General features: G+C 46.0%; 1 protein-coding gene across 1 annotated transcript; it reads left to right on the plus strand.

The window, feature by feature from the left end:
• Positions 1–5228: 5228 nt before the first annotated feature.
• On the plus strand, positions 5229–40813 carry LOC311322624 (uncharacterized protein; the record flags this gene model as incomplete). The annotated part of the gene is given in 22 exon segments (XM_084454704.1): positions 5229–5278; positions 7047–7160; positions 7313–7319; positions 8391–8479; positions 9837–10206; positions 10543–10651; positions 10742–11355; positions 11515–11973; positions 12826–12907; positions 13097–13178; positions 14024–14210; positions 15636–15709; positions 18060–18196; positions 18768–19044; positions 19255–20856; positions 23740–23913; positions 25163–25336; positions 26155–26328; positions 35086–35259; positions 36015–36061; positions 40628–40658; positions 40660–40813. Coding segments are annotated over 22 exon segments (5070 nt in total). The 3' UTR covers positions 40703–40813.
• Positions 40814–72089: the final 31276 nt, after the last annotated feature.

Below are 72089 nucleotides of genomic sequence, written 5' to 3' on the forward strand. Positions count from 1 at the left end.
TCCTCTCTCCTCAGACAGTTGTGTGGTCTAACAAGTAGGCTACGCTATAAGGCTATCTTAAAATGAAAGCGAAACTAGGCTTCACTTACACTAAACACGTTTACCCCGTTACTTGCAAACAATTTGAAAATATTAATTTATTATGTTAGGGATATCTGACACATAGACGTGGCCTTTACAAAATATATTATTTTTAGGGGGCTACATATTTAAAAGTGATGAATATGCCTATTGGCAGCGCTGCGCTTATGCCCGTCTGAATCGGTCTCATGATGGTTCTCAAACTTGCTACACAGACTTGACGTGAGATTTTGTTGCAGTCTCCGCTCACGTCCAAATTGATACATGCCGATCTTGTCTTGAAAATGACCGTACGCCCAGTTTTCTGTTGTACGATCGCTTAGTACATGAGGGCCAATGTGCTTTACTGAAAGGGGGAGGGGATGCTGTGACCGGCGTTGGCTCAGTGTTAGAGCGCACACACGATAGGCGTAGGGGGACAAGCCCACATTGGGGCACGTTTATTGGTCAGGCAGGAACGTGGCAGTCAGACAGGCGCAGGGTTCAGGCAGGAACAGGTCAGTCAGACAGGCGTGGGGTTCAGGCAGGAACGTGGTAGTCAGACAGGCGTGGGGTTCAGGCAGGAACAGGTCAGTCAGACAGGCGTGGGGTTCAGGCAGGAACAGGTCAGTCAGACAGGCGTGGGGTTCAGGCAGGAACGTGGTAGTCAGACAGGCGTGGGGTTCAGGCAGGAACGTGGTAGTCAGACAGGCGTGGGGTTCAGGCAGGAACGTGGTGGTCAGACAGGCGTGGGGTTCAGGCAGGAACAGGTCAGTCAGACAGGCGTGGGGTTCAGGCAGGAACGTGGTAGTCAGACAGGCGTGGGGTTCAGGCAGGAACAGGTCAGTCAGACAGGCGTGGGGTTCAGGCAGGAACAGGTCAGTCAGACAGGCGTGGGGTTCAGGCAGGAACGTGGTAGTCAGACAGGCGTGGGGTTCAGGCAGGAACGTGGTGGTCAGACAGGCGTGGGGTTCAGGCAGGAACGTGGTGGTCAGACAGGCGTGGGGTTCAGGCAGGAACGTGGTGGTCAGACAGGCGTGGGGTTCAGGCAGGAACGTGGTCTCCAGGCAAGGTTCAGGCAGTGGCAGGGAGGTCAGACTAGGACAAAGGAAAACAAAAAGGGTGAGGTAGGGTTTGGATGAATGCAGGTTAGGTTAAAGCTAGAGACGTGATGCCCACTAGGTTGGTCAGCGATCTGGCACCGACTGCTGAGTAGCCCGGCTTCTTAACCTGGCTGAGATGGGCTGATTGGTGACGTCAGGCAGGTGTGGAGTGGGACCACGCCCGGGTCATGGCTGAGATGGGTTGATTGGTGATGTCAGGCAGGTGTGGAGTGGGACCACGCCCGGGTCATGGCTGAGATGGGTTGATTGGTGATGTCAGGCAGGTTTGGAGTGGGACCACGCCCGGCTTGTGGCTGAGGCTGATTGGTGATGTCAGGCAGGTGTGGAGTGGGACCACGCCCGGCTCGTGGCTGAGACTGGTGAGAGCGCAGTTCCCGCTGCGCCCTCTGGGACGTACCAGGAGAATCTGAGTCAGGGTCAGAGGGCGTGGTAGCGGGACGAAGGCGGGGCTGGCGAGGCAGGGGCGTGACAACAGGTAGTTTTGAGTGATATTGTAATGCTTTCTGGTTATAATAGAATATCACTACTGTTTAATCCTAAAAGGCGCAATGCTTCCTGCAGTTGGGTTGGATGGAGGTGCTGGTTCTGGGAGGATCATCATTCTGTCTGGTGATATTGTAGGAATGGAGCAGAAGACCACTGCAGTGAAGATAAGGCCTACACAACTTTCCCATGACAGTGCTTTGCAGAAATTATAATTCTTTGGTGAATTATAAAAGGAAAATAGAAACTTAAATCAATCAATCAATCTTTATTTATATAGCACAAGTCATACACAAAGTGCAACTCCAAGTGCTGAACCTAAAAAAGCAGGAAAAGAAAACGGACACAATACATATATATATATAAATGAAATAAAAAGGCAATACACCAAGAGACTACAAGTGCAGGTTGAGAGAACACACTAGGTAAAAGCCAGGGTAAAAAGGTGTGTTTTAAGTTTACTTTTAAAAGTATCTACACTCTCTGCCCCCATCAGGTCCTCCGGCAGGTCGTTCCATAGGCGCGGCCCGTAGTGGCTAAAGACAGAGAACAAGGGAGGTGGGCATACGACCCACCCCTACATACTCCAGAGGGAAGCAAAAAAACAGTAATCACCCGGGGGCCAGATAAGTGAGCTGTAAACATTCTTCCCTGACCCCTCTCAACAAGGCGATGGAGCAAGCTCCTGGAGTATGTTTGTCTAACGGCTAAGAACATTTATAAAGCAATAAATTACATTAAATTACATTTTCAGAGTAAGAAAGGCTAAAAACATCATAAGAGAGACATGGCAAACACTGGTGTATGTCTGTGTGTGTGTGAATGTGCCTGGGTCCAGGTAGAGGCAGGGTTTGGGGTAGGGTCGGGGTAGGAAAAGGATACAGACCCGGGTTAGGGTGAGGGGAAGGGGATCTGAGCCCAGGACTGGTGTATGTCTGTGTGTGTGTGAGTGTGCCTGGGTCCAGGTAGAGGCAGGGGTTGGGGTAGGGTCGGGGTAGGAAAAGGATACAGACCCGGGTTAGGGTGAGGGGAAGGGGATCTGAGCCCAGGACTGGTGTATGTCTGTGTGTGTGTGAGTGTGCCTGGGTCCAGGTAGAGGCAGGGGTCAGGGGTAGGGTGGGGGACTTCTGTTGACTTTCGTGGTCTTTTATCATTATTGACCTTATTAAGCTCTGCATTGTGTTTTGATTACAATAAAAGATTCTCCAATCTCAGAAAATACCACACAGTCCAGTGTCCCTTTTCACGTTTATTCCAAATGAGTCTGTCCAACACAGGATTTGAGCGACAATCAAAAGCTGTTTATTACAGAAAGTTTGACATACAAAAGACGATGGCATCTAGTCTAATGTACAGCTGACCTGTCTGTATGCTGTCTGGACTCAAATCAAAGCATCTGAGCTCGAGCACGGTTCTTATGGTTCGGGGGCGTTCCACCCCCCTTCTTCCCCGATCAGACTGGTCTGGTCTGGTCTGGTCTGGTCTGGTCTGGTCTGGTCTGGTCTGGTCTGGTCTGGTCTGGTCTGATGTGGCTTCTGGCCCTGCAAGGTCAAGATGAGCTACACCGCCTCGGCGCTAACCACAACAATTGCTGTTTGGCACAGAATGTACCAGCCCTAAGAATGACATCTCATAAGTCTATGGAAGAGAGACACCGTTTCTTACAGAAAACTCCAGCCGACAGCCATACTCAGAAGTCAATCATCATAGTTTAGAAATAGCTAACAGGATCAGATTAAACCAACATTTCTCTGAAAATACAGCTATTTTCCTCACTTCATTCACAAGTCATACAAACATCACAAACATCAAGTCATATAATAACACAATAGCCCCTATATGCACAATGCTACAATACAAGGCCTCTGGACAAGTTATTCAGTACACAGGTGTTTGATCAAAGGAAGATGATGTTATTGTGAGAAGTAGGCTATGTTTTATAGAATAAATAAATACGAATAAGAAATAAGAATAAATACATTACATAAAACTTTATTGGTACTGCAGGTTTACATCTGTATTGACCCAGATACAACATGACATAAAATGAAGACATACTTATAAAACGGGGAGGTTCTAAAATATTAATAATATCATTAGGTGACATTGGCTGCAACCTGGACCTACACACCTCCAGAGTCCTGAAGCGCGGGCAAGAAAGATTGTGTCCGACCCCTCCCAGTACTGGAAATGTAGTGATCGAGCTACAAGACAAAGGGGGAAATTATGAAAGTGATTAGTAATAATAAAACAGCACCAATGACATCATTAGCGGTAGACCTACAGCATATTGAATGTAGTTTGAGTGAGAGAGAATAAGCAGGAGAAACCCTCTGACTTCTAACCAACGTAACGCTGCTTAAATACAACACAGCAGCACTCACAACACTTCTGGTAGCTTAGGCTCTCACTCCAGAAACCTTGCAGGGCAGTTTAATGCCAAGGAAGGGTCGATTATTATGGTTGAATTGAGTGTGCTGTGCAGGTTACTGCCACAGGACGTTACCAAAAGCAGGTGCAATATGTTAAATAATAATGTTATATAATAACAGTAACGTTATCAGAGATATTCACGTGGGCTGGACCAGAGCTCTTGTAACGCTAGATAATAGCCAGATGGCTAAAAGCAGCTAACGGTAGCTAAGACTGTAAAGTGAGCTAGCAAAACGTATCTGTCTGTCTGTCTGTCTGTCTATCTATATATCTGTCTATCTATCTATTTACGGATCTATATCTGTCTACAGTATCTGTCTGTCTGTCTATCTATACAGTATATCTGTCTATCTATCTATTTACGGATCTTTCTATCCATCCATCCCTCTATGCATCCATCCATCCATCACTCTCTCTCTCTGTATGTCTCTAAATCTGTTTCTGTGTGACTCCTTGTGTGTCTCTCTCTCAGAGCTGTTCAGCTGACTATACACCAAACCTGACTTCTGAATCCTAGCCCCATCTCTAGCAGCACACACACACACACACACACACACACACACACACACCACGAGATGGCCCTTGATAGAGATATTCATAAATCCTTTTTACATGAGTCCAAAACCCCACCAACACCCACTAACGTGTGTTTAGTCTTCAGTGGTAAAGGGAACACTCATCATTCAGTCTCATGTCTGCTGACTCTGCAGTAGACACGGGTATTTCTCAGCTCCAGCTCTGATCAGCAGTGATGTAAACACCAACCCCGGGTAGACACGCTGATTTACACCCCTTGTCCTGAGCGGTGATGACCTGCGTTGTTGTTGCATGTGTCCTTGTCCAGATGAGCAGCTTTTGCCTCCTGCTACTTTGTAGATTGCAAGTGACCGTTTTGTTCATTTAATCATGTGTGGGCTGATGTCATCATGTGTAGGCTTGTATGGGGTGAAGTTACTTTCATATGGGCGTCTTTTTCATGGTTCATATTGATTTACATTTTCACTCCAACAAACACAGCAGTTCCAGCTGATAATACTCTGGTGATGTCTCTGTGTCTTTGACAGGATCAAACAGCAGAGACCAGCCTCACCTGGACCCAGCTGTGTGTCCATGAAGAGTGACAGGTCTATGGCTCTTCCTCTCACGTTCAGTGATGGAAAGAACCCTGATGAGAAAAGGTAAATATGAACCACTGATGTTATTTAATGAAGGTGACATGTTAGTTATTCACTAAAGTGAAGTTAACAGGAAGATTTACATCAAACTCTTGAGTCATGTTTATCATAGAAATGAAGTGTGACAGATCTAGGGTGCAACCAATCCCTTTCAGAGAAAGAGTATAGCAGCTTATAATGTCATAAACTACCAATGATGTAATACTGTAGCTACCAATATTGTAATAATTTTAGCATTTGTAACGTACTAAAATGATCAGCTGTCACGTCAGTAACACTCTTACTGATAAATCTAATCTATCTATCTATCTATCTATCTGTCTCTGTCTTTCTGTCTGTCAGTGTCTATCTCTTTATCTTTTTATATACGGATCCATCTATATATCTGTCTATCTATCTATTTACGGATCTATATCTGTCTACAGCAGTGGTTCTTAACCTTGTTGGAGGTACTGAACCCCAACAGTTTCATATGCGCATTCACCGAACCCTTCTTAATTGGAGAAATAAAATATGATTTTTTCAAATTCAAAACATAGGTATATATTTTACTGATGCACAAAATGAACCGTGCATCAACATCACTGTGTTCAAAGAACAAAACCATCAAAACATGATTTTCACACAAAAACATAATAATGAATATTTACTGCAAATCAGTGTGACTTCTGCTGTTGCCTTTCAGAGACCAGTTCAGAAATGTGCAGCTTCACCATGGCAAGTGGCACTCTCATGTCATTTTCGCAACAAAGTCTGTTCCTTTCACAATCACACGACGTACCATGACGACAGTCACAAGTCGACTACTGAGCGCACCAAATTCCCTGCAACACAGATAGGTCAAGCGATGTAGCGTGGTCACCTGCAGCCAATGATGGCCAAGCGGGGCGTGTCATCACGAATCATATGAGTCGGGTGTGTGTCTTGACCTCCGCCGAACCCCTGAGACTGACTCACCGAACCCCTGGGGTTCGATCGAACCCAGGTTAAGAACCACTGGTCTACAGTATCTGTCTGTCTGTCTGTCTGTCTGTATATCTGTCTATCTATCTATTTACGGATCTATCTATCCATCCATCCCTCTATCCATCCATCCATCACTCTCTCTCTCTCTCTGTATGTCTCTAAATCTGTTTCTGTGTGATTCCTTGTGTCTCTCTCTCTCAGAGCTGTTCAGCTGACTATACACCAAACCTGACTTCTGAATCCTAGCCCCATCTCTAGCAGCACACACACACACACGCACACACACACACACACACACACACACACACACCACGAGATGGCCCTTGATAGAGATATTCATAAATCCTTTTCACATGAGTCCAAAACCCCACCAACACCCACTAACGTGTGTTGAGTCTTCAGTGGTGAAGGGAACACTCATCATTCAGTCTCATGTCTGCTGACTCTGCAGTAGACACGGGTATTTCTCAGCTCCAGCTCTGATCAGCAGTGATGTAAACACCAACCCCGGGTAGACACGCTGATTTACACCCCTTGTCCTGAGCGGTGATGACCTGCGTTGTTGTTGCATGTGTCCTTGTCCAGATGAGCAGCTTTTGCCTCCTGCTACTTTGTAGATTGCAAGTGACCGTTTTGTTCATTTAATTACGTGTGGGCTGATGTCATCATGTGTAGGCTTGTATGGGGTGAAGTTACTTTCATATGGGCGTCTTTTTCATGGTTCATATTGATTTACATTTTCACTCCAACAATCACAGCAGTTCCAGCTGATAATACTCTGGTGATGTCTCTGTGTCTTTGACAGGATCAAACAGCAGAGACCAGCCTCACCTGGACCCAGCTGTGTGTCCATGAAGAGTGACAGGTCTATGGGTCTTCCTCCCACGTTCAGTGATGGAAAGAACCCTGATGAGAAAAGGTAAATATGAACCACTGATGTTATTTAATAAAGGTGACATGTTAGTTATTCAATAAAGTGAAGTTAACAGGAAGATTTACATCAAACTCTTGAGTCATGTTTATCATAAAAATGAAGTGTGACAGATCTAGGGTGCAACCAATCCCTTTCAGAGAAAGAGTATAGCAGCTAATAATGTCATAAACTACCAATGATGTAATACTGTAGCTACCAATACTGTAATAATTTTAGCATTTGTAACGTACTAAAATGATCAGCTGTCACGTCAGTAACACTCTTACTGATAAATCTAATCTATCTATCTATCGATCTATCTATCTGTCTCTGTCTATCTGTCTGTCAGTGTCTATCTCTATATCTTTCTATATACGGATCCATCTATATATCTGTCTATCTATCTATTTACGGATCTATATCTGTCTACAGTATCTGTCTGTCTGTCTGTCTGTCTGTCTGTCTGTATATCTGTCTATCTATCTTTTACGGATCTATCTATCCATCCATCCCTCTATCCATCCATCCATCCATCCATCACTCTCTCTCTCTCTGTATGTCTCTAAATCTGTTTCTGTGTGACTCCTTGTGTCTCTCTCTCTCAGAGCTGTTCAGCTGACTATACACCAAACCTGACTTCTGAATCCTAGCCCCATCTCTAGCAGCACACACACACACACACACACACACACACACACACACACACACACACACACCACGAGATGGCCCTTGATAGAGATATTCATAAATCCTTTTCACATGAGTCCAAAACCCCACCAACACCCACTAACGTTTGTTTAGTCTTCAGTGGTGAAGGGAACACTCATCATTCAGTCTCATGTCTGCTGACTCTGCAGTAGACACGGGTATTTCTCAGCTCCAGCTCTGATCAGCAGTGATGTAAACACCAACCCCGGGTAGACACGCTGATTTACACCCCTTGTCCTGAGCGGTGATGACCTGCGTTGTTGTTGCATGTGTCCTTGTCCAGATGAGCAGCTTTTGCCTCCTGCTACTTTGTAGATTGCAAGTGACCGTTTTGTTCATTTAATCACGTGTGGGCTGATGTCATCATGTGTAGGCTTGTATGGGGTGAAGTTACTTTCATATGGGCGTCTTTTTCATGGTTCATATTGATTTACATTTCCACTCCAACAAACACAGCAGTTCCAGCTGATAATACTCTGGTGATGTCTCTGTGTCTTTGACAGGATCAAACAGCAGAGACCAGCCTCACCTGGACCCAGCTGTGTGTCCATGAAGAGTGACAGGTCTATGGGTCTTCCTCCCACGTTCAGTGATGGAAAGAACCCTGATGAGAAAAGGTAAATATGAACCACTGATGTTATTTAATAAAGGTGACATGTTAGTTATTCAATAAAGTGAAGTTAACAGGAAGATTTACATCAAACTCTTGAGTCATGTTTATCATAAAAATGAAGTGTGACAGATCTAGGGTGCAACCAATCCCTTTCAGAGAAAGAGTATAGCAGCTAATAATGTCATAAACTACCAATGATGTAATACTGTAGCTACCAATACTGTAATAATTTTAGCATTTGTAACGTACTAAAATGATCAGCTGTCACGTCAGTAACACTCTTACTGATAAATCTAATCTATCTATCTATCGATCTATCTATCTGTCTCTGTCTATCTGTCTGTCAGTGTCTATCTCTATATCTTTCTATATACGGATCCATCTATATATCTGTCTATCTATCTATTTACGGATCTATATCTGTCTACAGTATCTGTCTGTCTGTCTGTCTGTCTGTATATCTGTCTATCTATCTTTTACGGATCTATCTATCCATCCATCCCTCTATCCATCCATCCATCCATCCATCACTCTCTCTCTCTCTGTATGTCTCTAAATCTGTTTCTGTGTGACTCCTTGTGTCTCTCTCTCTCAGAGCTGTTCAGCTGACTATACACCAAACTGTTACGCACACCCCTAATAGGAGAGGCCAAATGTGGTGGAACCCAGAGAACAGAGACAGAGGCCAGGAGATGATATAACAAGGATTTAATAATAAAGTAGCCTATAGCTAAAGAGCAACGTCCGTGATCCAAGGGGGTAATCGAGGGTAGTCCAGAGGTCAAGCCAGGGAGATCAGTCCAAGAAGGGAAAAAAAACAAGGGGGCAAAAAATACGAGGTCCGGGTGGGAACGGGTTCGGGAGACACAGGAGGGAGCGGGTCCAGGAGACACAGGAGAGGGAACGGGTCCAGGAGACACAGGAGAGGGAACGGGTCCAGGAGGCACAGGAGAGGGAACGGGTCCAGGAGACACAGGAGAGGGAACGGGTCCAGGAGGCACAGGGGGTCGGAGGGAGCTTGAGGGTGACACAAAAAGACGGGGAAAAACTCAGCCAGGAAGAACACAAAAACACGGTAACTCGAGGAGAATGCAAGGAGATGTATACGAGGAGAAAATACGGGAGCCAGAACTAACCGTACAGCTTATTACGTTCAAGCGTCGGGTCTCTGTCTGCAGCAGCGTTATATAGGTGGCTGTCCTGATGGTGATTGGAAGCAGCTGGGCTGATGATAATCGCCAACACCTGAGCAGCTAGCAGAGCAGAGACCCGGCCCGCTCAATCCGGCAGGGATGAGGCGCCGGAACGAGGCTGACGGGGGCGTGCCCGACGGGGAGGCATAACAGTACCCCTCCCCTCAGGGGAGGCACCGGACGACGGACCCGGGGCCCCAGGGTTGGCCCGGTAGAAATCGTCCAACAAGGACGGGTCGGCGAGGTAGGACGCCGGCACCCAACTCCGGTCCTCGGGCCCGTAGCCCACCCAGTCCACGAGGTACTGAAATCCGCGACCCCGGCGGCGGACCTCAAGCAGCCTGCGAACTGGCCACACAGGGTCCCCATCAGCCAGGATACGAGGCGGCGGCGGAGCCGGGCTGGGGGGAGACAAAGAGCTGGTGGCCACAGGTTTCAGCTGGGAGACATGGAACACGGGGTGGATCTTGAGAGAGGGAGGAAGAACCAAACGTACCGCCGTGGGGTTGATGATGCGGTCCACCGGATAGGGACCGACGTAACGGGGGTTTAGTTTCCGGGTGGAGGTTCGGGAGGTCTGGAGGGGCAGGTCCCGGGCCAACAGCCAAACCCTCTGACCAGGCTGGTAGTCAGGGGCCGGCACCCTCCGCCGGTTAGCGCTCCGCCGGGCGCGCTCGGTGGCACGGAGCAGCGCAGCCCTGGCGGTCCTCCAGACGTTCCGGCACCGGCGGAGATGGGCCCTGGTGGTTGGGACCGCCACCTCCAGCTCCTGTTGGGGAAACAGAGGGGGTTGGTATCCAAGTGAACACTGAAACGGGGACATACCGGTGGCGGCGCTCTCCATGGAGTTCAGGGAGTACTCCACCCACGGCAGGTACTTCGCCCAGGAGGATGGGTTGTTGGCGGTGACACAGCGGAGGGCGGCTTCCAGAGCCTGGTTGGCACGCTCAGCCTGCCCGTTAGACTGCGGGTGGTATCCGGAGGTGAGGCTGGCGGTAGCCCCAATGCCCCTGCAGAAAGCCTGCCAGACTTTAGAGACAAACTGGGGGCCCCGATCTGAAACCACATCCGAGGGGATCCCGTGGAGGCGGACGACGTGGAGGGTCAGGAGGTCTGCAGTTTCGGCCGCTGTGGGCAGCTTAGGGAGGGGAACAAAGTGGACCGCCTTGGAGAAACGGTCCACGATGGTCAGAATAGTGTCGCACCCCTGGGAGACTGGGAGCCCAGTGACAAAGTCCAGAGCTATATGGGACCACGGTCGACTGGGTACCGGGAGAGGCTGCAGGAGACCTGCAGGAGGCCGATGGGAGGCCTTACTCCGGGCGCAAATGGTGCAGGCGGCAACAAACTCCTTGGTGTCGCCCCTGAGAGTAGGCCACCAGAACCTCCTACCGACGAATTCTGCAGTCCGCCGCTCGCCGGGGTGGCACGCGAAACGACTGGAGTGACCCCACTCCAACACCCTTGCCCGGACAGCTGTGGGAACAAACAGACGGTTACGTGGTCCGGTTCCCGGGTCCGGTTCAGCCCGCTGCGCCTGTTTCACGACTGCCTCGATGCCCCAGGTTACGACACCCACCACCTGGGAAGGGGACAGGATGGTATCCCCACCCTCCGAGACATCCGAATCCTCCCTGGGAAACTGGCGGGAGAGAGCATCAGCTCTGATGTTTTTGGAGCCTGGACGGTAGGTTAGCGTGAAGTTAAAACGGCTAAAAACGAGAGCCCAGTGGGCTTGTCGGGAGTTGAGCCTTTTGGCTGACCCAAGGTAGGCTAGGTTCTTGTGGTCCGACCACACCAAAAACGGCAGGTTGGCTCCCTCAAGCCAGTGTCTCCACTCCCTCAGGGCCTCGTGAACCGCCAGAAGCTCCTTATTGCCCACGTCGTAGTTCTTAGCCGCAGGTTCGTAGCGCCGGGAGAAGTAGGCGCACGGGTGTATTCTCTGGTCCTCCCCAGACCGCTGAGAGAGGACACCCCCGATACCAGTGTCCGAGGCGTCTACCTCCACAATGAACTGTCTCTCAGGGTCGGGGTGGATCAGCACTGGAGCGGTAGAGAACAGATGCTTGAGTTGGGCGAAGGCAGCCTCAGCAGCAGGGTTCCAGCAGAAAGGCCGCGAGGTGGAAGTAAGCGCGGTGAGTGGCGCTGCGACCTGGCTGAACCCCTTGATGAACCGCCTCACAAAGCCCGCGAACCCCAAGAAGCGCCTCAGTTGGGTCCGGTCCGTGGGTTGTGGCCATTCCACGACGGCTTTGACCTTGGCTGGGTCTGCGCGCATCTGTCCGTCCTCCACCACATTGCCCAGGTAGGTGACAGAGCTGGTGTGGAACACACACTTCTCTCCCTTCACGTACAGCCTGTTCTCTAGGAGTCTTTGCAGGACAAGACGGACGTGCTGGTGGTGCTCCTCCATGGACCGCGAAAAAATAAGGATATCATCTAAATATACCACAACAAAAATGTTTAACATATCTCGTAGGACATCATTAACCAGGGCCTGGAATATGGCAGGAGCATTGGATAGGCCAAAAGGCATTACAAGGTATTCGAAATGGCCAAGGTGAGTATTAAAAGCGGTCTTCCACTCGTCCCCCTCCCTGATACGGACGAGATGGTAGGCATTGCGGAGGTCCAGCTTAGTGAACACCTTGGCATGGGTGAGGGGTTCGAAGGTGGAGCTAATGAGTGGAAGGGGGTATCTGTTCTTAACAGAAATGTCATTGAGAGCCCGGAAATCAATGCAGGGCCTAAGCCCGCCGTCCTTTTTAGACACAAAGAAAAACCCTGCCGCGAGAGGAGAGGAGGAGGGCTTGATTATACCCGAGTTTAGGGACTCCGTGATGTAATTCCTCATTGCCTCTTTCTCCGGGAGTGAGAGGTTGTATAACCGTCCTTTAGGCAGGGTGGCCCCAGGAAGGAGGTCTATAGGGCAGTCATACGGGCGATGGGGTGGCAGAGAGAGCGCCTCGTCTTTACTGAACACCTGGGCCAGGTCGTGGTAGGTGGAGGGAATTCCAGTGAGGTCTGGAGGGGTTAGTCTAGGCTTGGGGTCGCTAGAGGGAGACAGGGCGGAGCGAAGACAGGAGGCGTAGCATGTAGCCCTCCAGCCTAGGATCTGGCCTGAAGCCCAGGAGATGTGGGGTTCATGCTTCTCAAGCCAGGGTCTTCCCAGCACCAGGGGCGTTGTGGGGGCCTGAAGAACAAAAAAACGAATATCTTCAGTGTGATTCCCAGAGAGGGTGAGTGAGATCAGATCAGTGGTGTGAGATATGGTTCCTAGGGAATGACCATCTATGGCCCTGGGCATGATGGGTCGGTCTAGGGGAACTAAAGGGATGCCCGCCTGGCGGGCTAAGTTTTCATCTATAAGACAACCATCTGCCCCTGAGTCTATTAGAGCGCTGACAGAAAGGGTGTCCTTGCCCCAGGTGAGGGTAGCAGGGAAAAGGCGGCTAGGAGTGACCTGGAGCTGAGAAAAAGAGGCTTTGCTCACCAGTATGCCCCCTACTAGTGAGCTGAATCTTTTGGCCGGATGGGACACGCACGGATGAAGTGCCCCTCTTTACCGCAGTACAGGCATTGTTGGTTGTTAAGCCTCCGGTCTCGCTCCTCCCGCGAGAGCCGAGAGCGGCCGATCTCCATCGGTTCTCCAGACCCGGATGTAGCCGCGAGAGGAGGCAGCGTGGACTGAGATGGGGGCGGGGTTGTTCCTGCGTGACGAGGAGCGGGGCGCGTGACAGCTCGCTGAGCCCGGTCGGTTCGTCGTACCTGGAGGCGTGCATCCATCCTAAGGGCCAGTGTGATTAGTTCGTTTAGGGTTCCGGGATCATCGCGCACCAAAAGGTCTTTGATGGAGTCATTTAATCCCTTATGGAAAATATTGAGGAGAGCTCCGTCATTCCAGGCAGTCTCCGTGGCTAGAGTACGAAACTCGACCATATACTCAGCTACTGAGCGCGAACCCTGGGATATGGCCAGCAAGCGGCTGGCTACGTCCTGCCCGTCCTGGGGGTGGTCGAACACGAACCGGAACTCAGTCAAAAAAAGGGAGTAGTCCGTGGAGTAGGCTATACTGCTCCCGACCGCGGCTATGGCCCAATTGAGAGCCTTGTCGGCTAGTAGTGACATTATAAACGCTATCTTGGCCCCATCGGAGGAGTATTTGGACGGCTGGTGCGTAAACATTAATCCACACTGGGTTAGGAAACCCCGACACTGGTTAAAATCCCCATGAAACGGAGCGGGACTCACTAAACTGGGCTCCGAGCGAGCGACTGGAGGAATGGGCAAAACGGGGTTTGCAGGATCGACCGAGGGATTAGCCATCTGCCCTGGTGTGAATGGTCTGCTGCCAGCGGCGATGACGTCCAGAGAACGCTGGATGGAGGCAAGAGCCCCGGACAAGGCGTCCACCTTTGCCTCGAGGCTGTTTACAGACCCGACGGTGGCTCGGGTGGTGTCCTCCAGAACGGCTATCTGGCTTTGGACCGTGGGGAAGGCTTTCTGGAGCTCGGCCTGCAGACTGGTGAGCTGCGCCGCATGGCTAGTTATCTCTCTGCGTAAATCGACTACCAGAGGGAGGACCCCTGCCCCTGTTCCCGGGGAACCACCTTGGCTCATGTTGGCTTGAACGTACTGTTACGCACACCCCTAATAGGAGAGGCCAAATGTGGTGGAACCCAGAGAACAGAGACAGAGGCCAGGAGATGATATAACAAGGATTTAATAATAAAGTAGCCTATAGCTAAAGAGCAACGTCCGTGATCCAAGGGGGTAATCGAGGGTAGTCCAGAGGTCAAGCCAGGGAGATCAGTCCAAGAAGGGAAAAAAAACAAGGGGGCAAAAAATACGAGGTCCGGGTGGGAACGGGTTCAGGAGACACAGGAGGGAGCGGGTCCAGGAGACACAGGAGAGGGAACGGGTCCAGGAGACACAGGAGAGGGAACGGGTCCAGGAGGCACAGGAGAGGGAACGGGTCCAGGAGACACAGGAGAGGGAACGGGTCCAGGAGGCACAGGGGGTCGGAGGGAGCTTGAGGGTGACACAAAAAGACGGGGAAAAACTCAGCCAGGAAGAACACAAAAACACGGTAACTCGAGGAGAATGCAAGGAGATGTATACGAGGAGAAAATACAGGAGCCAGAACTAACCGTACAGCTTATTACGTTCAAGCGTCGGGTCTCTGTCTGCAGCAGCGTTATATAGGTGGCTGTCCTGATGGTGATTGGAAGCAGCTGGGCTGATGATAATCGCCAACACCTGAGCAGCTAGCAGAGCAGAGACCCGGCCCGCTCAATCCGGCAGGGATGAGGCGCCGGAACGAGGCTGACGGGGGCGTGCCCGACGGGGAGGCATAACACAAACCTGACTTCTGAATCCTAGCCCCATCTCTAGCAGCACACACACACACACACACACACACACACACACACCACGAGATGGCCCTTGATAGAGATATTCATAAATCCTTTTCACATGAGTCCAAAACCCCACCAACACCCACTAACGTTTGTTTAGTCTTCAGTGGTGAAGGGAACACTCATCATTCAGTCTCATGTCTGCTGACTCTGCAGTAGACACGGGTATTTCTCAGCTCCAGCTCTGATCAGCAGTGATGTAAACACCAACCCCGGGTAGACACGCTGATTTACACCCCTTGTCCTGAGCGGTGATGACCTGCGTTGTTGTTGCATGTGTCCTTGTCCAGATGAGCAGCTTTTGCCTCCTGCTACTTTGTAGATTGCAAGTGACCGTTTTGTTCATTTAATCACGTGTGGGCTGATGTCATCATGTGTAGGCTTGTATGGGGTGAAGTTACTTTCATATGGGCGTCTTTTTCATGGTTCATATTGATTTACATTTCCACTCCAACAAACACAGCAGTTCCAGCTGATAATACTCTGGTGATGTCTCTGTGTCTTTGACAGGATCAAACAGCAGAGACCAGCCTCACCTGGACCCAGCTGTGTGTCCATGAAGAGTGACAGGTCTATGGGTCTTCCTCCCACGTTCAGTGATGGAAAGAACCCTGATGAGAAAAGGTAAATATGAACCACTGATGCTATTTAATAAAGGTGACATGTTAGTTATTCACTAAAGTGAAGTTAACAGGAAGATTTACATCAAACTCTTGAGTCATGTTTATCATAAAAATGAAGTGTGACAGATCTAGGGTGCAACCAATCCCTTTCAGAGAAAGAGTATAGCAGCTAATAATGTCATAAACTACCAATGATGTAATACTGTAGCTACCAATACTGTAATAATTTTAGCATTTGTAACGTACTAAAATGATCAGCTGTCACGTCAGTAACACTCTTACTGATAAATCTAATCTATCTATCTATCTATCTATCTATCGATCTATCTATCTATCTATCTATCTGTCTCTGTCTATCTGTCTGTCAGTGTCTATCTCTATATCTTTCTATATACGGATCCATCTATATATCTGTCTATCTATCTATTTACGGATCTATATCTGTCTACAGTATCTGTCTGTCTGTCTGTCTGTCTGTCTGTCTGTCTGTATATCTGTCTATCTATCTATTTACGGATCTATCTATCCATCCATCCCTCTATCCATCCATCCATCACTCTCTCTCTCTCTGTATGTCTCTAAATCTGTTTCTGTGTGACTCCTTGTGTCTCTCTCTCTCAGAGCTGTTCAGCTGACTATACACCAAACCTGACTTCTGAATCCTAGCCCCAACTCTAGCAGCACACACACACACACACACACACACACACACACACACACACACACACACACACACACACACACACACACACACACACACCACGAGATGGCCCTTGATAGAGATATTCATAAATCCTTTTCACATGAGTCCAAAACCCCACCAACACCCACTAACGTGTGTTTAGTCTTCAGTGGTAAAGGGAACACTCATCATTCAGTCTCATGTCTGCTGACTCTGCAGTAGACACGGGTATTTCTCAGCTCCAGCTCTGATCAGCAGTGATGTAAACACCAACCCCGGGTAGACACGCTGATTTACACCCCTTGTCCTGAGCGGTGATGACCTGCGTTGTTGTTGCATGTGTCCTTGTCCAGATGAGCAGCTTTTGCCTCCTGCTACTTTGTAGATTGCAAGTGACCGTTTTGTTCATTTAATTACGTGTGGGCTGATGTCATCATGTGTAGGCTTGTATGGGGTGAAGTTACTTTCATATGGGCGTCTTTTTCATGGTTCATATTGATTTACATTTTCACTCCAACAATCACAGCAGTTCCAGCTGATAATACTCTGGTGATGTCTCTGTGTCTTTGACAGGATCAAACAGCAGAGACCAGCCTCACCTGGACCCAGCTGTGTGTCCATGAAGAGTGACAGGTCTATGGGTCTTCCTCTCACGTTCAGTGATGGAAAGAACCCTGATGAGAAAAGGTGAATATGAACCACTGATGTTATTTAATAAAGGTGACATGTTAGTTATTCACTAAAGTGAAGTTAACAGGAAGATTTACATCAAACTCTTGAGTCATGTTTATCATAAAAATGAAGTGTGACAGATCTAGGGTGCAACCAATCCCTTTCAGAGAAAGAGTAAAGCAGCTAATAATGTCATAAACTACCAATGATGTAATACTGTAGCTACCAATACTGTAATAATTTTAGCATTTGTATCATACTAAAATGATCAGCTGTCACGTCAGTAACACTCTTACTGATAAATCTAATCTATCTATCTATCTATCTATCTATCTATCTATCTATCTATCTATCTATCTATCTGTCTGTCTGTCTGTCTATCTGTCTGTCAGTGTCTATCTCTATATCTTTCTATATACGGATCTATCTATATATCTGTATATATACCATCTATCTATTTACGGATCTATATCTGTCTACAGTATCTGTCTGTCTGTCTATCTGTATATCTATCTATCTATGGATCTATCTATCTATCTATCTATCTATCTATCTATCTATCTATCTATCTATCTATCTATCTATCTATCTATCTATCTATCTATCTATCTCTGTGTGAGTCCTTCCCTCTCTCTTTCTCTTTATCTTTCTCTCTCTGTATGTCTTGAAATCTATCCCTGTGTGACTCCATATAAACATTTTCATTCATTCATTTCCATTCATTCAGTCATTCATTCCATGTGTGTCTCTCTCTTAAAGCTAAATCTGACTTCTAAATTCTAGTCCTACATCTAGAAACACACACACACACACACACACACACACACACACACACACACACACACACACACACACACACACACCACTATTTGGTCCTTGATAGAGACAGTCTTAAATCTTTTTTACATTATCCCAAAAACCCACCAACACCCTCTTACCCTGGTGTTCCTACTGTATGAAACATCTCTTAACACACATGGTTCCTCTGTCCCTGCAGTGAGGGGAGCAGGGCAGCCCTGACTGAGGATCAGTCCAGGTGTGCTGTGTGTGAGCAGATGCTGAGGGACCCAGTCCTCACCTCCTGTGGACACAGGTTCTGCAGAGCCTGCATCACATCTTACTGGCAGCAGCCTGGTCCATCAGCAGACCACGCCTGCCCCCAGTGTAGAGAGAGACCCACAACACCACCTGGTCCATCAGCAGACCACGCCTGCCCCCAGTGTAGAGAGAGACCCAGAACACCACCTGGTCCATCAGCAGACCACGCCTGCCCCCAGTGTAGAGAGAGACCCAGAACACCACCTGGTCCATCAGCAGACCACGCCTGCCCCCAGTGTAGAGAGAGACCCAGAACACCACCTGGTCCATCAGCAGACCACGCCTGCCCCCAGTGTAGAGAGAGACCCAGAACACCACCTGGTCCATCAGCAGACCACGCCTGCCCCCAGTGTAGAGAGAGACCCAGAACACCACCTGGTCCATCAGCAGACCACGCCTGCCCCCAGTGTAGAGAGAGACCCAGAACACCACCTGTACTGCAGCCACCCAGAGAGCAGTACGTTCAGAGAAGTGATGAAACAAGTAAGAGATTCACTTGGTAATCTGTTCTCTACCATGATTTAGATCCTCTCACCATCTGTAGAGCTTTGCCATGAATGTTTGTATTCCTGTCAATCTAATTTCCATACTTCCTGTCTGTCCTTAGTTGTTAGCGGTCTCCAAAGAGCCGTAGAGGATCATAAAGCCACTTTGAAGAGGAGGTTTGAACATGTGATTGAAGGAATCATAAAAACAGGGAATGCAATCCTCCTCAACAGCATCTACACTGAGCTCTACATCACAGAGGGAGAGAGTCAAGGGGTTAATAATGAACATGAGGTTTGGCAACTTGAGAGAGCATCCAGGAAACAAACCACATATGACACACCCATCAACTACAATGACATCTTCAAACCCCTGCCTGGTCAAGAGAGACCCATCAAACCCCTGCCTGGTCAAGAGAGACTCATCAAACCCCTGCCTGGTCAAGAGAGACCCATCACACCCCTGCCTGGTCAAGAGAGACCCATCACACCCCTGTCTGGTCAAGAGAGAACCATCAAACCCCTGCCTGGTCAAGAGAAACCCGTCAAACCCCTGCCTGGTCAAGAGAGAACCATCAAACCCTTGCCTGGTCAAGAGAGACCCATCAGAACTGTGCTGACTGTGGGCGTCCCTGGTATAGGAAAAACTGTCTGTGTGCAGAAGTCAATCTTAGACTGGGCTGAAGGAAAGGCAAATCAAGATGTGGAAGTCATGTTTGTGCTTCCTTTCCGGGAGCTGAATTTGATAAGACATGTCCGGTACAGTTTACTACAACTGCTGAATGTTTTCCACCCAGAACTACACATGGAAGGTGCAGAGCAACTTGCTGTCTCTAAAGCCACGTTCATCTTTGATGGTCTGGATGAGAGCCGACTGCCCCTAGACTTCAGAAAGAACCAGACCTGCTGTCATGTCACAGAGTCAACCTCAGTGGATGTGCTGCTGACCAGCCTCATCCAGGGGAATCTGCTCCCCTCTGCTCTCCTCTGGATAACCTCCCGACCTGCAGCAGCCAATCAGATCCCTTCTGAGTGTGTTGACCGGGTGACAGAGGTACGAGGGTTCAATGACGCACAGAAGGAGGAGTACTTCATGAAGAGAATCAGTGATGAGAACCTGGCCAGAAGAATCATCTCACACATCAAGACATCAAGGAGCCTCTACATCATGTGCCACATACCAGTCTTCTCTTGGATTTCTTCCACAGTCCTTGAGCACATGCTGAGTACAGAGAAGCAAGGAGAGATGCCCAAGACCTTGACTGAGATGTACACACACTTCCTGCTCATTCAGACGAAGCTGAAGAACCAGAAGTATCAAGGGGAAATCAAGACCGACCAGGAGGAGCTCTTGAGGGCCGACAGGGAAGTTCTCCTGAAGCTGGCAAAGCTGGCGTTTGACCATCTGGAGAAGGGCAACCTCATGTTCTATGAAGAAGACCTGAAAGAGTGTGGCCTCGATGTCCAAGAGGCAGCAGTGTTCTCAGGGGTTTGCACAGCAATCTTCAAAGAAGAGTCAGTGCTTTTTCAGAGGGCAGTCTACTGCTTTGTGCATCTGAGCATTCAGGAGTTTTTCTCAGCGGTCTACATTTACCATTGTTACGCAACCAAGAACATGGAGGCACTCGAGCCCTTCCTTAAAAGGAAGACCAAATCTGTGTCCAAGGAGCTGGCTCCAATTGAGCTACTGAAGAAGCGCTTCCTTGCTGCGTTGCCGAGGAGGAGGGAGGAGCCTCCGGATGAGCTGTCTCTGAATGAGCTGCTGAGGGGGGCGGTACACAAAGCTTTGCAGAGTGAGAACGGACACCTGGACCTTTTTGTCCGCTTCCTCCATGGCCTCTCTCTGGAGTCCAATCAGAGACTCTTACGAGGCCTGCTGCCTCAGATTGAGAGGAGTCCAGAGAGCATCCAGGAAACAAGCAGATTCCTCAAGAACAGGGGGGATGAGGAGAAGAACATCTCCCCAGAGAGGTGCATCAATCTCCTCCACTGCTTAATGGAGATGAATGACCATTCAGTTCAGCAGGACATCCAAGCTTACATGCAGAAGAAGACATCAACCGAACTGACTCCAATACAGTGCTCAGCGCTGGCCTACATGCTGCAGATGTCAGAGGGGGTTCTGGATGAGCTTGACCTGAACAAATACAACACATCACAGGAGGGGCGGAGGAGACTGATCCCAGCTGTGCAGGTCTGCAGAAAGGCTATGTAAGTATTCATCTTTCTATACAATTTGATCAATCTATTTAACCTTGTCTGTCCCATTGACCCAGAGGTATCTTCTGGAAGTTCCCTGTGTTACTAAAACCCCTTACCCCTTACTAAAACAGTTCCCTGTGTTACTAAAACCCCTTACCCCTTACTAAAACAGTTCCCTGTGTTACTAAAACCCCTTACCCCTTACTAAAACAGTTCCCTGTGTTACTAAAACCCCTTATCCCTTACTAAAACAGTTCCCTGTGTTACTAAAACCCCTTACCCCTTACTAAAACAGTTCCCTGTGTTACTAAACCCCCTTACCCCTTACTAAAACAGTTCCCTGTTACTAAAACCCCTTACCCCTTACTAAAACAGTTCCCTGTGTTACTAAAACCCCTTACCCCTTACTAAAACAGTTGCCTGTGTTACTAAACCCTCTTACCCCTTACTAAAACAGTTCCCTGTTACTAAAACCCCATTGAAATGATCTCATCTTCACTACTTTGTCCCTCATCCATCTACAATATTTACTACTATTCTGAATTTATGACTGACTGAATGAGCCACAATTAAGTTACAAACACAATTTACTATACATATAAAGAGTACTTCCCTATGCTCTACAGCATGATATTTTAGGCAGAGTACTTTTCTTGCCGTCGGCTAGAAATATTGATGTATGCTTCACGCAACTCCTTAACTCTTCATGTCATATAGGAATGCTGTGATATAGGAATGCTATCAGATAGGAATGCTGTCATATAGGAATGCTATCAGATAGGAATGCTTTCATATCGGAATGCTGTCATGCTATCATATAGGAATGCTATCATATAGGAATGCTGTCATGCTATCATATAGGAATGCTTTCATATAGGAATGCTGTCATGCTATCATATAGGAATGCTATCATATAGGAATGCTATCATATAGGAATGCTTTCATATAGGAATGCTGTCATGCTATCATATAGGAATGCTATCATATAGGAATGCTATCATATAGGAATGCTATCATATAGGAATGCTATCATGCTATCATATAGGAATGCTGTCATATAGGAATGCTATCAGATAGGAATGCTATCGGTCAGTGTGTCATTAATGCCGTCCACCAGGAGAGCTGGAAAACACGTCTAGCCCGCTGACAACAGATTAAAGTTAAAGTCCCACTGATTGAACCCACAACCTCCCAGTCTCTGGGAGGACACTCTACCACTAGAATGAATGAATTCTCTGAATGCCTCGCCCCGCTCTGTCAGGCCCACAGTTATTTACCTTTAGTCAGAGGAGGGAGGAAAGAACAAATATATAGAAGTATCAGACTCAAAATATATCCCAGCTACTGATGAGCCCCACACAATGCTCATTTAAGTTCTGTTATCAACCAAGGTTTTTGGAGTTGCCTACACAGCTTGAATGTTTACTCCCTGTCTAAAGCAGCACTTATCTTGTTAGGTGACACTATGTGGACTTCACCGTGTCAGCATCTGGGAGAGCTGTGTGGTAGTTTCTCAGTGCTCTCGTGTTCTCCCGTGCTCTGGGAGAGCTGTGTGTTAGTTTCTCAGTGCTCTCGTGTTCTCCCGTGCTCTGGGAGAGCTGTGTGGTAGTTTCTCAGTGCTCTCGTGTTCTCCCGTGCTCTGGGAGAGCTGTGTGGTAGTTTCTCAGTGCTCTCGTGTTCTCCCGTGCTCTGCTGCTCTGTTGTTGTGTGTGATCACGCGTGCACCTCGCTCTGCACGAATGCTCTTTACTGAGCTCTGTGTGTCTCCCCTATATGTTATGTGTAATGAGTTTTAGTCAGTGAGGCATTCTTACTCCCATCTATTCTCTGATCTTCTAAAATAGATTTTAGGTCTTTAACTGGTCAGAACCAGCTGGAGCTGACCCCCCTATAACTTTTAAAAACTGCTACCTCTGCGCTTGGCATGTTTCCACCTCCTCACATTGCACCATACATACATCCAGTGAGGAGTAACACGTTAGAAAGTACCCGTGCACAATGCATCAACAATCCCTCGCCTACACGGCTGGCAGCTCTGTCTATGGCTCTGACAACGGGAGCTCTCTGCCATGGAAACACCGACACTATTTCTCCCTCCTCAAGATCAAGGACTAAATACTGGTCAAGGGTAATCTATGTATAGAGGCCCATAAGGTGTGAACCTGAATCAGTTATTCTGAAAGCACAAATGCCATGGAAACAGGTATTTTTCCTACCCTCATTCCTCGTTATTATTCTGGAAAAGGTGCAAATGCAGTCACCTCTGTTGTGGTGCAGCAAACTAGCCCAAACTAGCCTACTCCTGATTTCTCTAAATCGTATGCTACCAACGGACACATCACCTAGAAACTGCGTCAGTTATCGATTTATCATTGTGGATGGCCACAAGTTAAAAATGCCCTTTTTTGCAACAGAGGACTTTAATTTCACTATTAATTTCATTTAGGCTCCTACACATGATTGAAAAGTGATCAGTAGTGACTATATTCTGTATTGGTCCATGAAGCCTACAGCATGCAGCGGGCTGAGAGCTGACTGTTCTATCATCTTCTAGGCCTGTACATCAACAGTGAGCTTTAAACCTGTAATTTTAGCTATGTTTTCATTTCCCCCATATCAAAATATAACATGCTGTATACTGTAGGCTATCAAATTAAAAGTTTGAGAAGCTTCTCCTCTTGAGGTTGGCGTATTGGTTTGAAGGCTAGGAATGTTGTAGGTCACTGGCCAGAGATGAGGTAGCCTACGAGTTATTGAAAGCTGGGTACCCTTTATTAAGCCTTAGGCTACATATGATGTGTATATTAATGTGTATATTATACAAATCATATCATTAAGATTAACATGTCATTAAGGAACAAAAAGTCATACATGTTTACTTTGTAATTTCAGACTCTCTGGATGTGTCCTCAACGAAGCCTCATGTGAAGTGGTGGCCTCATCTCTCAGCTCAAACTCCTCCCACCTGAGAGAGTTAGACCTGAGTAACAATGACCTGCAGGATTCAGGAGTGAAGCTGCTCTCTGCTGGACTGGGGAGTCCACACTGCAAACTGGAGAAACTGAGGTCTGTATCCCTGAGCATATTCAAATGCTAAATGATGGGATTTAAATGTCTAAGTAATTGTACATCTCTGTCCTTGAAGAGGGATGTTTTGAGCATCAACATTCAAGTTGAGAAATTATCTTTGGACTACAGTACATACAGTAGAGTTGACAAAATAGGGACTATCATCTCAAAGCTTAAATACAGACATATACAGACTGTAGGTGGTGGGTGGGTCCTTTATTGAAGGAACAAAGACACAATCAAGATGAAATACAAATGTAAATTGGGTACACAATATACACAAAATCCCAATACACAAGAGTGCAAATAAACAAAGTGTATAAAAGTTGACTCCTTAGCATGCCTAGATGTGTAAAACATGTCCAGGTGTACATGATGAAGAATCAAATAGTTAGTAGGCTAAAGCATGTTGGTAAATGTACATGTCCTGTCCAAAGAGCCTTAGCACCCTCCAAGCTGACTCAGGTCCCTAGTGTCCATCCAATCAGGACGCTGATTGGATGCTGAGTATTCATACGAGCATGGGTTCCCAAACTCCATCAATGTGGGCCTCCCCTCTGAAAACAGTGACACACCCACGCCCCCCCAACCCCCCAAATTTATCCATTTTGCAAGGCAGCGTCAGCTAGCCCATAACGTTACACAGCTAAGTTAGCTCGGTGGCACCTGCTGCTAGTTAACGTTGATGTTTTTGCACAATATATTCATGCCTACGGGGGGAGGCTCTCTCTGCACTATCCACACATTTAGTATAATATTATAGTATCTCTCACATTATTTATTTCAATCTTCTGACCTTTAAAATCACGTTTCATTCATAAAAACCATAGACATTTCAAACATGAATAACATGTTTTTCCTTCTTTTTTTTCTAACCATCCCTCCGCGCCTCCCCTGACTTTCTTTGGGGCCCCCTGGGGGAGGCCCGCCTCACAGTTTGGGAATGCCTGCATTAGAGGAATTAAAAACCTGCTCATGACTAAAACATATTAGATGCAGCAGCACTCTCTCTCCTAGCTCCAGAATGAGTCACTCTGTTTATAATTCAGTCTGAGAGAGGAAGACAATATAGCTGTCATTCCTCCTTTTCACCACTAGTGTAGCAGTGTTTGTCAGAAGGCTGAAGTGAAGAGTGAAGTTACGCCTTTAGTCAGAAAAAATGTTTTGCCTGCCAATGAAAACACGCTTTGTCAATACACTGATTACTGGTGAAAATGTTTGCTAATACTTGTCCTTGTCTCCTCAGCCTGAGAGGATGCAGATTAACAGAGACATGCTGTTCTCTGCTGGCCTCATCGCTCAGCTCAAACTCCTCCCACCTGAGAGAGTTAGACCTGGGTAACAATGACCTGCAGGATTCAGGAGTGAAGCTGCTCTCTGCTGGACTGGGGAGTCCACACTGCAAACTGAAGAAACTGAGGTCTGTATCCCTGAGCATATTCAAATGCTAAATGATGGGATTTAAATGTCTAAGTAATTGTACATCTCTTTCCTTGAAGAGGGATGTTTTTAGCATCAACATTCAAGTTGAGAAATTATCTTTGGACTACAGTACATACAGTAGAGTTGACAAAATATCATCTCAAAGCTTACATACAGACATATACAGACTGTAGGTGGTGGGTGGGTCCTTTATTGAAGGAACAAAGACACAATCAAGATGAAATACAAATGTAAATTGGGTACAAAATATACACAAAATCCCAATACACAAGAGTGCAAATAAACAAAGTGTATAAAAGTTGATTCCTTAGCATGCCTAGATGTGTAAAACATGCCCAGGTGTACATGATGAAGTATCAAGTAGTAAGTAGGCTATAGCATGTTGGTAAATGTACATGTCCTGTCCAAAGAGCCTTAGCACCCTCCAAGCTGACTCAGGTCCATAGTGTCCAGCCAATCAGGAAAGGCCTTACATACATTTCTATGGATGCTGAGTATTCATTAGAGGAATTAAAAACCTGCTCATGACTAAAACATACAAGATGCAGCAGCACTCTCTCTCCTAGCTCCAGAATGAGTCAGTCTGTTTATAATTCAGTCTGAGAGAGGAAGACAATATAGCTGACCTTCCTCCTTTTCACCACTGGTGTAGCAGTGTTTGTCAGAAGGCTGAAGTGAAGAGTGAAGTTACGCCTTTAGTCAGAAAAAATGTTTTGCCTGCCAATGCAAACACGCTTTGTCAATACACTGATTACTGGTGAAAATGTTTGCTAATACTTGTCCTTGTCTCCTCAGCCTGAGTGGATGCAGATTAACAGAGACATGCTGTTCTCTGCTGGCCTCATCTCTCAGCTCAAACCCCTCCCACCTGAGAGAGTTAGACCTGAGTAACAATGACCTGCAGGATTCAGGAGTGAAGCTGCTCTCTGCTGGACTGGGGAGTCCACACTGCAAACTGGAGAAACTGAGGTCTGTATCCCTGAGCATATTCAAATGCTAAATGATGGGATTTAAATGTCTAAGTAATTGTACATCTCTGTCCTTGAAGAGGGATGTTTTGAGCATCAACATTCAACTTGAGAAATTATCTTTGGACTACAGTACATACAGTAGAGTTGACAAAATAGGGACTATCATCTCAAAGCTTACACACAGACATATACAGACTGTAGGTGGTGGGTGGGTCCTTTATTGAAGGAACAAAGACACAATCAAGATGAAATACAAATATGGATTAGGTACAAAACAGGGGCTGCTAGGATCCCAAATCCTTAGGGCAGGGGTGGCCAACCAGTCAGAGACTAAGAGACACAACAATGACTGTGGTACCACCCAGAGCAACACCATATATACCAGCGTTTCTAAACCTTTCTTTCAGTCACCGCACCCTTCATACGTACTTAAAATCCCAAGGCACCCCAGTCTAAAATAAGAAGAACAACGTTATAGTCCATTAAATACACATTTAAAGTTAATTTATTTAAAATTAATTCATACAACAAGATATTTTCTGACAAAATATATTTTGGACTGGGCTGGGTTAGGCTGGACTGGGTTAGGCTGGGCTGGGTTAGGCTGGGTTAGGCTGGACTGGGCTGGGTTAGGCTGGACTGGCCAGGGTTAGGCTGGGCTGGGCTGGGTTAGGCTGGACTGGGCTGGGCTGGGTTAGGCTGGACTGGGCTGGACTGGGTTAGGCTGGACTGGGCTGGGTTAGGCTGGGCTGGACTGGGTTAGGCTGGATTGGGCTGGACTGGGTTAGGCTGGACTGGGCTGGGTTAGGTTGGACTGGACTGGGTTAGGCTGGCCCGGGTTAGGCTGGACTGGACTGGGTTAGGCTGGGCTGAGATGGGCTGGCCAAGGTGAAAGCAGATGGAAGATTGGGGCAGTGTGTTATTTCTTGTCAAGGCTAGCACTCATTTACTCACTCACTCACTCTCTCTCTCACTCTCTCTCTCTCTCTCTCCTCACTCACTCACTCACTCACTCACTCACTCACTCACTCACTCACTCACTCACTCACTCACCCACTCACTCACTCACTCACTCACTCACCCGTGTCTGTCTCTCACTCACTCACTCCCTCACTCTCTCTCTCTCTCTCTCGCTCTCTCTCTCACTCACTCTCTCTCTCACTCACTCACTCTCTCTACCCATGTCTGTCTCTCACTCACTCACTCACTCACTCACTCACTCACTCACTCACTCACTCTCTCTCTCTACCCATGTCTGTCTCTCACTCACTCACTCACTCACTCACTCACTCACTCACTCACTCACTCACTCTCTCTCTCTACCCATGTCTGTCTCTCACTCACTCACTCACTCACTCACTCCCTCACTCACTCACTCACTCACTCTCTCTACCCATGTCTGTCAAGTCAAATCAAATCAAATAAGCTTTATTGGCATGAATGGTAATAAACCGTTGTTGCCAAAGCAGAAGAATAATACACAATTATGTACATATACATACATATGACATACATATACACATTCATTACATAAAATGTTACATTTGCCAATGCAATCCAATTGAGTATTAACCGGAGAGATATGATATATACATTAAAATCATTAAATACAACTAAATTAAACTAAATTAAATTAAAATAAAACGTAAGAAATATATATGTTACGGTGAATGTGAGAAAACGGGGAATGTGAGCTTTTCCCGGGTTAATGTGCACATTCCCCGACCTCGCGGGAGATGTGAGAAATTGGTTAGTATTTCTCACATCTCCCGCACGGTCGGGGATTGTGCACATTAACCAGGAAATGCTTACAATTCCCGACCTTGCGGTAAATCTAGGAAAGTCCAACCGTATGCAAAACCTCTGCGCAGCCGGGTGGTGGGAGAGGGCTCGTGCGCTTAGAACGAGAGGCGCTTGACATTTTGCCCATGGTTTTTGAATACATAGCATCAATTGCATTAATGGAAACATTAAATTGGGTCTAATTATACATGTGTTGAAAGTTAAGATAATTAGCCTACAAGCCGCGAGGCTACGCAACACAATAAGCAAAACAATCTCACTGTTTCACTCGTCCCACTCCTGTTTTTCACTCGCCCCGCACGGCAGGGACAAGAGAAACAATGCACATCTTCTGTTCTCGGCCGTCTTGAATAGAACTGTTACACCACAGAACGAAACTTACAACTAATAGGTTAGTAAAGGACATGAACAAGTTGTTTGTCATCAAAAAATGGAATCTCCATCTTTATTAATTTCTGTGTAAATCTGATCAAACCAAAAAGTGTTTCATTCGTCCCGGTCCTCCCCTACAGTTAATAACAGTCTGTGGTCTACCTTGAACAGTAATATAGCCTATGCTGCACACAGTGTAAGTAGTATTAGGAGGATACACTGGTGATCAAGTTAACAAACGCAAAAGGAACATTGCAACAACAGGAAGGTGGGAACCTCCAAAGGAACCCTACACGTTAGCTAGCAGAAAGACAGCCGAAAAGACGAAAAATCTCTCCCAGGTGTGCGCCAGTAACGTTAGCCCAACTACCGTGGGTGCCTCTTATGGTGCACGCACTCCGAGGCGTCACATAAGCCCTCTCCCACCACCCGGCTGCGCAGAAGTTTTGCATACGGTTGCGCTTTCCTAGATTTACCGCAAGGTCGGGAATTGTAAGCATTTCTCGGTTAATGTGCACAATCTCCGACCGTACGGGAGATGTGAGAAATACTAACCAATTTCTCACATACCAATTTCTCACATCTCCCGCAAGGTCGGGGAATGTGCACATTACCCGGGAGATGTGAGAAACGCACATGTTTCTCCTACATTCCCCGCGAGGTCAGGGAATGTGCGCAATAACCGGGAAAAGCTCACATTCCCTGTTTTCTCACATTGACCGTAACATATATATATACATACACATACATACACACACGCTCTGTATGATCCTGGTGACCTCAGACAGGTGAGGGGGAGGGCTCTGTATGACCCTGGTGACCTCAGACAGGTGAGGGGGAGGGCTCTGTATGACCCTGGTGACCTCAGACAGGTGAGGGGGAGGGCTCTGTATGACCCTGGTGACCTCAGACAGGTGAGGGGGAGGGCTCTGTATGACCCTGGTGACCTCAGACAGGTGAGGGGGAGGAGCCTGGTGACCTCAGACAGGTGAGGGGGAGGGCTCTGTATGAGGCATGTGTGAAGGCGAGGAACGTCGGGGTCTTGCAGGGGGTTGGGTTCCACCAGTGGCAGGGGGTTCTAGATGGGGGGGAGCAGTGTGAGGTTCAGGTGGCGGGTGCTGTATAAGCCCCCCATCCCTAAAAGGACAGGGGTCTTGCAGTGGAGAGTCCTGCCCTGATGACCGAGCGCTTTCTGGCCGGGCTTGACCCCGGGGTGGGGGAGGGGGGCCCATACTGTGGTGAGGTGGAGACGGTGGTTCATGTGTTTTCTGTTTGTCTTGTTCCTCTGTTTGTGCTGTTACAGCCCTCATGTGTGAGGTTGGGGTTTGTGTTTTCTAAGGAACTGTTTGGTGTCTGTTTTCTCCCTAGTGTTTTTGTTTTTGGGGGGACTAAAAAGGTTCGGGGCTAGAGGAAGAACATTTGGGGCGTCAGGTATGAGGCTCCCCCTGCAGAACACTTCTTTAGTCTCAGAGACATTCAGCTCCAAGGAGCTCTCCTTCATCTGGGAGGTCAGGGTGTTGACATACTCAGAGTATGTGGACAGTGACTGCTCCTTCCTTATCCAGACATGCACAATTGTCACTTTTCGATGAAATTTGCTGTTTTGAATCCAAAATAGGTCACCTACGTGATTCGTGCAGATCTGATTTTGGGGAAGGGGTCAAGAGCCTGAAGCCACTTACATAGAAAGATAATAAATCTGTGAGTCTGTGAGTGTGGACATTGGGATTGAGCCAATGGAGCATGAGAATCTGATACTGTGGATGTATGTTTGGATCTGTATGCGCGGGCATTGACAGTCAGTTAAAAAGCAGCAAGCGAAGCTGAGTTCAAACTCAGTTCACTAGTCACAGTTCAGCGCAAGCCCAGTCTGGGACCTGCTGTTTGGAAAAAGCCAAGTTGCCACAGTGCTGTGTGGAAGTGCGTGCCAGACACAAACCTCCATAGAGGAGATCAACTGAAACCCCCAAAAGTAGCCTACCTGCAGTCGTAAAGCCCAGGAACATATCCCCCTCACATTTCAAAATATAGGCTTTCCCCCCCCCCCCCACTTTTCTAATCCCTCAAATTACATTTATTTTTCCTGCCACTCTTGGGCGATCACTCAGCTGTTTGCCTGCTGTGTTTCTCTCACTGCAAGGTAACCGCAGCAGGGTAACGAGCAAAACCTGCTATGGATTTTCAGAGACTTGGCTGTTCTCATGCAATGAAAGCGGAATGGATTCAATTGGAGATGTGACTCGTCTCTGTATGTGAACTGTTTTATTCTTACCACTGCGTCAGGTAGGAGTAGGATATATGCTAGTAGCTAATTCAGCTCATCAAATAGTTGTGTAACTGGTGGGGCTGCTGCCCTTTTGGTAATTTCCTTTGTAAATGTGAGCAGTATCATTGGTAGCCTACGTTGCATTAAATGGGTTAATAATGTTAAATTGACTGCACTTGTATCCAAAGCACTTTACAATGGCCTCTCATTAAACCATTCATACACACATCCACACACCAATGGCAGTAGCTGCCTTGCAAGATGCTAGCCTGCTCATTGGGAGCAATTTGGGGTTCTTGCGCAAGGACACTTCGACATGTGGACAGGAGGAGCCGGGATTTGATCCGCCGACCCTACGGTCATTGGATGATCTGCTCTACCTCCTGAGCCACAGAACTAAATTTGTACTTTGAACTTTATTAGGGGCCAGGCAGCGTAGTTGCCGGAACCCTATTGTATTTGCCTATATTATTATTATTATTATTACTACTATTATTATTATTATTCTCCATCTTCCACTGAAGTCTAACTTCCCGTGGACAAAAAATCACCAAACTTTGCACATAGCTCCAGTACTATACCCAAAGTCCTCAACCTGCATTGTAGGTCAATAAACCTGAAGGTGGCGCTACAGCAACAGTCTAAAGTTTAAAACTTAAAAAAATCATAACAAATCAGCCATATCAGTGTAAAACCACCACGTGAATGTAGTCCCAAGTAAGACAAAACTTTCATACACTCTGACCTTGCAGGAATTTTGAAGTCCATCACTCTGATTTCTTCATAAACTGTAAAACCTATCAAACCTATAGCCTCCCACATACCATAGCTAAAGTTTGACTATCGACATGGAGGGGGGACCTTTGTTGGAACATAACCTCGCGTCAGGTTTCCATTCACTATCAGATTCAGATCCTGTCTAGAGCTCGCCACTTCAAAACTGTCATCCAATACTGTGGGTAGCCTACTGGTCATCCGGTACTGTGGGTAGCCTACTGGTCATCCGGTACTGTGGGTAGCCTACTGGTCATCCGGTACTGTGGGTAGCCTACTGGTCATCCGGTACTGTGGGTAGCCTACTGGTCATCCGGTACTGTGGGTAGCCTACTTGTCATCCGGTACTGTGGGTAGCCTACTGGTCATCCGGTACTGTGGGTAGCCTACTGGTCATCCGGTACTGTGGGTAGCCTACTGGTCATCCGGTACTGTGGGTAGCCTACTGGTCATCCGGTACTGTGGGTAGCCTACTGGTCATCCGGTTTTGTAGGTTGCATCTGGTTTTGTTTGCGGCCAGGATGCTCAGAGCCTCTCACTGTCTGCTAGCTAGCGACAACATGGGGAAGTGCAAATTCAACGGAAATGGTCTATTCAACCAAGCTTGTTTCTGCTTTAGCTTGGTGCTATCGGCTGAGCATTAGCTGTGCTGTTAGAAACCCCAAGCGTGTTCCCTCCCTGGCTCAGAAACAGCCTCTCACAGGGGGTAAATATAGACTGCAGGCAGTGCGGTTGCACTGGGGCCTGTGGGGTGAGAGGGCCCGTAGAGAGAGCAGGGCCTCCAACCAGGTTTTAGGTGGAGAACGGGTGAGTTACCACTTCAGAATCACGCCTGCACCGTGGACTCAAATTAAAGTGTCATTTGCTATGTATACCCTCTTAAAGCCATCCCCCCTCATGTTTTTTTCTCCAGAAAATAGTCTGCAGAAGTCTTACTCAATAACAACATTATATGCTTATTCTACATAAACAAATACACTTTGTATATATAGAATTTGTATATTTGTACACACAACGTTATATATACATTATGGTAGGCTTAATTTTCAGAGTCCAAGAGTTGAATATTAAGGACATTGTCTACGATTTTGCTCAATGCAAGAATAGTGGAATGCCACTCAAATAGGTGAGTAATGTTAGCCTACAAGTGTTTCTCAAGGGGATTTGGGGTAGGCCGTGCCCCTGCAGGTTGTTATCATGGAGTGAGGTCGCCGCTCAGCGCCTGTTTCATTGTGTAGCCAACGTGTTTTTCAGATGTTTTTTAAGAATATTAGCTTAGATCAGCTAATGAAGGCATCTCTGTTGTGTGAAGCCGACAGCAACAAGCCCTGGTTAAACTGAGTGCAGAAAGTTTATCGATGTCAATAGTAAACTTATCGTTAGCTCTTATTCACAGCTCAACTATTTACAGTAGTTTATAGGCGAGTTATCTACAGTAGCAACTTGCTTGCTGATGTGTTGTTGTTTTTGCCTAAACCTTCCCAGCCATAGTTATGTAAAGTTGACTTGATTTGATTGAGCCTCTGTTTGACCTCCACTTCGCCAGTACAATAGCCAACGTAGGCTAGCTAATTCAACAGCACACTGTTGTTAAAATGTGTATAGACTACAGTGTGTGTGTGCTGTGTGTGCTTCAAGTAGTGTGCACTAATAGAGCCCATCATAATAAGCTCACTCTGGGGCCCATCATAACTACATTATGCCACTGGCCTCATCATATCACATCATATCCCTTGATAATAGAGTGTGCCACGAAGGATGCACAAACGGGCAATTATTTTTCTTTCTTTCAAAATTATTTTTATTGATTTTTAGCAAAAGGACAAAAACACGAAACCCAACTCACCCACTTTCCTGCCCACATATCCAAACCCTGACAAAGCACTTAACAATACTGAAAGCAGGGATGTAGTAAATAAATGAATGATAAACTGTAAATAAAGACGAGACAGACACACAAAACCAAACAGTACAGAAAAGGGAAGGGGGGTAGATGAGGTGGGGGGGGGGGGGGTCAGCATCTAGTCATCTGGGGGGATAGAAGTATTGTTCAAATAGTCAATAAAGGGCTTCCACGTCTTGTCAGATGATAGTTTGGAGTTATTGATTGAGATTCTTATCTTCTCCAGCGTTATGTGATTAAGAACCTCTTTCAACCAGCTACTGTGTGAGGGGGGGCAGGGGTGTTTCCATTTGAATAGGATGAGACGTCTAGCTAGCAAGGAGGTGAGAGTCAGCACTCGCTGCTTTGCTGATGAGAGAGTGGGTGTTATGTGTGTAGAGATCCCAAATATGGCAGTGAGTGGGTCGGGTCTGAGGTCTGTGTCGAGTTCTGAGTGTACCGTAAATTTCGCGCCAGAAATCTGTCAACTCACGGCAGGACCAGAACGTGTGTGTGTGTGATTAGCAGGTGATTGCTTGCACCGATTACAGGTGTCATCAGTCTCTGGGTATATTTTTGCCAGTCTGGCGTTCGTGTAATGCACTCTAAAGATAACTTTGAACAGACAATTATTTAACACACAAACTCCAAATGTGCTCTCCCTGGCTCAGAAACAGCCTATCATATCCCTTGATAATAATAACATTGTTAAAGTACTGGTGTGTTTGTGTAACATTGTTTAAGTATCAGTTATAGTGTGTGTGTGTGTGTTGGTGTGTAGTCGGGGGTGAAAGGTTGCAGGGTAGTCAAGGGAAAAGGGACAGGCTGGAGATTCTGGGTGAGCTGGATTGAGATGATCCATGATCCACTGTCCATTATCCATGGGTCTGATTCAGGGTCCATCGTTCATAGTCTTGGCATGAGGGGATGATGGTGGGAAGCTGCTGAGACAAAGCCTGTGTTTAAAACAGCTGGAATAGCTGGGTGAGCTGGACTCCCAGCTGTACAGCACACTCCTTCAGAACCCTGCCTCTGAACCTGTCTGCTCCAGGGGACTGCATAGACAGGACATCTCTCCTTATACATCATGTGTTCACTGCAAATGAAGCAGTTTGGTGATCATCATCATCATCATCTCCCTACAGACTGAATGGATGCAGACTAACAGAGAAATGCTGCAAGAGCTTTTTAAACCAGAGTTTCTCATCTTCGGAATGAGACTCTTATGAATGACATGATGGGAGATATTATGAACTGTTACAATCATAGCAGATGATCAGCTGAATGTTCCCACTAGAAACAGCTAAACTACAGTAACTACAGATAAACTACAGTGTAAACCTACCTGAACTCTCATGAGGAGTTTCATTGGTTGGATTGGAATGTCTCAGTACTACAGAGGCCAGGCTTTTCCATTTCTATAATAAACCTGGAGTCTCAGAGCATTCTTATTTAGCATGGGTTACAAGGAAGAGAAAGCATATCAAAAATATTGACTGACAAAAATATCACTTAGTATTCAAGAATCTGACAATGTGTGAACCAGGGCAGATCCAATGTTCAAATATTTGTCTGTAGGAAGATGGAATATAATCCTTCAACTCTCTCTTTTCACCAGCAGAGGGTAGTAATGTGTTTGTATCGATCTGTTTCTACAGTCTGTCGGGCTGCATGGTCACAGAGGAAGGCTGTGTCTCTCTAGCCTCAGCTATGAGGTCAAACCCCGCCCATCTGAGAGAGCTGGATCTGAGCTTCAATCACCCAGGAGACTCAGGAGTGAAGCTGCTCTCTGCTGGACTGGAGGATCCACACTGGAGACTGGAGAAACTCAGGTAAGAGGAGAGTTTTAAATCAAGTGGAAGAAAATCCCCCAGTGTCTCTTATGTAGCCCCCCTCTCTGAACTAGATGGTCTCAACTTTCACAGCCTACGAGTCTCTTGACAGAACAGACACAAATCACCCTATAACCAGAAGGGCACTTTGAGAGTGCAGACCTCCACCCATGATGCATGTTGTCAGCATGTGCAGTAGCATTAGAGAACCTAGAGGAGACAAATGTCAACAATATACTGGTGGTGCATCAGCTGGCGTTGGTCCAACAGGTGCTCTTCAGCTCTGCTCTCTGATGTATTTCAGCTACCTAGATAGCTACATATGACAGGACCGACAGCAGTCATCTGGCTAGCTATGAGCATAACTAGCTAATTCAAAGCAGTTGATCTTTGCCTTCATGCCATGATTAGATTATTTTGGTCCTAATACCTGCAGAAAATACAGGGATAAACAGCCATGGATGTATTAAACATGGCAAAGTACCCGTAGGTGCTGGTCTGGTCTCTCTGGCATGGTCAACAAAAGTGAAAAATGATTTTTCAATGAATTTGGATCCTCCCCGTGATTCAGATCCGCTCTCTCTAATTGAATGGGTTCTTCCTTGGCTCATGCTACAGTCACCCTTCCACGGGAAAATAGGTCTGGTAGTTTTTACATAATCCTGCAATCTACCTGTAACTAACAAACACATAAAGCCCAAAACTGGTGACGTCTCATTGCATCATCCTCATCATTCCTCTGCTTATTCCTACAGTGTGGATCATGGTGGAGAGTGCTGGATCAGACCTGGACTTGGAAAATGTGAGTATTGACATTGATTATTCATGTGTCTTAACTGAAGCTGAGTTCACCACCATTATCTACTTGGGCCTAGAAAACAGGGGTCATACAAAATACAATACAATCTGTCACAACTGTTCAAACACCTTAGAGCTGCTTACACTTGAACTATATTCATAGTGATGGGTACATACGCACACACACACACACACACACACACACACACACACACACACACACACACACACACACACACTCATAATTGTTGGATCAGCACCACGTCATGTCCAGTCCCTGATCAGAATCCGGTGAGAGGAGAGGTTTTTAGAGCCCTCTTAAGTGGTAATGACGGGGATCTGCTCCCACTAAGCTTTTGTATCAGTGTTGGATCCTCTGATGCTGTTGTTGGTATCCATAGAGTACAGGTGGATGGAATGATGTTAATACTCTGCTCATTTGTTCTGAGGAAGTTGGTGATAATCTCACTCTTCTAATGGTGCTCATGTTTCCATAACAGTGCTTTTCAGTGGCGTGTGGTGCGAGTAGCCAAGGGAGGCAGTGCCTCCTCCCAAATATGAAATGAAACAAATAATTGATAAAGCAAGATAAAAATAAGAAAAACTGAAAGAAATATATCTACATTTAACATTCATGGATTACCCAAAACATTTTATCCTGGACAGTCATCAATCACAGTGTCTTTAGGTTCACCCTCCAGAACGTGTTTCTATCAAACCAGAATCAAAGGATTTGAATACTCAAGATGACTCTGTGTGTGAATTAGCTCATGCCTGGTTAGAATTGAGAGTTCTAGCTGCTGTTGTATGTGTGCTTGTATTTTCTGTGTATTTGTTGGAAAGGGGTTTATTGATGATTGGCCTACACTGCATGTCAGTGTGGTTGTGCTGGTGACTGTTTGTCATCCATGGCAGAAGAGTTCACAGTGCAGTGGGACTCAGAGCTGTCATTATTGCTAAAGTCTGGAACCTTGTGAGACCATCCTGGTCCCTGGAGAGAAACAGACTGTGAGCTTGTGGGGTCAGGATGGTCTCTTGAGGTTATAGGTCACAGCTTCCTTGTCTGTTTTGGTGTGTTTGTGTCTTTAAGTGTTTCAGATGAAGGGAAGGAGGAATGTGAGTTAAGTTGGGCTACAAGGTGAAGAAGCCTCCCCCCTTGGCTCTCCTGACTTGGGGAGAGGGTCTGTCCTTTCCATAGGGCATGAACTAGACAGGGAAGCCTAGTGTGAAGTGTGTGTGTGTGTGTGTGTGTGTGTGTGTGTGTGTGTGTGTGTGTGTGTGTGTGTGTGTGTGGTTGGGGGTGATAGTGTAGGGTAGTGAAGTGAAGTGAAAAGTTGTCACAAATATGACTTAATGATCATTTATTGTCTCCACAGTCTCTCTCTCTGTACCCAGACTTGGGTCTGATTCCCACAGGCGTCTTTTTAGAATGTCTCTGCTTGTCCTTGGGTTTACGTCTGACCTGGTCCAAAGTCCATTCATGTATATTCATGTTGAAAGACAAAGACAGAGAGAGAGAGAGAGGGGGGTGGGGGGTGGGGAGAGAGAGGGTGATTTGGGGATGTTAATGTGTGTAGAACCTGGGAAGTGTGTGTGAGAGAAAGATGTGTGTGTGTATGCAGGTGAATTGGTGTCAGGGGAAAGAGGAGAGTGTGTTTTGTACCAGTGGGTCTGTATGCAGGAACATTAGTTGTGAGAGGGAACCACCACAGTAGTTAGTTGGACTAATGAGCCACAATGACGAGGAGGCCTATAGAAGGGAAGTGGAAGATCTAACACTGTGGTGCCATGACAACAACCTCTCCATAAATGCCACTAAGACAAAGGAAACCATTGTTGACTTCAGAGAGAACAGAGGGAATCACACTCCCATCTCCATCAATGGGACATCTGTTGATATTGTTGATAGCTTCAGATTCCTCAGCACACACATCTCAGACACCCTCACATGGTCTCTGATCACCAAGTGCATCCTCTAGAAAGCACAGCAGAGATTGCACTTTCTGAGGCGTCTCTAAAGCTTCGGAATGAGCCAAGGTTATAATAATTTAACTATGATAGAGGGGTAGAGAGGATGAGCACTGGAGAGAGAGAGAGAGAGTTAGGGTGGTAGAGAGAGAGAGAGAGAGTTAGGGTGGTAGAGAGAGAGAGAGAGAGAATAGAGAGAGAGTTAGGGTGGTAGAGAGAGAGAGAGAGAGAGAGAGAGAGAGTTAGGGTGGTAGAGAGAGAGAGAGAGAATAGAGAGAGAGTTAGGGTAGAGAGGGTGGTGGAGAGAGAGAGGGAGAGAATAGAGAGAGAGTTAGGGTAGAGAGGGTGGTAGAGAGAGAGAGAATAGAGAGAGAGAGGGTGGTAGAGAGAGAGGGAATAGAGAGAGAGAGAATAGAGAGAGCGTTAGGGTAGAGAGGGTGGTAGAGAGAGAGAGAGAATAGAGAGAGAGTTAGGGTAGAGAGGGTGGTGGAGAGAGAGAGAGGGTAGGGCAGAGAGGGGGTATGAAGAGTAGATAGATATATGGATGGATAGATAGATGGATAGATGGATGGATAGATGGATAGATGGATAGATGGATGGATAGATGGATGGATGGATGGATGGATGGATGGATGGATGGATGGATGGATAGATAGAGAGAGAGAAAGTGAGAGGGGGAGTAGAGAGAGAGAAAGAGGGAGAGAGGGAGGAGAAAGAGGGAGAGAGAGGGAGTAGAGAGAGAGAAAGTGAGAGGGGGAGTAGAGAGAGAGAAAGAGGGAGAGAGGGAGGAGAAAGAGGGAGAGAGAGGGAGTAGAGAGAGAGAAAGAGAGAAAGGGAGAGGGGGGGAGTAGAGAGAGAGAAAGAGGGAGAGAGAGGGAGTAGAGGGAGAGAGAGAGAGAGGGAGTAGAGGAGAGAGAGAGAAAGAGGGAGAGAGAGGGAGGAGAGAGAGAGAAAGAGAGAAAGGGAGAGGGGGGGAGTAGAGAGAGAGAAAGAGGGAGAGAGAGGGAGTAGAGGGAGAGAGAGAGAGAGGGAGTAGAGGAGAGAGAGAGAAAGAGGGAGAGAGAGAGAGAGAGGGAGTAGAGGAGAGAGAGAAAGGGAGAGAGGGGGAGTAGAGAGAGAGAAAGAGGGAGAGAGGGGGAGTAGAGAGAGAAAGAGGGAGAGAGAGGGAGTAGAGGAGAGAGAGAGGGAGTAGAGGAGAGAGAGAGAAAGAGGGAGAGAGAGAAAGGGAGAGAGGGAGTAGAGGAGAGAGAGAAAGGGAGAGAGGGGGAGTAGAGATAGAGAAAGAGGGAGAGAGGGAGTAGAGGAGTAGGGAGAGAGGAAGAGGAGTTGAGGAGTAGAAGATGAGGGGAGGATCTCAGGGTAAAGAAAGAGGGGGAGGAGGGAGGGAGGGAGAGGGGGAACAGAGTGGGTGTGGAGGTAGAGAGGGATGAGAGAAAGGATGAAGAGATGGAGAGGGGAGGGATTGATAAAGGAGTGTGGAAGTGACAGACACAGGAGAGGGGAACGAGGGATGGATGGAGGGAGGAGTGAAGGAGAGAGAGAGGTAGATTAGGAGCAACTGAGAGAGGTTGAGAGGACTAGGAATGGAGGAGAGGAGAGAGGGATGGAGATGTGTTTGTGTGTGTGGGAGAGAGAGTGTGGGGAGGGAGAGTGTGTGTGGGAGAGAGTGTGTGTGTGTTCGTGTGTGGGATAGAGAGAGAGTGAGTGTGGGAGACAGTGTGTGTGTGTGTGTGTGGGAGAGGGAGTGTGTGTGTGGGGGATAGAGCGAGAGAGTGTGTGGGGGGGAGAGTGTGTTTGTTCTTGTGTGTGTTTAGCTGTGTGTGTATGAGTTTGAGTCAATAGCTATGTGTGTGCGTCAGTGTGTGTGACAGAGAGAAAGAGTATGTATTTTGTGTGTGTGTGTGTGTGTGTGCGCGTGTGTGTGGGAGAGAGAGTGTGGGGAGGGAGAGTGTGTGTGGGGGAGAGAGAGTGTGTGTGTGTTCGTGTGTGGGAGAGAGTGTGTGTGTGGGAGAGAGAGAGAGTGTGTGGGGGATAGAGAGAGAGAGTGTGTGGGGGATAGAGAGAGAGTGTGTGTGGGGGGGAGAGTGTGTTTGTTCTTGTGTGTGGGACAGAGAGTGTGTGTGTGGGGGGGTGCGTGTGTGTTTGTGTGTGTGGGAGAGAGAGAATGTGTGTTTGTGTGTGTGGGAGAGAGAGTGTGTGTTTGTTCGTGTGTGGGATAGAGAGAGAGTGTGTGTGTGGGAGTTTGTGTGTGTGTGTGGGATAGAGAGTGTGTGTGTGTGGGATAGAGAGTGTATGTGGTGTGTGTGTGTGTGTGTGTGTGTGTGTGTGTGTGTGTGTGTGTGAGAGAGAGAGTGTGTGTGTGTGTGGGAGAGTGTGTGTGTTTGTGTGTGTGTGTTTGGGATAGAGAGTGTATGTGGGGGGGGGTTGTGTGTGTGTGTGTGTGTGTGTGTGTGTATTCATGTCTGTACAAACTCTGTTTTGTCATGAAAATCAATGAAGTTGATCAATATTCTTAGTGAATCTCTGGATGAATGAAACAGTGAGCAGTTCTCATGTAATGATGGTGATTAGTAACATGTTGTGTCTTGGTTTCCTCCATCAGATGCCTGTGATCTCACACTGGACCCAAACACAGCACACAGACGCCTCTCTCTGTCTGAGGAGAACAGAACGGTGACACGGAGGAGAGAGGAGCAGCCGTATCCTGACCACCCAGAGAGATTTGAGGACTGGTCCCAGGTTCTGTGTAGAGAGGGTCTGTCTGGGCGCTGTTACTGGGAGACAGAGAGGAGAGGAGTGGTTTCTATATCAGTGACATATAAAGGGATCAGGAGAGGAGGGGGTCGTGACTCTGCGCTTGGATACAATGACATGTCCTGGAGTCTGTATTGTCATTGTAACAGTTACACTGCCTGTCACAATAATAAGAGAACTGACCTACCTGCCCCCCCCTCCCCCTTCAGCAGAGTAGGAGTGTATCTGGACTGGCCGGCCGGCACTCTGTCCTTCTACACAGTCTCCTCTGACACACTGACCCACCTGCACACATTCACCTCCACATTCACTGAGCCCCTCTATCCAGGGTTTGGGGTTCATACCTCTGACTCCTCACTGACCCTGTGTCAGGTAGAATAGCCTTCAGTATGATCAACACACACACACACACACCACATTCACACACACACACATACACGCACACACATACACGCACACACACACGCACACACATACACACACACACATACATACACACACATATACGCACACACATACATGCACACACACACATACACGCACACACATACACGCACATACATGCACACACACACATACACACACACACATACATGTACACAAACACACACGCACGCATGCGCACACACATGCACACAAACACACACACACACACACACACATCCATCCCTCCTCTCTCATTGTCTCATTCCCCCACAACTCTTCTTCCCTTCTCATTCAGGCACTCATGTCCCACACACAGTCAGACTGGACTCTCCACCCCTCTCTCTCTCTCTCTCTCTCTCTCTCTCTCTCTCTCTCTCTCTCTCTCTCCATCCCTCTCACTCTCTCTCCATCCCTCTCTCTATCTCTCTCTCTCTCTCTCCATCGCTCTCTCTCTCTCTCCATCCCTCTCTCTCTCCATCCCTCTCTCTCTCTCATCCCTCTCTCTCTCTCTCCATCCCTCACCCCTCTCTCTCTCTATCTCTCTCTCTCTCTCTCCATCCCTCTCTCTCTCTCTCTCTCCATACCCCTCCCTCTCTCCATCCTTCTCCCTCTCTCTCCATCCCTCTCTCTCCACCCCTCCATCCCTCTCTCTCCACCCCTCCATCACTCTCTCTCTCCACCCCTCCATCCCTCTCTGTCCACCCCTCCATCACTCTCTCTCTCCACCCCTCCATCCATTTCTCTCCACCCCTCCATCACTCTCTCTCTCCACCCCTCCATCCCTCTCTCTCCACCCCTCCATCCCTCTCTCCTTCTCTCCATCCCTCTCTCCTTCTCTCCATCCCTCTCTCTCTCTCTATCTCTCCTTCTCTCCATCCCTCTCTCTCTCTCTCCAATCCTCTCTCTCTCTCTCCCTCTCTCTCTCTCTCCATCCCTCCCCCTCTCTCTTTCTCTCCCTCTCTCGATCCTTCTCCCTCTCTCTCTCCACCCCTCCTTCTCTCGTTCTCTCATCTCTCTCTCTCTCGTTCTCTCCATCCCTCTCTCCTTCTCTCCATCCCTCCCTCTCTCTCCATCCCTCTCTCTCCATCCCTCCCTCTGTCCTTCTCTCCATCCCTCCCTCTCTCCATCTCTCCTACACACCTCTCATTTTCTCTTCCTGACATCTTGCCTCTATCTCTCCCTCTCTCTCTCACTCAGGCACTTAGCGTGTGTGTGTGTGTGTGTGTGTGTGTGTGTCGTGTGTGTGTGTGTGCGCGTGAATGGAAACACTGTGCTTTGTGTGTGTGTGTGTGTGTGTGTGTGTGTGTGTGTGTGTGTGTGTGTGTGTGTGTGAAGAGGAGAAGTGTCTTCTTTGGATTTGTGTCATTCCTCACACAGATATCACCACCAACCTCTCTCTCTCTCTCTCTCTCTCTCTCTCTCTCTCTCACACACACACACACACACACACCAACACAGGGTGCGTCAATACAAAGCAGAGATGTGTGTGACAGCTTTTGCGTAGTTTTGCCTCACACACTCACTGACGTCGATTCAAAGATCCTCATAGACTCAGAGAGAGAGAGAGAGAGACACACACACTTAAACACATGTAAAGACCCTCATAGACTCAGAGAGAGAGAGACAGTCACACACACTTAAACACATGTAAAGACCCTCATAGACTCAGAGAGAGAGAGTCAGTCACACACACTTAAACACATGTAAAGACCCTCATAGACTCAGAGAGAGAGAGACACACACACTTAAACACATGTAAAGACCCTCATAGACTCAGAGAGAGAGAGACAGTCACACACACTTAAACACATGTAAAGACCCTCATAGACTCAGAGAGAGAGAGAGTCACACACACTTAAACACATGTAAAGACCCTCATAGACTCAGAGAGAGAGAGACAGTCACACACACTTAAACACATGTAAAGACCCTCATAGACTCAGAGAGAGAGAGACAGTCACACACACTTAAACACATGTAAAGACCCTCATAGACTCAGAGAGAGAGAGAGACAGTCACACACACTTAAACACATGTAAAGACCCTCATAGACTCAGAGAGAGAGAGACAGTCACACACACTTAAACACATGTAAAGTCAGTAGAATGTAAATGATGTTAAGGAAGTTGAGTAAAGGAGTGTTTAATCTGTAATAGGGAGGAGGGTGAAGGTGATGAGATGATGGGGAAAGGGGGGTTCAGAGGGTCTAGTTGTGTTTGTTTTCATGACTGTTTGATTGTCTTTGTTTTGATTGTGTATTTGTGCTGGTAGAGGGTTGGACATTGATCATCTTAGCTTCTTCCATCCCCTTTTCAAACTGTTTGAAGTTTGTTGTTGTATTTCATTGTTCATGTTATTTGTTTTCTTCTGTGGTGTTATGGTGCATGTGTGATGTTATTTGGTGTGTGTGTGTGTGTGTGTGTGTGTGTGTGTGTGTATGTGTGTGTGTGTGTGTGTGTGCGCGTGTGTGTGTGTGTGTGTGCGTGTGTGTGTGTGTGTGTGTGTGCGTGTGTGTGTGTGTGTGTGCACATATGAATACAGGTATGAGTATAACTAGAAAGGGTGCTCAGAGAGCACAGGCCTCTGTGCATGAATGTGTTTTGTTGTGTAACTGAGTTGAAATGGTTCAAGTCCCACCTCAGTTTATATCTAATAGACCACAGGATCCAGCTAAGAAAATGTCATTCTTCCTGATAGCGTGTTTATCTCATTTGTTTATCATTCATCAGATATTTTGTTTTACATGCATAGAAACATAAGATAATATTGTTTGCTTAAACAGGAAATAAATAAAGTTAATATCTATGTCTAAAGCTGATTTGACTCCTTATTGTAACGAAGAGCAAACGTTCTTATAATAATAATAAAGAAATCTTCATCAGGATTAGAACCCAGGACTCCTGATTATAAGAACAATCTTCATCAGGATTAGAACCCAGGACTCCTGATTATAAGAACAATCTTCATCAGGATTAGAACCCAGGACTCCTGATTATAAGAACAATCTTCATCAGGATTAGAACCCAGGACTCCTGATTATAAGAACAATCTTCATCAGGATTAGAACCCAGGACTCCTGATTATAAGAACAATCTTCATCAGGATTAGAACCCAGGACTCCTGATTATAAGAACAATCTTCATCAGGATTAGAACCCAGGACTCCTGATTATAAGAGTGACTCCTTATCCACTCAGCCACGAGGCAGGTCAGGTCCAATTATGGCCAAGTTTTGTTTCAATTTTCCTTCATGTATTCGCCCATTGATTCTGATCCGCTCCAGAAGTGAATGGGTTCTAAGTTGGCCCATGCTACTCCCCTCCACCGAGTTTCATGAAAATCACTCTGGTAGCTTTGGCATAATCCTGCTAAAGAACGAACAAACAAAATAACGAACACACGACTGAAAATATATCCCCTGCCCTGGCGGTCACACACAGACACACACACTTACACACACACTCACTCACACAGGGGGTGATGAAGGTTTTGTGAGCTAGTGAGACTTGAAAGCTGAGACCTGGTGAGAAAAGTGAGAGGAGGTGTGTATGTGTGTGTGTGTGTGCGTGTGTGTGATGGTTCATGTGCTTAGCTCTCCTGTGTATATGTTTAGGTCAATGTGAGAAAACGGGGAATGTGAGCTTTTCCCGGTTATTGCGCACATTCCCCGACCTCGCAGGGAATGTAGGAGAAACGTGCGTTTCTCACATCTCCCGGGTAATGTGCACATTCCCCGACCTTGCGGGAGATGTGAGAACTTGGTTAGTATTTCTCACATCTCCCGCAAGGTCGGGGATTGTGCACATTAACCGGGAAAGGCTTACAATTCCCGATCTTGCGGTAAATCTAGCAAAGTCCAACCATATGCACAACCTCTGCGCAGCCGGGTGGTGGGAGAGGGCTCGTGCGCTTAGAACGAGAGGCGCTTGACATTTTGCCCATGGTTTTCGAATACATAGCATCAATTGCATTAATGGAAACATTAAATTGGGTCTAATTATACTTTAAGTAACATAAAGTTAAGATAATTAGCCTACAAGCTGCGAGGCTACGCAACACAATAAGCAAAACAATCTCACTGTTTCACTCGTCCCACTCATCTGTTTCACTCGCCCCGCACGGCAGGGACAAGAGAAACAATGCACATCTTCTGTTCTCGGCCATCTTGAATTGAACTGTTACACCACAGAACGAAACTAACAACTAATAGGTTAGTAAAGGACATGTACAAGTTGTTTGTCATCAAAAAATGTAATCTTTATTAATTTCTGTGTAAATCTGATCAAACCAAAAAGTGTTTCATTCGTCCCGGTCCTCCCCTACAGTTAATAACAGTCTGTGGTCTACCTTGAACAGTAATATAGCCTATGCTGCACACAGTGTAAGTAGTATTAGGAGGATACACTGGTGATCAAGTTAACAAACGCAAAAGGAACATTGCAACAACAGGAAGGTGGGAACCTCCAAAGGAACCCTACACGTTAGCTAGCCGAAAGACAGACGAAAATACGAAAAATCTCTCCCAGGTGTGCGCCAGTAACGTTAGACCAACTGCCGGTGCCTCTTATGGTGCACGCCCTCTGAGGCGTCACATAAGCCCTCTCCCACCACCCGGCTGCGCAGAAGTTTTGCATACGGTTGCGCTTTCCTAGATTTACCGCAAGGTCGGGAATTGTAAGCATTTCCCGGTTAATGTGCACAATCTCCGACCGTACGGGAGATGTGAGAAATACTAACCAATTTCTCACATCTCCCGCAAGGTCGGGGAATGTGCACATTATCCGGGAGATGTGAGAAACGCACATGTTTCTCCTACATTCCCCGCGAGGTCGGGGAATGTGCGCAATAACCGGGAAAAGCTCACATTCCCCGTTTTCTCACATTGACCGTAACATATACACAACTGAGGAATGAAATCACATATTAGACAGCTTTGACTCACTTATAAACACACACACACACACACACACACATGTTATTCCTATACATATGGACCAACCCCATAACTCATTCACTCACTCACTCACTTTCTCTCTTTCTCTCTCTCTCTCTTTCTCTCTCGCTCTTTCTCTCTCCCTCTCTATCTCCCCCTCTCTCTCTCCCCCTCTCTCTCTCTCTCTTTCTCTCTCCCCCCTCTCTCTCTCTCCCCCCCCCCCTCTCTCTCTCTCTTTTCTCTCTCTCTCTCTCTCTCCCTCCCTCTCTCTTTTCTCTCTCTGTCTCTCTCTCTCTCTCTCTCTCTCTCTCTCTCTCTCTCACACACACACATCCCCAAGTCTCCTCAGAGCCTCCATCTCTTTCATTCTGTAATGAATCACAAAGTGTCGTTCAAGGGTTAGGGTTTAAGGGTTAGGGTTCAAGGGTTAGGGTTCAAGGGTTAGGGATAGGGTTCAAGGGTTAGGGTTCAAGGGTTATGGTTAGGGTTCAAGCTCTAAGCTCCTTCAGACTCAGCTCTGGGGATCTGTCTTGTCCATCCATCACTCTCAGTCCTCCACCGGACAGACAAACAGCCAGAGGACCTGGACGTACCACAACAACCACACCACCACCAGAACAACAACCACACCACCACCAGAACAACAACCACACTACCACAACAACCACACCACCACCAGAACAACAACCACAACAACCACACTACCACTACAACCACACCACCACCAGAACAACAACCACACTTCCACACTACCACTACAACCACACCACCACCAGAACAACAACCACAACAACCACACCACCACCACTACAACCACACCACCACCAGAACAACAACCACACCAACACCAACACTACAACCACACCACCACCACAACAACAACCACACTACCACTACAACCACACCACCACTACAACCACACTACCACTACAACCACACTACCACTACAACCACACGACCACTACAACCACACTACCACTACAACCACACCACCACCAGAACAACAACCACCACCACTACAACCACACCACCACCACCACTACAATAGCCACACTACCACTACAACCACACTACCACTACAACCACACCACCACCAGAACAACCACACTACCACTACAACCACACCACCACCAGAACAACAACCACCACCACTACAACCACACTACCACTACAACCACACTACCACTACAACCACACTACCACTACAACCACACCACCACCAGAACAACAACCACCACCACTACAACCACACCACCACCACCACTACAACAGCCACACTACCACTACAACCACACTACCACTACAACCACACCACCACCAGAACAACCACACTACCACTACAACCACACCACCACCAGAACAACAACCACCACCACTACAACCACACCACCACCACCACCACTACAACAACCACACTACCACTATAACCACACCACCACTACAACCACACCACCACCAGAACAACAACCACACCACCACTACAACCACTCCACCACCACTACAACCACACTAACACTATAACCACACCACCACCAGAACAACAACCACACCACCACTACAACCACACCACCACCACTACAACAACCACCACCACTACAACCACACCACCACCAGAACAACAACCACACCACCACCACCACTACCACAACAACCACACTACCACAACAACAACCACCACAACAACAACCACCACCACTACCAGAACAACAACCAAACCACCACTACAACCACACCACCACTACAACCACACCACCACCACCACAACAACCACCACAAACACAACAACCACACTACCACGACCACCACCACTTGGTGGCCCCATCGTCACCCGGGTGGGCGTCACACCTTGGACATGGTGGATGAGGTGAGGTACCCTTCCATAGCGCTGGAGCATCTGCAAAGGCAATTGTTCTTTTGTATTTAGAACCCTGGTAATAATCACTACCCTAAATGTAGTGACTTTGTATTCTAAACCACTGTAGACACTTCAGACCTGGAAATTAAGTCATTAAGACTAATTAACCACTTCAGACCTGGGAATTAAGTCATTAAGACTAAGCGGAGTTTGGCATGTAACCGTGTGTATGTCTGTGTGTGTGTGTGTGTGTGTGTGTGTGTATGTTTCCACGCCTGTTTGTGTCTCACACACTCCAGATTCATCTCTCATTCAGTCATGTATCAACTCCCAGGGGGAAGGTGAAGATTGAACAGTCAGAACTTTATTATTCCCTGACTGGGTGGCCGACGGTTGATGGTGAGCAGCTCTCATGGAAAATTAACCCAGAACAACAATGTTGAAAACAGCATGATGTTGAATTGATTCAATTAAAGAGGTGAATCCTGCTAGTTGTCTATTTGTTCAGGAGGCCGTGGCAGACAAGGATCCACTGTTGATCAAATGGCTGCATGTCTGGAGAGAGAGAAGAGGAGCCACGGTGCTGTCAGCCCTCCTGCTGGAGAGGAGACACGTCTTCCACCGAAGCCTGGTGGACATCCTGAAGATCACAAGGGAAGGAACCACACCATTACTGTTGTGTACTTTGACAGCTTAGTTTCTGGAACAGTCTCGTCTCCATCTGTACACCAAATACAAAAGCTGTATAATATGACCTGAAACTGCTAATCAGAGGTATTGATGACAGTGACAAGGTCAGGATTATCATCTCTTTGTCATCTTTTGAAGTGCAGAGCCGACAGCAACAGCCAAAAGGCTTCATGAGGTCAAAGACTGTCCACTTGTCTGCGCTGGGTTCAAACTCGTGTCCTCTGACTTACGGACACACGTGACCCCCTCTCATAAGAACCTCTTTATCAGCTACGCCACCGAAAAGATAGAGATTCAATGGCGCGGGTGGGCGGTATTTAAACTGAGGAGTGAGTTCAACCAACTCAACTGGGCTCCACTAAAACACACGCTACACACGTCACAGTGTAAGAACACCTAAGAACTCCACCAACACACGCTCTCACACAGAGGACCAGGACAAGTATATAAAAGAAACAGCCTTTATTTGAATTCATGAAGGTTCCAGACTTTCACCCCCGGCAGGACTGTCCCCAGCGCTACCACTACTACCCTTCCCTCCACTACCAGTGTAGCAATGCAGAGCCCCCTACAGGTGGACTGACCTCCCCCTTCTTCACCAAAGTCCACTACAATTCCTGAAAGGGTGATTGAACTGGCATGACACACGGTGGTACTATTAGGGTACTGCAAGTGCAAAACAAAACACTGCACTCTGGTGCTACTGAACTGACACTGCACTGCACCCACTAAGCTACTGAGACAGGTGAGGTATTAGGAGAGAGGACATACAGGACAAGACAACAGAGAGAGAGAGAGGACATACAGGACAAGACAACAGAGAGAGAGAGAGGATATACAGGACAAGACAACAGAGAGATTGAGAGAGAGTACATACAGGACAAGACAACAGAGGAGAGAGAGAGGACATACAGGACAAGACAACAGAGAGAGAGAGAGGACATACAGGACAAGACAACAGAGAGAGAGAGAGGACAAACAGGACAAGACAACAGAGGAGAGAGAGAGGACATACAGGACAAGACAACAGAGAGAGAGAGAGAGGACATACAGGACACAGGACCACGTCTGAACACAAGACCACACCTGAACACAGGACCACACCTGAACACAGGACCATGTCTGAACACAGGACCACACCTGAACACAGGGCCACACCTGAACACAGGACCACACCTGAACACAGGACCACACCTGAACACAGGACCACACCTGAACACAGGGCCACACCGTGTCAGCTGTGGATGTCATAGTATTAAGTTAACACACACACACACACGTACACACAGACACACATCAGTCCACATCCGGCTTAGGCCTGGACCTGGGCCCAGTCCCCCTTCCCCTCACCCTACCCCGGGTCCGTATCCTTTTCCCACCCCCACCCTTCCCCCGACCCCTGCCTCTACCTGGACCCAGGCACACTCACACACACACAGACATACACCAGTCCTGGGCTCAGATCCCCTTCCCCTCACCCTAACCCGGGTCCGTATCCTTTTCCTACCCCCTCCCTACCCCAACCCCTGCCTCTATCTGGGCCCAGGCACACTCACACACACGCAGACATACACCAGTGTTTGAAATACAATAAAATGTATGCCAAGCACATCCACCATGCTGGTGCAGGACAAAATGACATCTGATAAAGTAAGGTTGAGGTCCGCACACAGCTACTCCACAGGACTATTTATTGGGTAAAAGGTGACAACGTTTGGACCCGTGTGGGTCTTCGTCAGGTGATGTTTGTCACTGCCCCAGCCCCTTAAATAGGGTTCCCCTAATTGACACCACGTGTTTTCAAGGTCACCCCTAGGGGTCAAAGTTCATAGTGCAACTATGTACAAATTTGAATGGTTCAGTGTACAAACATTTAGGACTGGTGTATGCATTAGTTAACAGTACAGATAAGGTTTTCTATACACTTCACAAGGTAATGTGAGAAATGACTCATATTAGTTAATCACATTCACAATCGGCCATGCTGTTCCTCTATTCACATTCACAATAAGTGGTCATGCTGTTCGCCTGGAGGTCCAGGGACTTGTCGTTCTTCATCGCCTGTTTTATGGAGCACACGAGAAGATAGAGGGGTTAGTTCTAGAGGAAGGGAACTACATCATAGAGAAGATAGAGGGGTTAGTTCTAGAGGAAGGGAACTACATCATAATTCTCATTGAGGCCTCCAGGTTGGCAAGTGCGGAGGGTGTAGATCCAAAATGTCTCCCGCTGTGGAGGAGTGTGGATATCCCCTCCCCTACGGGGAAGATGAACCTTTTCTATCCCTACATACCTCAGTGATGATACAGGATGGTTCAGTCTGTTAAAGTGGACAGCCACCGGGCTCTTGGGGTTTCGGGTCCTGATGTTAGAGCGATGCTCACTGATCCTGGTCTTGAGTGCTCTGCTGGTTTGACCCACATAGGCCAGAGAACAGGGACACCAGAGCATGTAAATACATTAGTTGTCGAGCAGGTGATAGTTCCTTTGATTTTAACTTTTTTCCCTGTATGGGGGTGGTTCAATGTCTCGCATTTGGTTGTGGATCCGCATTGTGCACAGGAGTTGCATTTGAAATTACCTGATGGGACACTATCAAGGAAGGTCCGAGGTGGAGGAGGATTATGCTCCGATCTCACAATCATGGACTTAATGTTCGGCGCTCTCTTGTACACCACCTGCGGTGGTCCATCAAAGACTGATTTAAAGGCATTGTCCGAGCTGATGATATGCCAGTGTGTGCGTAGGATATTGTTGAATTCCTTACCTAGGTGTGAGTATGTCAGGAAGCACTTGGGTCTTCTCACCATGTCACTGTTCTTTCTAGTGGAGTTGAGACACTGAAGTTGGGAGGTCTGTCCGACTCTGTCTTGGGCATCCTGTATCCACGATGCTGGATAGCCTCTCTGTGTACAATTTTGGGACATTTGTTGGCATTGTTGTGCGAATGTGTCTGCTGCTGCATATTCGTCTCACTCGGTTGAACTGACTAATGGGGAGACTCTTTTTCAAAGGTGTGGGGTGATACGAGTCACATCGGAGATGAGTGTTTCTATCTGTTGGTTTTCTAAATAGATCTGTGGTGAGCATACCATTCTCCTTGTTGATTTTGATGTCTGGTTAGCCGTCATGGTAAAGCGGAGGTTCTCATTACAGCTGTACCTACTGATGAAAGGCTTGGAGCTCGGTCTGGCCAGCTGTGAATATGAGACAAATGTCACCGATAAATCTCTTATAGAATCTAATGTGCTCATAGAAAGGATTACTTGGATTGAGTATTGTCTCGTTCTCAAATTTACCAACAAATATATTGGCTAGTTGGGGGGCCATTTTTGCTCCCATTGCACAGCCTTTTTTCTGTAGGTAAAATTTATTCTTGAATATAAAGTAGTTGTGCTTTAACACCAAATGTGTAAGTGTGGAGATGCAGTCATTGCTGGGGTAAGAACCCTCTGGGCGTTGGTTCAGAAAAAACTCAATGGCTTCTAGAGCCCCCTGGTGGGGTATGTTGGTGTAGAGGGATTCAACATCGAGGGTCACCAAGATGTCACTCTCACTTACTGGTCCAGTTTCTTTCAGCTTCTTTAGGAAGTCCCCTGAGTCCTGAATATATGATCCAAGTCCCATTACCACGGCTTTCAGGTGGTGATCTACAAAGGAGGATATGTTTTCTGTTAGTGAGCCATTACTGGAGACTATTGGGTGTCCTTTTGGGTTCTGAAGTGTCTTGTGTACTTTGGGGAGGGTGTAAAGACATGCAATTCGTGGGTGGTTTACCTTCATGTAGTCGTGCTCCCATTTTGTCAGCTCTCCTTTCTCACAGAGGGCTTCCAATGTTCCATGGATGGTTTCTGGAAATCTGTAGTGGGATTTTTTGAGAGAGGCTGGTAGAAATGCTGGTCTGCTAGTTGCCGTTCAATTTCCTTCTCATAATCCCCGACAGATTGAATGACTATTGCTCCGCCTTTGTCAGCAGGTTATTTCACGATTGAGTTGTCAGATTTCAGTTCACTGAGGGCTTTTCTTTCAGCCTGCGTCATGTTGTTCAGAACCCGATATTCTCTTTTCTTATTCAGGGTTCTATTTACATCACTCTCCACCAACCGGCAGTACAGATGTGGGAACATAAGAATGTAACTTGACCCGCGGTATTCTAACAGGCACTTTACAGCATTCCGCACCACCGCTCGCCTGCCCATAGGGGCGCAGTAATACCACTCATTGACCCATTGCTGTAGCTCATCTCGCACATTAGATGAGCCTACCGTTCTCAAACTCCTTCTTCTCTGTCTGGTTGTAATTTAATTATTACGAACAAAGCCTATCTACTTATAGTTTCTATCTCTGTAAATGTCGCCGGGTCTATATCTGTTAACTGTCGGGACAAGTAGAAGTTTAATACATTAGGCTGAGTGTTCTCATATGGAACATGGCATCAGGACGAGTAAGATGGCTAACGGAGATGACCAGAGATGTGTTTGAAATGGTTCACTCACTCCCTTTTCCCTATTACCATGGATGTATTGAGTGCGACTCATAGTGAACTACATGGGGAATGATTTAACAGTTTTGGGACACATGGAATGTAACTGCGTAAGATATTCATGACTCAAACAAGCAGACGCGCTGATCAATGATGGCAGCAGGTTGAAGTATCAGGTAGTATTCAGGTTCCATGTTTAGTTGAATGATAAATCCCATATAAATGGTTGGAATTCTAATGATGTGCAAGTGTGATTTTGTCAACTTTAGTGCTGTCTGCTAATAGCAGGCTGTGAAGCTGCACGATAAGACCGTGATAGCAAGTTGGCTCACGACAGCAGCTTCCATAATATTAACGGTAGCTGTCGGTGGCTAAAAAACAGATAGCTAACTTTACAACCTTGATTCCTGTAGCTATTTTGATTTTGATGCTATTAGTTCAACTTCTGTTTCTCGGGCAGGAACGGAGACGAACTCGCATTAGCAGCAAAGCAGCTAGAGGAATGATCTTAACATTAGCTAACTGCTTTAGCTACTGCTAGCTACCGTCTTCTTCACTTCTCCTTCGGTAAAACATGACACCGTTGTGTTGTGGTATTGTGGAGGGCTTAGGCAGAAGCAGGAAGAGAAACCACTTTTGCCCCATATAAGTACAATAATGGTCTCATAAGCATTTTTCGATTGTAAAATTGTGTTCACTTGTTTTAGTTTGCAAACATATGCAATTTTCTAAGCATATCTACTGGCTACATGATAACATAGCTGCAGGGGTGCGCGAGTGACATTTGGGCAGAATGAACAGGTGAAATGAAAGCTCTCGAAGAGATCTTTCTAATGCTATTGGTCAGCTTTGTATGTAGTTTTAATGTGAAAGATACATCTTGAATGCAGTCAAGACAAATTATTTTGCCTCTTAACTTTTGTCAAACCCCCTGGTTCCAGTCAATTGGATTAGGCTATAGGCTACTTTCGTTTACAATAACGTAACCTTATGAACACAAATAGCTTAACCTATAGGCCTACATAAAAACAATAGCCTAAAACCATGTTTATTTACAATGTATTTTCTTTCATTGATAGCATACCAATAGTTAGGGGGAGGAAAACGACGCGCGGTCTCTTTAGCCCTGAGACCATCAGGCAGGCAGCTCAGGAGGTCGTTGAAGGCTATATATATTATTATGATATTATGTCTAATAATACATTTGTTGAAAGTACACAGGCGGATCTACTATACGGAATTGGACCGAGGAGTGTTCTCATATGGAACTAGGCTGAACACGCCCGCCCGCGACAAGAGCTGAATTGTAGTCAGCTTTCCCCGCTGCGCGCAGGACGCGTGCGTGCCCCGCTGATCCGAGCGAGAACGCAGGCGGAATGTCGCTCCCCGTCTGAAACGGCCTTGACTCCTGGAATCCCAAGGTCTTTCATATTGAAATTCTCTTGATGGTCTGGGGAGTTGCGAGACGTGTTAAGGGAGTGCATCAGTCGTGATCCTTGACAGTAGGCTACCAGCCTGCGCTGCGCTCAGCACAAAGTTGGATGAATGGATGGACTTATTGGAATCCTGGAAAATGTTTATTGCGCTCTAAAATCATGAAAGCATAAATGTAAAAATGCAGCAACAGAAGTAGTCTAGATGAGATGGTGGTTTAAATGAATGGCAACACGTAGACTAGAGGAAAACATAAATTGAGACTGGTGATAATGCTGATAATCTACAGTAGGGCCTACATCTGGCTGAGTTCATGGTTACAACCATTCATCTCTTACACATGGGCCTATACAATACTTGCACAATCTACTTTGGACGTTAAATCCATCTATCAATCAAACTAGCGAATTCAATGGCCGGTCATGGCAAAGCACCCGCTAACGCAGGCTACCCCCCTCCCCACGATCCAGGGCTAGGAAACCGGTTCATCCAGTTTATTTGAATATAAAAGAATTTTGGGGGGGGGGGGGGGGTTACAATAGTCGAGTCCAGGTTCGCTGGCGTGGAGTGACGAGCTAGTCAGATGGCGCATGCATGTGTGGACATTGTAGGCCGATTCTGTAAAACCTAAAGAATAAAAGTAGGCTACGTTCAACATTCATTGGAGTGGTCCAGTTGGATTGGCTAGTCTAAATCTAAATAAATTGAGGACCTGTATTTTCAGTGTTTGCTGGTAGCGAATGCCACAGACAGACAGGACATCTTTTCATTTCATTGTTTCATTGTTTGTGCTCTGTATGCACAAGATAGTTAATGTTCGGATATAATTGGCAGTAGGGCGGGAAAAAACCCTATCAAAGGCCAAGATTAGAAGGGATTTGAAGATGTAATTGGTCATTTTAAATGGGCCTACTTTATCTTTTGATGCCTATTTGAACGGACTGCATCGATCAATGCAATGACTCTCCATGTTTTTCAGTTTTACCCTTTTCATCAATAAAACATCATTTTTACATTCATGCCTCAACCATTATTATCGAATTATCTAGTTGATATATGAATAAAACAATAAGCCGTTTTAATGGCTATGGGCTACTAGTTGTAGCTATACACGAGTTGATGCGCTCTGCTCTTACGCACGGTTGAGGCGGCAGCTCAAATACACTTCGCACATATCCTCTGCTATAGCCTCTCACAGACAGATAGGTGCACTTCATGCATTGGTAGACAGTTCTGTTCTTGCTGCAGCTTGTCTTCACCAAGCAGGTGAAGACAAACAGCCGGTGGCTGTTTGGACGCCAGAGCGCGCAGCTCTTCAGCCAACTGGAGATGTTGCGTCTGGGGAGGCTCTGCGTCTCTCCACCAGTCCCCAGCGAGTCCAAGCTCCCCCAATGAATAATACTTATTTATAATAGCCTACGTAGCGCGAAACTGTGCATATAATAGGCTGTAGCCAGTGCGAAACTGCGCATTCCCTATAGCTGTTCATGGAACGACTGGCGGCCGGTATAAATAAATAAAAACATACACGATATTTTCTTATTTGAATGATCTTGAATATATATATATTCAAGATCATTCAAATAACAAAATATTGTGTATATTGTGCATGTGAAGGCACTCACTGTCAAACCTGCCGCTATCTATGCACAAGATAGTTAATGTCCGGATATGATTGGCAATGAGTGATCTTTACTCATGGCGACTATGTCAATTTTGTATGGATCCACAAGTCGATCAAGCTTATTTTTTCTTTGTATCGTGCTGAAGCCATATAGCCTACTGCGCTCAGACTTGGCTACATTAGCTGGTGCCCCGTCTTCAAATTTACTTCCGGGGTTTACGAGTAGCCTACCAGTTGAATGCGTTCCAGAAACAAAACGCAAAACCCCCACGTTCACCATATCTTTACTTACAAATATATTTACAATACTGTTATTTCGCGCATTTGACCTAACAGCCACCACGTCTTGACCCGACGTCAGTTACCGAGATAGATAGGCTACTGTAGGCCTAGATATAGGTGTTCGTAATAATTAAATTACATCCAGATGGAGAAAACATGTGTTTGAGAACAAGGTAATAATAACAATTAAACGTTATTTGTATAGCACCTTTCATACAGATAAATTCAGCTCAAAGTGCTTTACAACAGAGCATTTAAATTAAAGAATGTGAAACTTAATGATGTTTAATTCGTAGACTATAGGAGAAAAACACTGAGCCCAGCCTGCTAAATCTGCTCAAAGACGCCACCTGGCGGTGGTGCATCACTAAAACGAAATAACACCCGTCTGAAATCCCACGAGATTTCCAACGTGATTTCCCTGCCAAATACCGCGACTTGAAATGCTGCAGCATGTGACATTTCTAACTTCCCACATCTGTATGTATCTAAGGATGCATTTCTCCCCTTGTAGGGTATGAATTTGGACTCAGGTCGAAATACCTTATTTGCAGTCGTAGAAGTCACGGGGGTGTTTCTAGGTCTTCGCTATTTTCCACAGGGTCGTCTGTGTTTGTTGGACATTCTCAGTATATCAATATGAGTTTGAAAATCATTGCATTCCGCTGTGGGTACAAAGCACAAGCCCTTACTAAGTGCTGAGATTTCTATCCCCGAGACTGGCCTGGGTAAGAGGTTGATTACCGCATCCGGCTGTGCGTCACAGGGCGGGAAGTGTAATCTCTTCTTCTGTCCTCTCCTGCATCTCTTCCGCGTTGGTTCCGGTGGTGGACGCGGCCCCCGCCCCTGACCCTGGGTAGGTCCCTGTCTAAAAAATGGTAGTCGGTTGGTTGTGAGCGCATTGGACCATCCATTATTCTTACTTTAAACGCACCATGCGTTGTCTTCTGACACACAAATTAACCTAATAATTCTCTCATCATTAGGTGACACACAATTATAACCCAGCAATACGCTCAAAACTGGGACATACGAACACATAATCCCAACGATTCGCTCAAGGTTAGGGTGAGATACTGTACTTCAATGTATCTCCAACTAACATAAACACAGGACCCTTCAATTATCTCAGAGAAGGATGGGATACTTCAATGTATCTGCAACACATTCATAATTTGATTTAGCAGATGTAAGACGACTCCCTTACCTCCCAGAAGTATCACTTTAGTTCTTATATCTGGTTGATTGAAATCGGTCCCACGGCAAGCCGGCGCCCACGGGGCAAATTATGAGAGAAAATAAAGCTTACCTCTCTTTTGGCTGGCCAGACCAAACTTTGCCCAGTGTTCGCCGACGCACCGAAGTGACAATTAATCAATCAATTCACCAGACCCTGCTCGCAGCGCCAAAAATGTAGTATATTTCGTTTCTGGTTGTAAGGAAGAAGACTCAGATCCGTCAATGCCAGTTTCAATACTTTTATTGAATCTCTGGCATCAAAAATCACACTGCAGTTGTGATGACTTCACACGCCAATGGTCTTGGATGAACTAACTTAACACAGCGCATGGTTATACAAAAAGAGGTGTTACCAAAAATTGTCCTGTTCTTCGTTACCTTGTCTAAAGTTAGACAGTTTAATGTCTCAGTTAAACAGATCCTATATGCCATGTCTGTGTGACGGTGTGTGTGTTGTGAGTTGCCTTTGAAATTCAACGCTCTGCTGTGAGACAACTAATCCTATAATCAGAAACTTGACGCCTAGTGAATATATAGATTTCACTCAAAGCCTCTAAATGTCATAAAGGTGGCAATAGTGAATAAATGGATTTTACTAAAAGGCACTTACTGTCATATAGTTTAGATAAGAAGCACTTAGTAAATATATAGGTGGTGCCAGTCTGCCACAGTAACACACTGGAAAATCCCCAGTGTCTTAAAGACATCCAAGGCCTGTCTGTAGTTTTCCATCCCTCCAGTATGTGTGTGCATTTGAAATTCACTATATAACTTGTGATTATACTGGTCAAAATATACTACATTCCCCCCTCTGGGACCAACTGGGGTCCCAGCACAAAAACAACTGAAGGGAAACCCAATTCATCACACAAATATACTACAAATCACTGAAAATAAACAAAATCCCTGAGCTGCAGTCTCTCCGCTCACACATACACTAAGACAAGCCATATAAAAAAAACTAAATCATATAAAAAGACACAAACTACAATACTACAAGATAACTCATGAATGTCAAAATAGGCAGACACCACATAAGATGCAGAAGACGTCCCAAGAAGCAGGCAAGAGTGAAAAAAACAATTATAATCATTTCAATATCACTTCAATATTTAATGGAAAAAGTCTCTTGCGACCCCCATAACCAACCATCCATCCAGGGCGATCACCGTACAAAGTCTGCAACTGGGCACACCTTCATGCATCAACAAAATAAAACAAACAGGAATGCCATTCCTGAGAAACTTTAACTCCATTAAACGGTTTTAACATTGATTACATAAAACAGATTACTTCCATAGTATCAATATCAGTGTTTACAGAATCAAAATCCAATTAAACAAAAACAAACGAAAGTCCAGGAGATGTTGTCTTCATGTCTTGACATACCATTACCTAGAGGTCAGAGGTTACTAGCACATGACCTCACCGTAGGAGAACAGTATTGTCCACTGTCTCATTCAATCATAGATAGAGGATAGAGAGTAGAGATAGATAGAGATGGAATAGAAGGGGACTGGGGGCATAATCCAACTGTAGGAGACGGCCTTGCCTATACCATCTCCTATATCGAAGTATGTTGGGTCATAGTAGATACAGGTATACACCGCTTCATCTTCTTTCTTAACATCATGCATCACAAGTGAACAGTCCTGTTCATCCTCATTTCGAAGGTACTTTGTTATATTCTTTTGTTGGAAGTTTGAGTCTTCATCTTGCTGGCTCTTGGAGTTTACTATAGCCACAGTCTCCACTTCTTTATTTTTCCATATGGCAGGATCTGTATCCTTCTTGGCTCCTTTAGGACATTGGCATGGGAGTATGGCTGTTCTTCCAAGTGTCCCTCTAACAATAGTCTTTGAGTCGAGCTGGCTTAACCCTCTTACGAACTGGTCTATGGCTTTCTGGTTGGGCTGGATCTGGATGGTTCTCTGGCTCCCTGAATTCCATAGGTGAGGCATCAATGTCGTTTGGATCAGAGTTTGGCTGTTCTGAAGATCCTGGCTTTGATTGTTTGAAGAGTCTGGTTCTGGTTGTCTTGGTGAGCTTGGTTCTGGTGCTTCTCGTAGGTCAATGGTTTTGAATCTTTCACATTGTTCGTCGTTTGAGACATGGTTCCCAGGGTCATCTGGAACACACATCCCATCATCATCAACCAGTTCATTGTGGTCTTCCAGGTCATGGCTTTCATCCTGGAGATCTTCCTTATTTCCTCTGTCTTGTAGACTCTCCCTTGGTTCTTGTGTGCTCAACTCTGTGGCGTCCTGTTCCGGTGTGGGCGTATCCTCTTCTTCCTCTGGGGCTTTCACGCAGTTGTTTAGATGATGCCAGATGGGGGATCCTTTGACCTGGACTGCTGTTCCAGTAGTGCGGACGACTTCGAATGGGCCTTCCCTACGGGCGTTGAACCATTTCCTCCGGTACACTTTCAAGAACACGTAGTCCCCTGGTTATATGGATTGGATTTTCTCCTTTTCAGCTCCTCCTTCTCCACCTGTTTCTGTTTTTGGGTGACATAAGAAGAAATACTCCCATAGAGGTTAGTTATATACATCACATAGGCTTTCATGTCATCTTTCAAAAGGGATAGGCTTAGGCCTTTCCCACTGGTATGCAGACCTGGGGCTGTCATGCCTCTCCCCGTAACACATTCATGTGGGACTCATGCGTAACCCACGGAGTTCACTAAAACGACAACCCCATTAATGCAAGCAGTAATGCCTCAGCCCAGTTAAGTCCTGTGTGTTGACAGATTTAAGTAAGGCGGTTTTTAAGCACCCCATTCATGCGTTCACAGATGCCCTGACTCTGAGGGTGATAAACACTTCCAAAATGCTGCTTAATCCCTAACTTTTGCAAGATAAGCTTTCTCCACAAACTCCTTGCCATTGTCTGATGAAATTCGATCAGGGATTCCCCAGCGTGGTATCACCTCACGGCATAGGAACTTAGCAACTGATTGTGCATATTTTCTTTTAGTTGGGCATGCTTCTACCCATCTGCTGAATCTGTCAACCACAACCAACATATATCTTTTACCACCCACAGGGTGGATCATGTCCACATAGTCAAGGACCAGTTCTTTCATTGGTCCATTTGGTGTTGGAATGTGGCCTGGAGTAGTCAATATTCCTCTTCTAATGTTGTTTTTCAGACAGATTGTGCATCTACTTATAACATGATCAATTTGGTCCAGTAGATACGGTGCCCAGAAACCATATTCTTTTGTGATCTTTCTGCTGACTTCCCCCCTCGCTACATGGGCCTGGCCATGAGCCTCCTGAATCAGCAGGCCTAAAAGGTCTGGTGGTGCCACCGCTAGCAGCTACATTGTCCTGTAGCAAGGCACGAAGCCCATCTCCACCTCCGAATAGGCTACAGAATAGTAAGCAATGGGCTGGGGACTGGTTCCAGTTCTCATTGGTTGAGCCAAGACAGCGCAGGCATGCTTACCCCCAGTAGATGTGGAAATGTACAACACAAAGTTCTTGGAATAATCTGGTAGTGCCAACGCTGGGGCTTCTTGTAATTTGTGTTTAATTGTCTCAAAATCCAAGTTTCCTTCCTTTGTCCAGACGAGATTAGAATGTAGTTTGTCACATCCTGCTTCCTTAATCATGGCTCTTAGGGGTCATGTAATCTTTGTGTAATCATCCCCCCAAGCTGAGCTATATTGTGTGATGCCAATGAATGTCATCATCTCCCTAACTGTTCTGGGTTTTGGAGCCTTTCTAATAGCCTCTAAATGCTCATCTGAGATGCTCCAGTCTCCCTGATCCTGATTGAAAATGTGTGGGCTATGTTCGTACCCTGATCTTTGTATGTGAATGCAAATAAACCCTGACTCTCTGTACTAAGGGGAACACTAAAGAATGCCCCACACAAATCTATCACTGTGAAGTACTTAGCTTCCGGGGGTATCTCTGCTAATAGGACATGTGGATCCGGGACTTTGTAAAGGAAAAATCTTACTTGGTTTAGTTTAGATTTCAAAGAACACGCTGAGTGGTCGGTCAAGCTGGTTTCAAACAAAGACAATAGTTTATTCTATGAAAGAATCAACAATGGGGATAATCAAATTATGAAATATCATAATAAATTCAAACGATTTGGTAAAAACCTAATTCTACACATATGGAAAGGAAGTAACCTATTCTCCACTAGGTGGAGCATAATAAAGATTAATAAACTCAAGATTATTTTCTTTCCACATGCAAACCATGAACCAAAACTTCTCACAAAATGTGGCATAAGCAAGGTAAAAAGATAACATGATTACTAATCAAATACTCATGAATGTGAAATGTGTGAGTGGGAAAAAACCTCTTTCTTTGTTTTAGAGGAAAACCCTTAAATTCAAATTATAAACATCAGATTATGTATCAAAATATTCCAAATCCCCAATGTCAATGGCACAGACATCATTAAGGTCTTGAATTGAATTAATAGTAAATGTAACTTTTTCTATAATCATTAGGGCAGCATAGGCATATCTGTAACAGTAGTTAAACACTTCCCCATACACTTAAGAACGTTTCTAAAATAATAATCATGAAAATAACAATAAAAATGATACCTATAGATCTGAGAATATTTCCAGAACTTGAAAAAGCATTCCATTTAGGAACATTTAAGATCTGAATACCTTTCTTGTTTGCTTCATGGAACTCAATGTAGCATTTGGATCTGAACTAAACGAACAGCAGATATAGCCAATATTATCTCTAAGGGAAGTCTATTTTGTAGCACAACCTGTTTCATGTAATTTACCTCTTTCATGTAAATTACTTTGTATGATGCGTCTGTGTCTTTTCAAGACAGTTGAGAGAAAGAATATACCGAAAACAAATTTGAGATAGCTGTATGGTGTCTAGTTTGATTGCTGATGAATTACCTGCATTTGAGTGTGATCAACCTTCTTAATCCTGTGAATTAAATAAGCAAGATAACATCTATATTACACTGTTGCAATTTTAAGTTGAATAAGCCATTTCCCTATAGCTCAAAAATACGCCATTTGGAATGGCGCTCTGAACTTTAATTTCACATCTCATAAATAGGCTTAGATCATTAATTTGTCCTAATCTGTGTGTTTATCTGAAAATCTCAATACATGCTGTGACATATTGAAGAGGTCACTTCAAATTGTTTAAATCGCTTTTGAAATTCAGCCCTATGGGTGCAATTCTGTTAGGCTTTAACGCCAATCAACAATTTTATATTTTAATCCAGAAATAGTAGAATTCCTCTAAGGAACTGTGGTACAAGCTAACCTAGTATTCAGTGTATGATTATCTACTTGGCTTGAATATTGTGAGTTATGAATTACCCTTGGTCCGGCTATTTCAGAAAACTGCGTAATCCTTGAATAGAACAGTGAGAGAAATTATTAGGTTTATGATTGTCATTAACCTCTGGTGTTAATTTGTTTAGAATAGCCTCTTCAATCCCTGTATAGGAGTTACCTAGTCTATCTATTTTTTTTTCATGAAAATGACAAGCAAAGGATTGTCCAGGAGTGTAGGAAATATAAGTAGCTAAACCTTGCCAGTCATAATGTAATTATCTGCTTGGGTTAAAGAAATTGGGTAAAATATAGGTGCAGAGGTACTAAGAGGTATATAATTTTCAAATCCAATAGTTAGAGTAGTTCATTTTAGATGCAAAATCGGATTATAGCCTACTAATAGTTTCATTTGGATGTGTCTTTTCATGTGCAATTTACTTGGTTGATGTAGTTAGGTGCAGAGCAGTTAAACGCAGTTAAACACGGTACCCTGAGGATAGTCTGGAACAGATCTACAAATGTCAACTCCATAATTATGAATTTTCAATACCTGTATACCCACTCTAAACCAAACTTCAGTCACAGTTACAACAGTAGAACCTGGAAACTGTTTGTTGCTTTAAAATCTTACATATGCAGAATGTAGTATCTTCCATCCATCTTCGTCTACCGTATAGACCCAACAGTCAAGTGGAGTGCAACGTTCAAATAGGACAAACGAATACTGGGGTGTGTAGATCTTGTTTTTTCCTTCGTTCAATGGCTTCAGTTTCAGGAGAGAAATGCTTTGAGTTACTTTGGTGTCCTAGTGAGTGTGGGGTGTATGTTTATGAGATCATGACTGTGGAGCTTGTCCACGTTGCCATAACGATCCTGGGAAGGAGGTGACAGGCAAGGTCACTTCTTTCAATAGCTCCTCCTCAGAGGAAGCCACAGTGTGGTGGCCCATGGTGTTGGCCCTTGAAGTTGCATCTGTGGTGGCCCACTGCTCCTTGGTCTGGGACGCCCCGGCAACGGCTCTCATGGACCCACAAAGTCCTCTCTGCTACGTCTGGGTCGTCAGCAGGATCTGGTACGGGCCCAGCCAACGAGCACTGTGGTTTCAGGTCTCGGATCACAACCCACTGGCCTGGTTGGAGATGATGCAGGAAGCCCTCTCTGGTGTCCGGAATGGTCGCCTTCCCTTAGTGAGGATTTCATACGGGGAGCAGAGTCTTGCAGGTCGGCAATGTCTTTGAGAGACATGGGAGGAGAGACCTGTGAATCCACAGATGAGAGACAGCATAGACAAAACAGGAGAGCAAGAGGAGAGCGCCGCAGCTTTAGCAGCGGAGTTAGCAGCCATACTACCTATGGACACAGGATCAGAGGTTTTAACAGGAGCTTGGCCTTTGCCCAGTACTATTCTAGATCATAAAAATATTACACATTAAGTTTACCAGTTAACGTGATAAAATCCACTGTCCCTTTTACATAAATAACTGAATGAATGACCTCATATAGAGCCAGTCCTCTGGTCTAGTGTGGTCTCCCTGTTCTGCATAAAACAGTGAACTATGGTGTAAAGCAACATCTGTTAACATCCTTCACTTCCCCTGTTTTTTGAAACATGATCTGGTCAGTGTGCTAATTTGAAAACATAATGAAAGCATGGAAGATGCAGTATAGGTAATGCTAATTATGAAATGAGCATTCATCAAAATCAGGGTGAGAGAAGAGAATATCTGAGAGGTTTGAACGTGGCTTATTGATTTCCTCTGTAGTATATTTTTATACTGTATCATACTGTATTACATCAATACATTTGTATTACTCTCATGTAGTAATCATTTTAAGAATAAGGAACAAACTAAACTAGGAACTATTAACTTAAGGAGTTTAACATGTGAGCAAAGCAGGTATCCTGTCCTGAGTCAGCATTCCTTTGTCTTTGTCTCTGAGTCAGCGTGACCTCAAGTTCACCTCGGATGAAGAAGTCAGTTAGCCTACAGTTTGTAATATGATCCTAGGAAGACACAGGAAGGACACAAGCAGCCCCTTTGTCCGGAGGGGGGCAAAGACCAGCTGACACCATTGACCATTTAGAATATCAGTTGACCGTTTGTGACCATGTTTATATCCCTTGTATGCAAATCTGTTTGTCATGTGAGACCTGGCCTGAAGCCAGGACATATGAACTCGGCCCCTCCCTGTGAACCTTAGTGATGCCGAAGACCCTGTGAGGCATGCTCAATAAATTGACGATTCAACGTATTTGGCCTCCTGAAGTTCTGTTCCACAAGAAGATGATGCATTCGAAATACACTGCACCTCCACTATGTCGACACAGTCATGTCTCTCCGCCTTCTGGAGGAGGAAACAGAGTTAAGAACAGTGAATCTTTGAATTGCACGGTCAACAGCACATTCTGATAAAGCAGCAGCCTTGCTGTGTGCAGGTGTGATGTTTCTCCCTGTAAAAGAAGAATAGACACAGTATGCAGGACATGGACAAAACAGCGTGTGCAGTGCTACTAGGTCTGAAACATAGCGCCAGTGGTAGCTGCCACTGATTTCAAGTAGGACACGAGTCCTCTTAACAGAGTCAAGTCTTTTTTTTTTCTTTTTTTTTGTCAGAAATACTTAAGCAGGGTGCGTCTCTGTTTAAGCGTCGTTAGCGCCAGTTGGGCTCGTCAGTCAATGTAATTTTGTCAAGGGGAGCTAGCTTTTGTCCAATGAGGGTTATGTCTGCAAAATCAGGGATAGACTCTGCAGTAGCCTACAGTCCCAAGCAGTGCATTACTCAAATAAAATAACACTCAAATGAACTCGCTTCATTTACAATTAACAAAATATTAATTATCTAAAACTTCCCTCTTCTGCATTTGAGGACAGAGTATTGGGCACGCTTCGGACGAAATGGTCTCTTGGGTTTGACAATCTTCCTATGTCATACTTATCTGTCGCTCATGGTGAGTCGGGTGACATGGCGTTGGCCCTGCAGCCCACGAACCACAGGTGTCGCCCATCTGTAGGGAAGCAGGCCGGTAACCTCCATCTCCACCTCCAGTCCCGTGCCCGTCTCCTGGTTCGGCATTCATCCGTCACTCCCGGAACGACAGTTGTCTGTAAAAACACTCAGAAAGCACTCCAAACTGATGAATGTGCACCTGAAAACTATAACCATGAGCTATTTAACATGAACATAAAAAATATATATAATTGGGTTGTTAGGCAGTGCTCTATGCAGATTAAGGTATTGACAAATATGAACTTCCTCGAGAGAAGTCGACTCCCAGGTGTGGCACGTCAACCTTACTTGGTCGGACAAAGAGGAGAGAGAGTTTTTCATTAACTGTTGTTTCAAAATCTTTTTATAATCGGCATTCGCTTTGTCCATGCCACTGTGTGCGGCGAAGGCTGATTCTAACCGTTCCCAAAACTTCTCGAACTGTTAATTGGAATTTTGTTTGCAATATGTGATACTGTCCCAGTCCATTTTTTTAGGGAAACGAGTTTTGATTCTGTTCAACAGCGCAGCGTTTTGGTCAGCAAAATTGGCATGAGAAAAAGGCAACGTTATATCAAACGGATCTTTTACATCCACTCATTTCTACCTAAGTACTTGTCGCATGATCATGGCGATTTCCTCCGGGTGAGGCTCATACATTCGAACTAAACTGTTTGAAAGATTCTCGAATTCGTCAATGTTTTTGGTTGGATCGGCAAGGTTTTAGCTACATCACGCAGTTCATCAGAACGCCACGGTCTATAAACCCTGATCTCGGGGGTCCAGGCCGCGTAGCCAGCTGCATCATCTATTTGAGACGGGAGGGGAGTAGGATATGGGCAGCGTATCAGTGGGGCTTGTATTTGCGGTCCCTCCAGACTATCGCTAGCCAGTTGTAGTTGTTCCAAATTGAACTTAGCCTCAGATATGGCTCTAGCCAATTCTTCCTTCCTGATCTGTTCTTGTTTAGTGTAATATCTCGTAGAAAGGGGCGCACTTAATTCGTATTGCGGAGGCGCCTGCATGGGCGGGGAAGAAGGATCGGTTGGCGCAGAGGCAATACTGGGAGGGGATACGGCAGAGAGAAAAGGGACATGGCTAATAATGGCGGGAGCATTGAAAGGGGGAAGAACAACAGCCTGGTTGGGTGGTGTGAGCACGGGGCAATGAGTCGAGGGGGAAAAATCTATGTCAAGAGTGACTCGATGGGGGAAGCGGCGGAGACGCCGTCGGCTGTACAGTTTCTTTTTCTTTTTTTTCTGACCTCAAAAACCCTTCCCGCGCTACTGACTCCCAAATTTTAAACGCAGCCCAATCGATAGCATTACCACTTTTTTTCCCCAACTTAGTTTTCTCAAATGCTTCTAGTTGAGCCCTAATGTTGGCCAAGGCTTTAACGCTAAGCGTACCAGATGGAGACGGAAAACTGCTATGCTTATTCCATAGCGGAATCTGCCAACAGGCACTAGCAGAATGCTTTAGAGCATCAATCTTAGCTGGACCAGACAATTTGAGAATATCAAGCGGTGAGCTAGCAGTGGAATCCATAATGCACAAGAATACAATCTAAAATAGCAATGAAAAGCTCAAAACTCAAACGCACAGCAGGAAATAGAACAAAATAATACAATTTCGAGAGAAACAAAGACACATTAAACACCTACGTAACTCACGCAGCATCCGGTCCTTTGTTCTCCCTCTGGCTCGATGGCGGATCACGGGAGAGCGGAGGAGTTGTTGTTTTTTCTTCTTTGTCTCCCAGACGACCAGCTACCGGAAACCTAGCAGTTACGATTTATGGCAGTCGAAACATTGTTGAAAATATAAACAATACCTACCTGGATAATAGGCGCGTTTAACAAACCATACAAGACAAGAGCCGAAGCTCAAACAGTAAACAACAAAACGAACAACCCCGTGCAGGGACACGGAACACAAAGGATGAACAAAGGCCTACATTAAAACAAGCAAAAAAGCATATGCCTGCCCGGCTGAAACACAGCCCCTTGGTTGGAAGATAAATTCGTTAGGCTACACCAACCACCCGGGATAAATTGGGTAAGGACGCTTCTCCAAGAAACGCGGATTGGACAACACCAAATCACTCCCAGTAGCGAAAACCCAACGGCTTGCGGTTTGAATTATACCCGCGACCGGCCAAAGGGGAAGCCCGTTTCTGTGCCAACTTTGGCGCATTAACTCAAACTCAACCGTTCTAAACTACAGCCAATAAACAATCTAAACTGTACATCAACTGCAAGGGAGCAAATGAGTCACAAGACCAAAATCACACTTCTTCTGAAAAGCAAAACTCCTCGGTAAACGAAACAAGAACGAAGTCAAAGAACAATACAATATCACCAATCATACATCGCTATTGTTGAGTTACAACTCCTTAGATCGCCACCACCTACTCCCCCCCGGGGAGTTTGTTTTCAACAATATGCCAGACCAACAACACAATCCGAAACGAAAACAAGGCAAATACAACTCAAAACCATAAGAGGGTTCGTTCAAAACGTACCTGTGAGTTCAGGAAGCCAGTGAAAGAACTGGGGAAATAATCTCAACGTGCGCTCTGGCGCAAGAGAGAAAATAGATTTTCTAAATACCCACTATGGATCTGACACGTCTGCCGTCAAGTTCATCCACTCGGATCCCGAAGCAACACAGGCAGTTCTCCCTTTTTGTCATCCGCGTCGCCAACTGTAATGGATTTTAACTGATCTAGTCAAAAAGGATTTACCAAGATTCGCTGAAACAGGTTAAGTCTGGTTTATTGAGAAAACATACGAGCGCAAGGCTTTCTGGACAACGCACATGAGTGGTTTATCCAAAGAAGTGCCGCCTCCTGGTCAGCGTGGCCTTATATTCAAGCAAAACACAGGTATGGCGCTTCCAGGATGTGATTGGCTAACCCATTGTACGTCATATTAAATGGCAGGCGTCATCAACAGTGGTCGAGAATACATTCACGTGACATGAGAAAAGGCGGTAATTTCTTGAAGAGACAAAGGGACAAAGGATGGTTATTCTGGAGTAGACAACGTCTAGGTGTGTTGACCTCCTGGAGGTCATCCTGTCATGAATTAGGTTAGCACAGCTATGTGAAAGGTTGAGGGAGGTAGTGAAATACAAAAGGAGGTGATGAAACTACAATTTCTATGACAGTACATAAACATAACAAAATAAATCATAGAAAAGAGTTTTGATAAATTGGAGTGATGTCTTTTTTTTCTTCAAGAATATGTCCAATTAGTTAAAGGCCATGAACCAGAATGTAGTGTGGTGGTTTGACCTTCTTAGGCTGGATATTAATTCCGTTGGAGTCACAACACCTCTGAAAACTAGTTAGCAAAGCAGATCCGAGCATAATAGGTTAATATGAAAATAATACAGTGAATTGAGTGTGAAGTTAGCCTCATCTAACACAACTTTAATTGGCAGTCATCTCAAATTATTCAAATACTTGCGGTTCCAACCGGTGTGGCATTTATCCGGCAGTCCCGGAATGACAGTTGTCTGTTAAACTCAGAACCAATGAATGTGCATCTGAAATCAGCTATAACAATGAGATCTTAAAAAAACAATTACAATTAGGTTGTTAGACAGTGCTGTATGCAGATTGAGATATTGGCAAATATGAATGATTTTACCCCCGTCATGTACACCCTCACTCACCCTAGATCTCCCTATCTGTCCCATCTAGTCAGAATCCACCACCCTGTGGAGCTCTGACATTAGACTCCTGCATTCTAGCGTATAGTCTCTACACTCCCTCTGTAAATGCCCTTCTACTTTCATTGAAATAATAACGGCTAGTAGGGGTGTCATAACCTGGAGGGGGCAATGCTTGAGAACCAAAGAGGTTTGAGGGAAGGGGGCTCTAAAGGGAGGTGACACAAGGGATATGGCAAGCATATGGTCAACAGGAGAATAAACACCAGGGGGAGATGTGAACTGTGACGCCTGAGGTGGTGTGAGCTGCAGCAGAGTAACAGACTTTCTTTGATGAAGGCATTTCTGACGCTACTAGTTCCAGATCTAATGAGTAGCTTTCCCATGCAGCAAGATAAAACCAATCCTATGGCAGTCTTTAATTTCTACTTTATTCTAGTTAATTCAAAATGATCAAGCTGTCCTCTTAACTTAACCCTAACATTGTTTCCATTGTTTAAAAGAAAGAAAATAAAACCCCATGAGTACAAAATAGAGATTAAAGCAATTTGTAAAAATTACAACAAATAAGACTAGACACGTTCACTCAACCAATCACTGCTGTGCTGAGAGATTTATTTTTATTTTTTTTCCTGTTATTTTTTTTTCTCTTCCCTTCTCCAACAAAATGGCACACTCAGGAGCCAAGAGAGTTGTAGAACCAAAATGGTGGACCCTCAAAATGGTGGACAACGAGGGAAAACAGGAAGTCTCTCTTTTTTTTTTCTCACACAAGCAGCAAAACCGGAAGTTAACCACGTGTGCACAAAGTTAGAAGGAAGTACTAACACGTGGACTAGCCAACATGTGGATGAACTAGCTAGCACGTGGAAGCTAGCATTGAAACAATAGAACAATGAAAACCATGGCTAACAGAGAAGATAGCTAGCAGAACAAAAAGCTAGCATAGAAGATAGCTAGTTAGAGCAGATCAAGAACAGTAGCTTAGCCAGAGTGCAGCCAGCATGAAAATAAATCACAGAAACGTACACAAACCAAAACCAGCATAAAATAAAACACCCAGCATAATCATGGGTTTAACAGTAAACAAAACAAAAACCAGGATCTCAAATCCCAATACAAGATCAACAAATACAGATATACCTTGGTGTAGACTCAAACATACAATGGATCCAATAGACATAGAAGCCTCAGCTTCACATAAACCACAAAAGACGCAGGACGCAGCAAACAGACAGACAGATATGCTGTCCGGACATTGAACTGTTAGCTCTGGGACTGCGTCCGTATTATATTCAAAAGAGTATTCACATGCGATCGGCATTGTTGTTTACATCAGACCGTCTGCTAACGTGGAAGCTGCGTGTGACGTCATACACACGGCTGTCGCGAGACTGCAGACCAGTCACCCCAATGCGTTCATTTTTATATCTGGTGATTTTAATCATGCATCTCTGGCCTCAACCTTTCCCAACTTTCACCAATTTGTTGACTGCCCAACAAGGAATAACAAAACACTGGATTTACTGTATGCAAATGTTAAAGCCTCATACAGTGCTACAGCCCTCCTCCCGCTGGTTAATCTGACCATAACCTGGTATCCCTGGTCCCCATATATAAACCCTTAGTACAGAGGGAGCCTGTAACCACCCGTATCATCAGGAAGCATACACCAGAGACTGATGAGATTCTTCAGGACTGCTTTGAGCGGACTGAATGGGAGGTGCTGAGTGAACCGTACGGGGATGATATAGACGGCCTTACTCACTGTAGCACGGATTATATCAACTTCTGCACAGACATTGTTGTCCCCCCTAAGGCTGTCCAGTGCTTTCCTAACAATAAACCGTGGATTACTAGCGAACTGAAGGTTCTCCTGAATAGCAAGAAGAGGGCCTTTAGAGCTAAGGACAGGGACGCCCTCAGGGGCATCCAGCGTCAACTGAAGACCCGTCTCAGGGAAGCAAAGGACGACTACAGGAAGAAACTGGAACTCAAGCTGCAACAAAACAATGTGAGGGAGGTGTGGAGCGGCATGAGGACTATCACTGGCATGAAGCAGAAGGACTGCCGCGGGGTGGAGGGTGACGTGGGGAGGGCGGAAGAGTTCAACTTGTTTTTCAACAGGTTTGACAATGCCCCTTCCCCCTCTCCCTCCTCCTCGCTGGATACATCACAGCCCCCACAGTCCACCTGTCACCCCACTCCTTCCACATCTTTCACTGCGGACCAGGTGGGCATGGAACTTGGAAGGCTGCGCCCCGGTAAGGCTGCCGGTCTAGATGGTGTGAGCCCCAGGGTCCTGAAGGCCTGTGCCAGACAGCTCCAGGGAATACTCCAGCTCATCTTTAACATGAGCTTGAGACTGGAGAGGACCCCTGAGCTCTGGAAA

The sequence above is a fragment of the Borostomias antarcticus genome (assembly GCF_949987555.1).
Source record: "Borostomias antarcticus genome assembly, chromosome: 20".
NCBI classification, from domain to species: Eukaryota; Metazoa; Chordata; class Actinopteri; order Stomiiformes; family Stomiidae; genus Borostomias; species Borostomias antarcticus.